The sequence below is a fragment of the Callospermophilus lateralis genome, unplaced genomic scaffold (genome assembly GCF_048772815.1).
Source record: "Callospermophilus lateralis isolate mCalLat2 unplaced genomic scaffold, mCalLat2.hap1 Scaffold_962, whole genome shotgun sequence".
Lineage (NCBI taxonomy): Eukaryota > Metazoa > Chordata > Mammalia > Rodentia > Sciuridae > Callospermophilus > Callospermophilus lateralis.
In genome coordinates, this window is record NW_027517798.1 from 328493 (window position 1) to 400281 (window position 71789).

At 48.3% G+C, this 71789-nt stretch overlaps 1 protein-coding gene across 1 annotated transcript; it reads left to right on the forward strand.

Annotated features, from left to right (window-relative positions):
- The first annotated feature begins 3924 nt into the window (after positions 1-3924).
- LOC143641349 (E3 ubiquitin-protein ligase RNF213-like) lies at positions 3925-60513 on the forward strand. Its single transcript, XM_077108596.1, has 16 exons — positions 3925-3932; positions 3985-4140; positions 4437-4648; positions 6705-6988; positions 7554-7813; positions 9173-9370; positions 11645-11876; positions 12482-12537; positions 14038-14191; positions 16591-16752; positions 19449-19538; positions 20161-20265; positions 24455-24626; positions 26361-26534; positions 36278-36829; positions 60437-60513. Exons 1-16 carry the CDS (start codon positions 3925-3927, stop codon positions 60511-60513), a joined length of 2892 nt encoding a protein of 963 aa, XP_076964711.1.
- The last annotated feature ends 11276 nt before the right edge of the window (positions 60514-71789 follow it).

The window sequence follows — 71789 nt, forward strand, 5'->3', positions numbered from 1 at the left end:
AGGATGTGCCAAGCAGCTTCCAGGGGCGAGACCTCACTGTCCTCATTGCAGCCTGCCCCTGGCTCCTCACAGCCCTTATCTGCTACAGGGATGAGCCAGCTGGCCCTGGGGGCTTGGAAGCATGTAGCACCCACTTGTCAGCCTCTTTCCCTTGGGCCTCCATAGGGAGCTTCACTGCCCACCTCCTCTTGGCATTTATATCCCACTGCCCACTTGCATGAGGACTAGCCATCCCTGTCTGTGTTGCTGGCCTGTCCCCATCCCTGATGCTGTACCCCCTTGGTGACATTGAAGTCTCTCCATTTCTTATGTGGACCACATCCTGGGCCTTAGCCCCTCTGCACTTCTGCCCATTCCCTTCTCTCTCACCTCAGCCTTGATGCTCCACCTGTCCTAAGGCAGAGGCCTACTGCAGGTGTTGGCTGAGCTGGCGGAGTGCCTTTCCCAAGCCCACCTGCCCTCACTCACCCTGGCTCCCAACTCTCATGTACCTGTGTCCCACCTGGAGGTGCCCTGGTTCAGTTGTTCTGCACTCAGTGCTGCCCCCAGGTGCTGCTGGAGTCACTGCCTATGTCCAGGCCTCACTCACCTCCAGAGCTGCTGCTTGTACTGGGTGAGGGCAGTGAGCAGCCTGAGCCTCATGGGGTCTTTGTGTGCTGGATTTTGGCTTTCATTCTGGGTGAGCAGGAGCCTTAGGAGGCAGGGCTCATGTTTGTGCACAAAGACCTGTGAGTCCTTGCCAAGCAGAGCAGGTTGGATTACAGCTTCTGCATCTTTCAGACTCAGCCTCTTGCCACCTTCTCCAGAAAGCCTCTGACCTCCCACTGTGCCCTCCTGGCTGGATTTGTCCTTGGCGTGTCTCATGATGTGTCTTAGCCTGCCTCATGATGCTGTCAGCATCGTGGGACAGGACCCTGTTTTGCCCTCATGCCCTCATGGTCCTTGTGCCTCACAGAGGCCCATATCACTCAGTGGCTCAGTGTGGAGGCAGCACCACTTGGATTAAGCACTGACATTTCAGGGTCTCTGGGAAGGCCTTAGGGAGTATGTCCCTCCCGGAGCCTACACTGCTTTGATGTGATAGTTTTTAGCAATTTCTTGGAATCATCAGGATGCTGACAGACACCATTAAGGTCAGGAGACCCCAGACCTGTCCAGCAGTCTCAGAGGCTTCCTAGTGACCCTGAGGTGTCATGGAGAAGACCACCAGTGACTGCACTATCTCATGCTCATGACTGGGCCTGAGCAGGCAGCAAAGGCCTCCAAGGAGCCTGGGGAAATGAATACCCTGGGGCCCACCCAGACTGCTGAGTCACTGCACATGTTCACAATGTCTTGGGTGATTTGGTTGCCCTTGGAAGATGGAGAAGTTTCTGTCTTAAATCTCTTAAATGCTCTGGGTACCTGGAGGGATTTCGTGGGCATCTGAGCAGTTCTGCAGGAAGGTCAGCTAGGATTCTTGGGGAAGCTGCATAGTGACTCAGAAGAAGGCCACACATCCTAGGCACAGATGTACCCAAGTTCTTCCCTTTTCTTGATGGCTTAATGCCTGGAGTGAGGGTCTAGGGCAGGTGCAGGTTCACCCCCAGCTGTCTGGGGTGGCAGGGTGTCCCCACATACAGCCAGGACTCAGGATGTACGAACCACTTGCTTTCAGTGGCCCATTGACACCTCCTCTAGAGCATCATAGCCCTTGGGGCCAGGGTCCCAGTGGCCTGCTCCTCACAAGCTGTGTTACTAGTTTCCAAGGCAGGAGCCTTGCCTGGGAGCTGCCTGAGCCTTCCAGAGCTCAGGAGCAGTCTTACTGCTCCTCCACACTCTGCAGTCTTCTCACCTTTATTCTGGCTTTCTTGCTTGTGACACATACTACGAGAGTGTCACGTGAACAGTCCATTAATGTTGTAGTGTCCAAGAGCGATCTTGTAGTGACACCCCCAGCCCCTTTATGCAAGGCTCTGCCTGGCCTCTTGCTCCTTGGTTCCCCTACCCCCACCCTTGGTTTCTTAGTTGCAGGAATGACCAATGTAAGTGGTTCAGCAGAGCTAAGCTTGCTGTACCAGAGAAATTGGGACACAAAAATGGGAGGGAAACGTGGGGCAAGTTGTAGTAAACCTAAGAAGTAAAATTGGTATGTCTCTCCTGTTTAGAACAAAAGGAAGAAAAGGAGGAAGGATCAGGACATTACTGCTTCCTCAGAGCAGGGTTCCTTGGCCCCATCGCCTTCCATTCCCCAGAGTCCAAATTCACCTTCACACCCCTGGTCCCAGAACCCAGCCCTGGCCCAAAGCCAAGCCCTGCATGCTGGTCCAGCTGGCCAGTGCAGGGGTGCAGCCACAGGAGATGTGGCTCAGAGCAGGCCAGCACCACAGGACCACATGGAAGAAATGGATCTCCACACTTCCACGCCCTCTGGGGCCAGGGGCCTCTCTCAGGAGGTGTCTGGGCCACCCACATCTACCTGCGAAGCCCACCCTAAGCCTGAAGATGCTGCCCAGGGGCTCCCGCTGCCTGAGTCCAAAGGGGATTCTGAGCCTCAGAAAGAAGCACAGAGGGCCAGGCAGCACATGGATGTCCCAGCCTCTGGGGTGAGTATAGTGAGTGGTGGCCAGGGGCATGGGACTGGCCCTAGCACCTTTGGTATGCCATGTGGGTGAGATGTTACTTCCCTATCTGGGAGGGCAGCTGTGGAGGCAAGAAGGGACTATTGACCCTACACTGGGCATTAAGGCCAAAGCTGATCTTAAGACCTTGGGGCAGAACAGCCTTTCCATTTGTCTGTGGCTCAGACCCCAGGAGTCTGGGGTCTTTATTTCCTCCAGGGAGTTGACACTACAGCTGAGCCAGATATTCCAGTTAACAGGGCTGGGAAACAAATGAAAGATAAGGTTCAGTCACAGCAAATGAGCTGCCGGCAAGTCCCCCTGCTTCCAAGGAACGGTGCCAGATACAAGTTTCTCTCCAGGCTGGGCTGGGGGACACTGCTTGGCCTTCCCGGGCCCATTCTGCTATAGCCAGTCACTAGCCCATCTTCAGTCTGATTGTGTGGCACGTTATGGAGAGCTAGGGACAGTGCAAAGGAGACCAAGCCTTCCTTTAAGGAGCTCTCATTCTTGATGGGGGAAGACTGAGGCCAAGCCGGGCAACAGGAAGTGAGCTGGGAAAAAGAGCATGGTTGGTACCAGGAAGGTCCCCAGGAATGTGATGGTTGGTGCCATGAGGGAAGGTGGCCCCTCAGTCAGGGAAGCTGGCTGAGGCTTCCAGGGAGGTGCTGGGGGAGCAGAGGCTAGAGGGAGTGAGGGGTGAGCTTTGGGGTCCCTGCAGACACATTCAGATGAAAGGATTGGCATGCCAAGGCCTGGGGTTATCTTGTGGCAGCCTGTTCTCAGGGGAAGGAACTAGTGTGCCCAGGAGTGAGAAAGGGAGGAGGGCCCAGGCAAGGTTGGGGAAGGGTCCTCAGAGGCCATGGGAGTAGACTGGAAGTACTGGACAGTCCACCTGGGCTGCTGTGGATGCATGGCTGAGGGGCAGCCTTTCAGGCTGGGGCTTGGTTGCTCGTTTCAGGAGGGTGAGACCAAGGACGGGTTGGCTGCTCCTGGAGAAAAACCAGGTAAAAACATCTTGGAACCCAAAGACCTGAGGAAGGCAAAAGGGAGTGACAAAAATTACACAGCTGCTATGACAAAGGAGAAGGAGCAGAAGAACCAGAAGGCCAGCACTTAGGCCATCCCCTCAAGGTACCAGGCTGCCCCGCCCAGGCCCAGGGCACAGGGATGCTGTCCGCACCTGTTGAGGGCCCCTGTGACAAGTCCAGCTGTGGGGTTTGCAGGGGAGGTGGGCTGGCCAGGTTGGGGTTTCACACTCTCTTTTCCTCTTCTTGGCCACTCATGGTGGGCAGTGGCCAGGTGTGAAAATGACCAGTAGAGAATGAGGAGGTGGGCTGGGCCAGGAGCAGTTGGTGACCAACTGCTTTATTCCCTCTTCCAGCTGGCTGAACCCCGAGGAGGGGATCACCGTGTACTTCCACGCCATCATCCCCAAGCATGTCACCTTCGACCCCAAGCTCCACACTGTGTTCATCAGGGGAGCAGAAGAGCTCGGACAGCCCGAGTGGAGTGACGCTTGCGAGATGTACTACACTGAGTGAGTCCTGGGGCCCCCAGTCCCCTTGGTGTTAGTTAGAGGTGATCAGTGAGTCCCCAGGGTCCCCCTGCTCCCTGGGTGAGTGTGTTTGATACTCCCAGCATGCGTTCTTTGTCTCACTTCGCCATGGCTCTTTTTTCTGTTCTAACTAGAAAGGAAGCCCTGCCCTGTTCTAGACATGCCATCTTGGTCAGTGTCCATTCTATAATTTTGGGTCTATGTTCCTGGTGTGTTTGAGAAGAAAATCTTCTGATGTAAGACTTCCGGATAACTGGCCAGTGTCTGTTGATTTGCAGGAACTTACATGAATACGGGTCCCTCATCGAGGGCAGCATTGTCATTCCCAGGCAGAGCCTGGATAGAGCCATCCCTTACAAGTACGTCCTTCACTGCGGCCAAGGTTCCAACTGCACCGTGGAGTATGAGTACATCTATGAGCAGCCGCAGAAGGCAGGCGAGCACGTGAACCGCTGCCTGTATGTCAAGTCCTCCCTCCTGCGCTCCAGAGGTAAAGGGCTTCTCCATGGCACCTGTGTCCTGGCCTGGGTGGGGCTGTGTGGACCAGACTGCCTGGTCTGCATGGGTCCTCTGTTGTGCACTGCCCCTGCTGTGGTTTAACTTAGGTGAGAGAGGAAATGGAAAGGAGAAAGGACAAAGCCAAAGGAAGAGTTGGGGCTGTGTGCAGGGTGGGCCCGGGTACCGGGCAGACTCTGGAACAAAGCACAGGGAGCTGCTGGCTGGCCCTTCCTGGAGGCGGCCAGGTGGTGACCAGAAGCAGGACAATGTGTTGAGAGCCTCCCTATGGGACTCTGTATTTGTCCTCATCACATTTTGCTGGTGGCACTTGGGTGGCTTCCACATTCCATCTGCTGAATCTTTGGAAAGAACCCTCTGTACCTCTTCAGTCCCTCAGCAGCTCTTCCTTGGTGACCCTCTCTGCAGATACTTGCTTTCCTGTCCTGCCTGGGCACCTAGCTCTATCCTGAGCGACCTCCGAGAACCAGGATTTTAAAAATATGTTTTCTGGGCTGGCCTCAAGTGTCTGGGCTCCAACTAGAAAGGAAGCCCTCCTGCCTCATCCTCTTGAGTGGCTGGCTATATGTGCACCATGATACATATTTATTTTTTTTTTAGTTGGACACAATATCATCTTTATTTTATTTATTTATTTTTATGCGGTTCAGAGGATCGAACCCAGGGCCTTGCATGTGTTAGGCAAGCACTCTACTGCTGAGCCACAACCCCAGCCCCTGTACATGTAATTTTTAATAACAATAGTGTACTCCGAGGACTTCAGCTTTGAGGCAAAAGTGGACTTCATCAGATAATTCCACAAGGAAAGATGGAGCTTCTTCTCTAACAATTCCCACAAAGAGAGGGGCTAGAGTGGGCTTAAGGAGAAGCTCGGGAGGAGGCCATGCCCAAATCAGCATATGAACCCTGGCCAACTGTCACCTGGCAGGGTAGGAAAGGACAGGGTAGAGCTGGGGTGGCAGGGCCTACCAATTCAACAGTAATATGCAGTAGCTTAGGGCCTCCTAAGTTGCTGAGTCTGATCTCCACCTTGTAGTCTTCCTGCTTCAACTCTGGAGTTACTAGGATTACAGGCATGTACCACCATGCCCAGCTCTCTGCCCTCTTATAGGTTTTCTCTTTTTTTCATTTTCTTTCTTTTTTTGACAGTGCTGGAGATGGAACCTAGGGCCTTGTTCATGCTAGACAAGTGTTCTACCTCTGGTCTACCTCTAAGCCAGATCCCTAGCTCTTTTATTCATTTTTAAATTTTGAGTTACGTTTTCCTAAGGTACCCAGGCTGCCCACAAAATTTGGATCGCCCTGGTTCAGCCTCCTAAATTGCCTGGAGTTCAGCCGTGCAACTATGCCACTTTTGTTTTCTAATTATTTTACAGTTAATGTCACTGGGTTTTCTTGGTCTATAATTGTGTCTCTTGCAGTTGGTCCTCAGAATAGCCATAAATTCAGCCCTTGCCCTTTAGTGAGCACCTGCTAGTGGCTCGTAGCTGTTGGGTGATCTGCACTGTTCTCTTTGGGGTGGGTGTTGCTGTTCCACTATGCACCCTGTTCGTTTACCAGAACAGTACTCAGTTGCTAGTGAGGAATGAAGTTTTGGTATAAAAAATATTTAACCTGCATATGGTTATGTTTAAAGCTTTTACCAGGCTTGCTGAACTGCATGGCTAAGCAGAGACTTGGTTTTAAGCTCACCACTGTGGATTGTCTAGAATTTCTCTCTTCAGGGGCATGACCTGCCCATGGTAGCTGATGGAGTGAGTTCTGATCACTTCAGTTTACCAGACTTGTTTTCCTTCCTTCCTTTAATCCTCTGACTGTACTCCCTTGTTTCTGTTTATTTTTTAGAAGGGCTCTCTAAGTTGCTAAGGCTGACCTTCAACCTGTGATTCTCCTGCCTCCACCTCACTGGCATTGTAGACATGTGCCACTGTGCCTGGCTGCTCCCCTGTGTTTCTGTCTTCTGGGGTGGTACCTTGGGTTGGTGGGTTTTGAGATCTTAAGTGTGACATTTTTCTTGCTGTCACCCATAGACTGGCATCAATATGATGACATAATTTGCATGAGGCCTCCTGGGACACTGGAGAAATTCCAGAACCTCTTCACTAATAAGATGAAGAAGGAGCTGGTGAAGGGGAAGAAGATGGCAGCCAAGATCATGCTGGGCCGCATCTTCAGCATCCTCCAGACCTGGAACCCCATCAACCTGAGGAACTTCTTTACCCAGTTCCGGCAGTTTTACTCTGTTGTCCGAGTGCCTATGATTTATGAAGGGAAAGCACAGCCCTGGCATAGCCTGGGCCTCAGAGAGGAAGAGGTATCAGTCTTCCCCCAATCATCAGTAGCTCTGGTGTGGGTGGTCAGGGTCCCCTGACCTACTAGAGGCATATAGAGACCCTGTGACTAAGTAGGGCAGGTGTAGAGGGGTCAGGAGGACCTTTCCATCCCTTTGTTTCTGCACCACCTCTTGGGAATTCTCTCCTTATCTCTCCTCCTGATTGCACCCATGAGCCTCATTCCCAGCACCAATCTTGCATTCTTTCCAGGCTTAGGAAGAGTTGAAAGAAAAGGTGGAGCCCATCCTTTCCCCTTCAGCCACACTGTGGCTTGGAGACAGAGCTGGCACTCGTTTTCAGTTTGACATTGAGCTCTCATGAGCATCCAGGGGCCTCCCAGACCCCCTCACTACATGGTTTGAGACTGAGCATCGATGTGCTCCTGCTGCTCCAGAAGCCCAAGTGCTGGGGAGGTGGGGAAGTGGGGCAGATGGGACCCTCCCCAGAGCTCTCTGTCCTCAGGACCTTGATCCCCTGCCCAAGGGGCCTTCCAGCCTCCAGGGAATGCACTCCATAGTCATGCCTCTTCTTTTCCCCATGCATCAGGTGAAGAAACACCTGTGGAAGTATTTGAAAAAGCAGATGAGACCATTTCTGGAAAGAAAGAGTGGGGATGCCCTGCCTGAAGGGTGCCCTGTGAAGAGCAGACTGAGGATGGGTCTGATCATTCTCTTCCTGGTGGAAGATACCAAACTCTGCTTATCGGAGCGTGACCTGACCTCACTGTGCTCCATTCTCTGCCCCAGTCCCTGCTCACCAGATGCCCTGCATAGCGACCTCCATTACATCCTTTTCACATCTGAGAGGTATCCCATGATTTTTTATTTTGTTTTGTTTTGTTTTGTCGGAGGTTTCGTAGGCATTTATCATGATTTTTATCTGACTATAGAGATAAGTGCTAGTCAGAGAAAGGCTGAGCGCACACTGGGGAAAAATAAAACCACAGTCATGTTACCACTTGCTCCTGTCACTTTCCTGGCATGTATGTCATTGCTAGTGTTGTTAAATTCAGTGTTCTCCTGAATACCCTGACTTCAAAAAGCTTCACAGGGCCAGGTACCACGGCAACACTGTTATCCCAGCTACTTGTGAGGTTGAGCCCAAGAGCTTAAGACTAGCCTGGGTAACTTAGTGGAACCCCATCTGGAAAAATAAATGAATAATATAAAGTACATGACAGAAGTGCTCCTTGGAGGACCTTCCTCTTCATGCTCAGCATTCCTTAGCACTGGGGCCCAGGCCTGCCTGCAGGTATCACCTACCTCAGCTGCAGAATCCACAGGGATGCTGTTCCTGCTGTCCCACCTGTGCTGGTGGAAGGACACTGCCCCTGCTGGGTCAGCCATGGCCTTTTATGTGGTAGGGGAGACCTCTTCTGAGCTGCTGTGGTCAGAGGATCAGGGTCTCTTCTGCTTCTGTTTGGTTTGAGCTTGGGTAACATCAGGTGGCCTTTCCTGAGCTCTTAGCACCTGTGGGTTTCCTAAGTTTTAAAGACCCAGGCAGTTGCTGTGTCCTGTATGAAAGAGAGACAGTGGTAAGGAAATCTACAAACAGCTGTGCATGGGTGTGAGAGAAGGAAGAAGCATCAATTTCTGTGCCCATGGAACACACATCATGTGCCATTCCTTTTAAAACGTAGCTGGGCATGGTTGCATGTGCCTATAATTCCAGTGACTCAGGAGACTGAGGGAGGAGGATTACACAAGTTTGAGCTTCAGCAACTTAGGGAGACCCTGTCTCAAAATAAAAAAAGGTTGGAGATATAGCTTAGTGGTAGAATGTCTCTGGGTTCAATCCCAGTTTAAAAACAAAAACATTTGCTTTGTGTTTAGGTTCACCATCGCCAGACTGCCGTTCAAACCCTAGGTCCTATGTGAATTTGTTGGTTTGAAACCGAGCACCTCAATACCTCAGCTGTATGGTGTGGGTGGAAAGGACCTTAGTGGGTGTCTTTTGGCATTTGTGATATCCTGGTGAACTGGGTTGGGGGCCAGGAACTTGTCCCCCTTGCCACCCTTTGCCTCTTGGTCTGGGACTCGGTCCACATGTGTAATGCTCCTTCTGCTGGGTGCAAGTGGCTGTCCCTTCCCTCCTGGGACATCAGACCACAGGGCAGGTTGAACACAGCCATCCATGGCTCATGGTAGGTCTTGGTTCCCTTCCAGATGGCAAGTGTACTTGGTCAACCTGTGCCAAAGATGCATGGTTGCAAGGGTCATTGACTGGCTGGGCATCCTCCCTGTCCTGCACTACTGTATGCAGCTGGCCCCTCCAAGAAAGGACTCTGTAAACCAGTCTGAGGACATCTGGGCTGCCCTCAAGGGAATCTCCTTCTCTCAGTTTCAGAAAGAATTGCTAAATGAGTAAGTTGTAAAGCTGCATTTATGTAAGCACATCTTGGAATAATTCATCAGCACTTTGCCATGGAGCTACATCCCCAGTTCTCCTTTAAATTTTTAATTTTTGAAGCTGGGCATGGTGGCACATGCCTGTAATCCCAGTAACTCAGAGGTTGAAGCCGGAGGATCGTGAGTTCAAAGCCAGCCTCAGCAAAAGCAAGGCGCTAAGCAACTCAGTGAGACCCTGTCTCTAAATAAAATACAAAATAGCGCTGAGGATGTGGCTCAGTGGATGAGTGCCCCTGAGTTCAATCCTCAGTACCACCCCCGACCAAAAAAAAAAAAAAAAGATTTAATTTTTGAGATGGGTCTTGCTAAGTTGCCTGCCTGGCCTGAACTCATGATCTTCCTGTCTCTGAAACAACTGGGATCACTGGCGTGGCCAGTGTACTATGCAGTCTTTCTCTTATGATTGTACTAATATGTGTTTACTCATTTGTGTGACAGACACTTAGCAACTCTGTGTATCCCAGGACTTAGCCCTGAGTACCACAAATCTTAGTTTCTGACCTCTAACCTTGCCTTTTACCTGAAGTGGTGGGTGATGAGTGCATTTGGTAGAGCTGGAGCAAGCTTCTCCTTTTGCTAGCCATAAAGCTCAGGCCAGAGAACTGGCCAGGAAAAGCAGAGTACTTCCACATTCTCTGCTGTCTGATTGTGAGGGCATTGCAGTGTCCCATGGGTGGGAGGCTCAGGCCTCCTGGAGTGGAAGTCTTAGGTGGGCAAGGGTACACAGACAATGTCTTGCCCCGATCCCAGGTCTTAAAGGCACAAGTGTATCCAGGCATTGCTAGGCCCTCCTGGGTGGGATGGGGGATGGGCTTGAACACTTCTGTCCCCACTGAGAACTGTGCTTCATCAGGAGAAATGGTACTCACAGATGCAAAACTCCAAACTAAATAAATGATAAACTGGAATACTAAGCAACATGCTTTCCACCAATTTAAAAAGCCAGAATAAGGCCAGGGCTGGGGCTGGGGCTTAGTGATAGAGAACTAATCTAGCTTGGCCAAGGCAATGGGTTCCATCCTCAGCACCACCAAAAAGAAAAAAGTCAGAGCAGGAGTCACAGAGGAATCGAGAGCAAAGGTACCAAGTAGAACTGTGTAGGTGGAGAATCAAATCCAATCCCAAACCAAGAGGCTGAGAGGAGGAGCCAGCAGATCCAGATCCATAGCTCTGTGGAGCTCTGTGCCTCCTCTCCAGCAACTGGTAAAACAAATGGCAGGAGAATGAATATGGTACAGATGTTGGGGAGAAAGCTGCAGACCCAGATGGCACCCAGGGGCTCCAGCGCCCTGCATGGCAGGTGTGCCCGTGGGCACATGCAACAAAATGGGCTGCATTCTGAGCTGAACCACTCTCAGTACCCTGAAGGTGCTGCAGTCCAAGGGTGCAGGTTCCTAACCACAGCTGAGCAGATGGCTCTCTGGAAAATCCTTACCTGCCTGGATATGTTAACAGCATGCTTCTAAATAAGATCATCTTAGAGTGAGGAAAGGTTCTTCAAAGAAGACATGGAAAGCACAACTACATAAGAAAAATCGAAGGGGGCTGGGCTGTGCTCAGTGGAAGAGGACTGCCTGGCATTGGGCGAGGCCCTGGGTTGCCTCCCCAACACCACAAAAAAAAGTTTGTCTGATTTAAAATCAAATTTAAGTTCAAAACTTAAAGTAAATCTGAACTAAACATGAAAACATCACTGTACTCATTTCCACATACAGATAACCGCCATGTGTGGATAACCTGTCCCCTTGCCCACCCCGTCCACTTGGAGCCAGCTGCCATCGTTAGGGATAAAGGCAGTGAGCTCAACTGTTCCCATCTCTTATCTAGTTTTGAAACCTTTTGAAATGAAAGCCAAATGGAAATGATTTTTTAAAATTTATTTTTTTTGGTGCCAGGGATTGAAACCAGGGATGCTCAACTATGGAGCCATATTTCTAGTCCCTTTTTAATTTTTTTATTTTTTGAGACAGGGCCTCACTAAATTGCTGAGGGTGGCCTTGAACTTTTGATCCCCCTGTCTCCTAAGTTGCTGGGATCACAGGTGTACATACACTTGGCTATTTTGTTCAGTTTTCATTTGATTCGCTCTGTATGTCTGGTTCCAGGATGCATTGATATCTACTTTACAATCTGAGCATTCTGGGCCTTCCCAGCTTTGCTTTTCCTTGTCTTGAGTCTGTTCAGTGCTCTCACTGCTGCCCTGGTCTCTATCCCGGTTTCTTCATTCAGGAGCAAGTTTCTTGACTTCATGGAGAGCAGGAAGCAGTTGCTGAGTATGGATGAGTATCTCTTTCGATCCTGGTTCAGTTTGCTGCCTCTGGGAAGCCTCGTTCCCTATATGGAAAACTTCACTGAATATTTGAGTCTCATGCCTGCTCGGGTCCTGGACTGTTTCCTAGGGACTCACTACAGGCTGCAACGGCTTCAGAAGATCTCTAAGATCTCAGAAGATCTCTTGGAGGTTTGTGGTTGGAAGTAGATTGTCAGGTCCTTGCTTAGTAAAAGCAGGTTACACACTGAACATTGAGTGCTTGTGGGTCTTCTGTCCTGAAGGGCAGGTTGGGGGAAGTGCTCAGAATTGCTGAAATAAGAAGTCATTATTTCTTAGGGTTAAAGTTTGACTTCCCAGAGTTGATTCTGGTTTAGTATATAGAGGACAAGGAAACAGGAGCCGTGTGTTAATTATGACTGTTAGAAGGCTCTGTGAAGATCACATGTGACATAGTTGCTATCTTTCCTTTTATGCTTTTTGGGGTAAAGAAAATGGTATAAGGGCTGGGATGCAGCTCATTGGCAAAGCCCTGGGATTGATCCCCAGTTCCAAAAAAAAAAAAAAACAAGAAAAAGAACCCCAACCCCCTCCAAAAAAAAGAAGAAGAAGAAGAAGAAAATGGTACAAATTTATAGCCTGCATTTTACCAGTGGAAAATGAAGATTGGCCCTTGAGCCCTTGAAGTCTCATATGCAGGGAGAACCAGACAAGTCCCCATGCCCTTCTCTCTTCTCAGCATAACAGCTGTTTTCTGGTTGAAACTTTCATATTTCCTTTTCTCTTCCCTGCCTTAGCATGTCGGGAATGTTTTCAAAATGCTCATGTACCTCGTGAACATCTATCAGGGCATGTAAGTAGAACAGCCAATTACTATGGGCTCCTATGTTGTGTGGGCTGCCTCCTGTCAAAGTGGGAGGGTGGTACACCGGCAAGTGCCCCAGTGTCCTCTGCGGTTGCCAATCCATCCATCCAGTTTTGTTTTTTTTTTTGTTTGTTTTTTTTTTTAAGAGAGAGTAAGATGGGAAAGAGAGAGAGAGAGAATTTTTTAATATTTATTTTATTTTAGTTATCGGCAGACACAACATCTTTGTATGTGGTGCTGAGGATCGAACCCGGGCCGCACGCATGCCAGGCGAGCGCGCTACCGCTTGAGCCACATCACCAGCCCCCATCCAGGTTTTTCTTTGTCCTTTTTCTTAAAGAAAATGAATAGGGCTGTGGATGTACCTCAGGGATTGAGCACTTGCCTAGCATGTGCAAGGCCTGGGTTCAGTCTACAGAACTAAAAACAAACAAACAAAAAAGCAAATCACGCTCTTGGGTGCTGAGATTTTTCTTCATTCCCACCCAATCTTTTGGCCTTTGTGTTTTCATTTATTTTTAAATGATCACTTTCATAGTGCAAATATATGTGTCCTGCATTTTTTAAATATTTGCTTCTATGGTTTTTGTAAGTTGGGCCAGTTTAAAACAAAAATCAAAGGTGGCCTTGCAGAATCATTTACTCCAACCCCTGTGTGTGACCTTTGCCACCTGGAGGAATAGCACATGAAACACAGAACAGGAATGTGCACCAGGGGCCCAGGTGTTCCTGGAGCCTCTCAGCACTGTTGGTCTCCCTCCTCAGAGCCCCTGGGATGTCTGGACATGGGGCACAGCACAGGATCTCCCTGCACGACAAGTCCCTGTGACTTTGCAGGCTTCTCTCTCGTATCACCAGGCTGTCAATTAGTAAATGTGAAACCCGTTCACACCAAGTGGAAGAAATTCCGTACACAGTGCACACTCATCTTCTAGTACCCTCCCTCTCTCCCTTCTGTATCTCTCTGATTTTTTTCTTAAGTTATATTTAAATTATTAGAAAGATTCATCCTTTGCTATTTTTTTGAATAAGGGAATGTATTTGAAAAATATTTTAACTTGGTTTTGATAGAGTTCCAACTGCTGAGCTAAGTCAAAATGACTGTGTTCCTTTCTTATCTCAGTCACAGCTTTAAGGCTTATTGTAATGATAGCCTAGAGGAGATCAAGTAAATGCCTTACTTGTGGTCATTTATTTTATTTTAAGTAATTAATTTATTTGCAGTACTGGGGATTGAACCCAGAGGCTTTCTACCACTGAGCCACACTCCATCCTTTTTGTTTCTTATTTTGAGATCAGGTCTTGCTAATTTGCTGAGGCTAACTTTGAATTGGGCTATTCTCCTGCCTCAGCCTCCTGAGGAGCTGTGAGTACAGGCATACTTGTACATCTTAAAAAGGAGAAGGGACTGGTAATTGATTGATAATTGGTATTGTTTTCTCATTTCCCAATGACTTCAATGATCTCTCTGGATCCTGGTGGGGGTAGGATTCTTGAGAAGACCTCATTAGAGTCCTACTTGACTGTGTGCCTGAAGCTCCATGAAGCTGTCTGCAGGATCACCAAACGCCTGAGGTTTTACGAGATCCCTGCTTTGTCTGCCGAGGTCATTTGCAGAATCATTGGACTTAGACCTCCAGTGGTGAGTGGGATTTATGTACCAAATGTCATGCCCAGGAGAGGTCTGAGATTCCATGCAGCCTGATTTGGAAGGGAACTTGGGGTATTTTGGGAATCCTGGATGAGACAGAGTGGTGAAGTCAGCTGTCAGGTATTTATTTATTTGGCACCTCCTAGATGCTGGGTTCTGTTTTGTGCAGTCTACACACTTAGCTCTTAGCCTCACGAAAAGGATGACCCATTCTTTGTCGTTGATTCTATTGTTCACAGAAAACTAGGGCCTGTTTTCCCCTAAAAAAGCATATATCTATGCCTCATCTTCCCTGCAAGAACCCTTCTCTTCATGTTGCAACACAACATGGCAGCAGAGCCCATGTCCTGCTTCCCTGCTCAGGCCCCTGTGCCCCTCAGCCTGAAGTCATCCTCCCCCTCATGCCCCAGAGGGAACCTGACTTTGATTTCTGCCACTGGAGATGCTCTGCCCTTGGCCTTCACACTCAGTTCTCTCACCTGTGTCTCAGGGCAGCTTTCCTGCTGCTGTATTGGGAGCTCTGTGTTGCTATGCAGCTTCTCCACTGTGGGTCCTGAGCTTCTGCTGTGGGTGATGCAGAGTGGCATCTCAGGGCGACTCTCTTTTTAAACATTTTCCACTTCAGAACTGTGACATCAGGAATGGAGATGATTAAGTCTATATTTTCACTTTATTCCTTTCAGCCTTTATTCTTTAAAATACCACAGACACACTCTATTTTTTTTTTTATGCCAGGGTTGAACCCTGGGGTGCTTAACCACTGGCTACATTTCCAGCCTTTTTTTTTTTTTGTATTTTATTTAGAGACAAGGTCTTACTGAGTTGTTTAGAGCCTTACTAAGTTTCTGAGGCTAGCTTTGAACTTGGGATCCTCCTGCCTTGGCCTTCTGAGCCACTGGGATTACAGGCACTAAAAATGATTACTGATAAGGTGTCTGCTTTCTCCCAGGTGGTACTATTTTATCCATCCCAGGTTAGTGCCAGTTCCCAATAGATGATGCTTTGGAAGTTTGTCAGTTATTTAGGATTTACTTTTCTGCAGAAGGAAATGTCCTCATTTGTTGTTTGGGGTCCCAGATCTGTGGTCACAAATGCTCTACTTGTGCTGCAAAAAAAAAAAAATTGAAGTATTAAAATTGACCAAAACAGAAACATACTGGGGCAAGTGGGAGCCTCTTGTCGGGTGATCATCTGGGCGGCTGCCATGAGGATCAGAGCACAGTTCAGGGCCCTGCTGCTTGTTCAGCCTCAGGGTTGTTTCTGCAGTTCATTTATTGACCACCTCTGTACAGCCCTGGATGACACTAGGATGGGTCAGTATGGGACTGGGGCCACTTTTGGAGTTGGTGGAATGCTGGAGGCCTAGTACCAGGGAAATGCATGCCCCGCTGAGGCATCCAGATTGTCCTGGAAGGTGCTGTGCTGTTCAAGGACATTGTGCAAGGGCCCCTGTTTCAGTTTCCCTTGAGACCCCTCAGTGCTCTCCTGCCCTGCTCTCACCTGTGCCCTGTGCTCTGGTTACCCTGCCTGGAGCCCTGTTGTTGGTATGCCTCCCCAGCTCCTTGTGTTTCTCCACCTTGGCGCTTACTGTGGCTGAGGACCATGCTCTTCCCGCTGTCTGAATGGGTCATCTCTTCTACTCTGGTTGGTTCCTTCCTGCAGGAATGGCATCTGCTTGGTCACCTCATCACTTTGCCCAGATGGAGGCCCCAGGGTGGTTCTGTGAGCCTTGAGGGGGGCAGGAGGTAGCAGACCCAGGTTTTGTGGGCTCTGTAAGAGCACAAGCTGTGCAGCCCTCAGGAGCTCAGGAGAGGCCTCTCTAAAGAGGGGCCTGATGCTGGAGTTGCATGTGCTCCCTGGCAGATACCTCTGGAGTGCAAAGAGGGGCTGAGGGAGTGACAGGTCACCAGAGGCCTTGAGCCCCCAAAGGGGGTGGTTCTGTTGGTGTGGTCGTAGAGGAGAGGAGGAGAGAAAGTGGCTGTCCCCACAGAGTTGCCAAGGGAAGAGGACTGGCTGGCCTCAGGCCAGAGAGGGTCTACTTCACATCCCTGAGGAGTGGGTGCCAGGAGTTTGCATGGTCCACTGGCCCAGGGTTCTCTGGAAGCTCTCTGCTCATGGGTGCATTCTTCTCACCTGATCTGGAGAAAGCACAGGGCTCTTGTGTGTGCTCCCGCTGCTGGAGGCTCTTGTTGAGGTGGAGTCTGCTCAGGGACCTATAACACCCATGCCTTCTCCTCTCCTCATGTGGCCCCTTTTAGGGAAGCCCAGGGTTTTGGAGAAATGACAGTGCTTGTGTCAGTTGGGCTTCCAACAAGGACAGAGCTAGGAGGTGGCTTGGGTGTGGGGAGGAGCAGAACAGAGCTGGTAAACCTTCTTTTATGTGCCCACAGGACATGGTAGAGGACCTGGGAGCCACAGCCAGGAAAGGCTTGCTGACAGATGTCCTCCAGGGTGTCCTGGCCATCACAAGATCCTGGCTGCGCACAGTGTTAGCAGAGAACATGTTCTGGAAGGGTTCAACTGTCCTGTTCACATACCCTGAGGAAATCCAGGTAAGCTTTGCCTGAGGCTACAGAGTCTCCACAGGCACCAGGGTGGGGAATCACAGAGCTGTGGCCCATCACCAATTATTGGCCTGAAGGCCTGGGCTCATCATGCACCTTGCCTCTGGCCCTGGCCCCTTCTCTGAGTACAGGACATTGCCCTTTGCCTGGCAGGAAGTCGGTAGGATGGGGTGCAGTCATGCTGAGGCAGGGGTTGCCAGGAGGACCATCAGGCTCTGCTTCAGGTCTGAGGCTGCAAGCCAGCAGTGTGGCACTGGAGAAAGAAGGCCAATATGATAGGAAGTGCCTTTATCTGGCAACTGAGTGAAGCCATTTGACAGGATGAACTCTACCCCCAAAGCCTGGGACATGGGAAGGACTCCACAATAGGCACCCCAGGGATGGTAAGGATGGCTAAGACCCAGTGGGATCTGGGAGCCTGAGTTCTTAGAGGGCTGCAGTGGAAGGAGGTGGAGGCAGGAGGTCCTGCCCGTCCCAGGTCTGCTCTTCAGCCTGGCTGCCTTATTCCCTGTCCTGGAAGTGGAAGGTTGTTCCCCTTCAGATACAGTCTTCCAGGGAGACTGTGGAACCTACTCATGGTCTTCACACAGAGTTGGGAGCAGGACTCATTGTGATGTGAGGCAGGGGTACCCCGACTGTATAGATTAGGATGGGCACAGGGCCAGAGAGTTGTTCATTTCAATCAAGGACAAAAAAAAAAAATCCTCCCCCAACTACTTTGTGAAGTTTGATACCAACAGACTGAAATTCCAGGAAAACACAATTGGATTATTAAATATTATTCCAGGATTCTAAGTGGTATAATCCCTAGTCATGAGTGAAGGGTAGCTGTGGAGCCACTGACAAGAAAGAATGTTTCTCAGTGCAGTAGTAATGATAAAAATAAATGAAATTAATTAAACATCTACTCTGAGGTGGTTGCTGCTGTTATTGCTGTTTTACAAGTAAATTTACCAAGGTCTGGGGAGATGGATGTGCTGTTGGTATTGTTGGAAGTCAAGGCTCTTTCTCACCAGGAGAAGGGAAATACAGAGTAAGGGGGGAAAGAGCTCTGTGGTATGGACGGAGCTAGAGATAGCAATAGGAACTCATGATTTAGATAGTTGCCAGCTCTGTCCATCAAAAGTCCTATGGCAAAGGCACCCTGGGACCATGAGCACCTACAGAAATAATGATGCCCTGGGACCCGAGCACACCCACATCACATCATGGGTTTTCTTTTTTTTTTTAATTTGTACTGGGGACTGACCCACGAGAACTTTACCACAGAGCTATATCCCCTGCCCTTTTTATTTTTTAATTTGAGGCAGAGTCTCACTAAGTTGCCCAGGATGGCCTGGAACTTGTGACCCTTCTATATCAGCTTCCTGAGTAGCTGAGATTTCAGGCATGTTCCACCTCACATGGCCCAATCACATCTTCTAACTGCAATTTCCCACCACACAATGCTATTCCTGGAAGAAGAGTCACCTCCATGAGTCAGCAGGAGATGCACAGGTGGGCCAAGAGCTCCTTGTGCTAGAATGTCAGGGAGTGCTGAGGCTGCAGGCCCATCACAGGGATAGAGTTAAACACATGTGGTGATCCAGACATCTCGGTTAGCAAGAGGACTTCATGTGAAGTCTGTGGTTGCCATGGTGGTCTGCCGTTGCTAGGTTTTTACTTTTGATGACTGAATGGTGGTTATGTTCATGATTGCAGAAATGGGGCCAAAAAAGCAAAGAAATTATCTGGGCTATCTTTGCAGTGTTTTGGAAGTCTGAAGTTATTCTGTACTTTTTAAGAAAACTGTTGAAGATGCTTACATTAGCCAAATCTGGTACAATTTGATTACTAAAAGGCAAAATGATAGGAATAGATTAAAATTCATTGATAAACATACAGAAAAAAAGAACTAAGAAATGTGGAATAAATAATTACAATAGAAGACTATCACTCTGTAACCAAGGTACAGTAGCTGATGCAGGCAGGTATCACCTAGGAATCCTGAGATCAGTGGGGGCTCCAAGAAGAAACAGGATTTTCAGTGCCCCACTGCAGATGCCTTTATGGAGGAGGAAAGACGACTTTCACAGTGAAGAATTCTGGAAGACAAACCTTAATCAAGGGCCAACCTCTCTGTCAGCCCCGATAGCACCAACAGGTCTCATGAGCTGCTTGTTCAGGCTAGGTGTTTGATTGGGCAGCTGTAGCAAGTGCAGACATTTGGCCACATCTGACCTATACCAAGTGCATTTTTATGTGGTTTGACTTATAGTGTTCCAACCAAGCCTATTGTAATCATGGGAAAACTGTTAGTCAATTGAGTCAAGAGACCGTCTACAGAATGGCCTGAACTTTTCAAAATTGTCAACATCAGGAAAAGATAATGCCAGAGAACTTCTCTAGAAAAGAGACATGATCAGTAAATGCATTATGTGTCCCAAGGTGGACCCTGGATCCAGATGTCAGGTAGACATATAGAGGCACATGGGTAGGGCAGCTGCTCCAAGGCTCCTGTTCTCCTAATGCTGCCTGTCCTGAGGGCTTCTCTAAGTTGCTGAGGCTGGCTTTGAACTCAAAATACTCCTGAGCAGCTGGGACCACAGGTACCCCCCATGCCTGGCTATTGCTGTATTTCTGTAGGATATCCCTGTGATGTTTACTTGTCCCTGTGACTGTCACTTAACATATGGGTTTTGCAGGTCTGGCGGCGGCTGGTGGGAATAAACTTTCCTGCAGAGCATGGCTGGAAGGAGTCGCTGCTGGGGGACATGGAAGGGAGGCTCAAGCAGGTACCAGACATGGGGGACACCCTCAGAGTGGTGATGAGCCCAGACCATTGGCAGGACCTTGGGCTACGAGCAATGCAATATGTGCAAACCCTGGGATCCACCCCAGCTTTGCATTTTTCTTTCGGATCAGGCCTCTGCAGTTTGACTACAGAAACATTTCAGAGTTCTAGTGTGACGTTCTTGAGAAGAGCCAGGGAATGGGATTGTCTGTCATCGGGCCCCTAGACATGTGTCATAAAGTACTTAATGTGCAGATGCTCCAAGGGACCTGCAGGTGGCAGCAGCCTTATTAAACACAATGACATGGAGAAAACACACACATACAAAAATGCCCTTCATTTTGAATGAAACCCAGGAAAATTGGTTTCTACATGACTGTTTTATAAGGACCTGATCAAATGGATCTTTTTAGCAAGACAAAAGCAAGGAAAAAGGGCTCATTTTTCAAAATTTGCATGTTTTTGCAAGCTGCTGTTCTGGCTGCTTTTTTGCAGCATGGGAAGAGACTAACGTGGTTTCATCTTTGCTCCTCTGGTGACAGGCAGGGAGGACATGCTTAGTGTAGGGCAGGGAGGAGGGGAGTCAGAATAACCACTCACACCCCACCCACCTCTGTTTGCAGGAGAGGCCTCTCTCCCAGATCTCTGCCTTCTGCAGCCCTCACTGGGATGCCGCTGGCCTCGAGGACAATGTGGCCAGGAGCTTTGAGAAGTGTGTCATTGAAGCTGTGAGCTCTGCCTGCCAGGTGACCAATCTCTTCTTGAGAAACATGCTTGGGTTCATAGCTGCTTGTTGACATGGCCAGCTCCAGGCCCTAAGTGCTTGCCAGTTCCAAGGCCTGTGCTGATCAGGATTGGGTCCTAGGTGTCCCCTCCCTGGCTTGGGCCTCATGTGATCCAGTGCTGTCTACCCACTCCTTGAGATGAAACTTGGCTTCCTGCTGCAGAGGCAGCCATGCTTGCTGTGCAAAACCACAGCCATGCTCACATGCCTTGGTGCAGGTTATCTGGTGGGCTATGCCTCCAACTGCCCATTGTGATTGTTGCTGCTGGTTTATTATGGTTTGTTAACTCCTGCCCAATAGGTATACAGGAAAGGACCCCAAAGGTTGATAAAGCATCTATGGAAGGAAGCTTATGAAGATAAATAGACTCCATCCTTGTTGGTGTAGAGCGCTTGCCCAGCATGGGCAAGGCCCTAGATTCTAATCCCAAAAATGCAGAAAAAGGGGGAAAAGATTCTATCAGTTCACTTAGCTTTTTTCTGCAAAGTGGGTATAGGTTCTGTCCTACCTCGTGACAGGAGTAGTCCCCACACAATACAACTGTGGCTCTCCGATGGCCCCAGCACCCTGCTCTGTTTCCTACAGGACACCTCATGCCCTGCACAGGCCTCACCTTCATTGTTGGCCAGTGGAGTCCCAAGAATTAGAAGTCCCTTCTTCCAAGGAAACAGATTCTCATCTTTTTACATGAATAATACTTTCTAAGGCTTTCATTTGCTCTTTGCTCAGTGATTTAGTAACATGATAGTCACATGTCCTGTCACTCACCCTTGGAAGCCACACTTAGGTGGTGGGATGTGTTTGCAGGTGTGGGCACTACCAGCACAGTCTACCTGGCAACATTCTCATCAGCTCAGAAAGAAAGCACAGCTCTTCAGCTGCCATGTCCACCCTCCACCATGCTTGACCCAGACCCCTCCCCAGCAGCACCTAATCCCCCTTCGTCCTCCACAGACTGCTCAGGAATGAAATCACATAGGCTGTGGCCTTAAGCACCTGACTTCTTTGAGTGTGTCTTTAAGGTCCTCCATGCTGGAGCACCTGTCAGTACTTTGTCCTTTTTCATGGCTACATGTTGCTCATCATATGGACGCAGTGTGCTTTTATGTTCTGTTTGTCCCCTGATGGATATCCAAGCTCCCCCTGACTGATGGCTGTTATAAATCTGCTGCTGTGAACCACCATGCACGGGTTCTTGTGGACATGCTATTCATGCTGTCTATGCTTATGGTGAAGTGGCTGGATCACTTAGTACCTGTGTGATTCGAAGGACTGTCTGGCCCATTCCCACACTGGCAGGACCATTTCCATGTCAGTTGCCGGCTTTGGAGGGTCCTGACTTCTCCACACCCACAGCCTTTGCTCTCAGACCTGGGAAGTACAGTCTGGTGGTCTGGAGTGGTTTCTCTAATGACTCTGATATCTATGACCTCGGGTACCTTCTCATATGTTTATTGGCTATTTCTTTTTATGATGTCTTTGGAAAAATGTTCAGATTTTTAGCCCATTTTGTTCATTGGGTTGTAGTCTTTCCTTTATTGTGGCTTAAAGAGTTCTTTGGATAATCAGGTGCAAATCTCCTGTCAGATATGTGATCTGCCAGTATTTTCTCCCATTCTCTGGATTGTTTTCACTCTTGGTGGTTGTTTTAGAAGCACACGGATTTTTAATTTTTTTTCTCTCTTTCTCTTTGTGATAGTAGAGATTGAAACCAGGGGTGATCTATCACTGAGCTACATCTCTATCCCTTTTTGTTTCTTATTTTGAGACACAGTCTTACAACGTTGCCCAGGTTGACCTCAAACTTGCAACCTTCCTGCCTCAGCTTCCTGAGTAGCTGGGATTACAGGTGTGCTCCACTACTCCTGAGAAGGTTTTAACTTTTGGTGAAATTCAATGTGTCTATATTCTTTTTTCTTTTGTTGCTAGTACTTTTGACATCAAAGAATCTAGTGCTAAATTCTAGGTCATCAAGATTTACCTGTGTCTTCCTCTAAAAGGTTTTTGTTTTGTTTTGCTTTTGGCACCAGTGTTAAACCTAGCACCATATAGTAAACATGTGCTCTGTCATGGAGCAACCCCCTCTGAAAGTTCTAGAGTCTTAGTTCTTAACATTAATTCATTTTTCTATTTGGTTTGAGGTAAGGGTCCAGGTACATTCTCTTACATGTGGAGATCCAGCTGTTTCAGACCATTTGAGGAAGGCACTGTACTTCACTCCTTGAGTGATCTTAGCACTCTTATCAAAAAGTCTGTTGACCGCAGCTGTGAGGGTTCACCTCACATCTGTCCATGTCTCCACTGCCATTTCGTTTAAGTAGGTTGTAAAATTAAGAAGCATGTATTTTCCTGATTCATTATCCTCTTTGACATTGTTTGCTCTTCTGGATCCCTTGGGATTCCATATGAATTTTGGAATCAGTTTGTCAATTTCTGCAAGGAGAGCAGCTGGGATTCTGACAGGGATGGCTTTGAATCTGTAGGTCAGTTTGGAGAGTGTTGACCTCTTAAAAATGTCACATCTCATGGTTCTCTGAACCTAGAATGTCTCCCCATTTATATTGGTCTTTAATTTCTTTCAACAATGGTTTGCGGTTTGCAAATAGTGAGGTCTGCATTTCTTTTGTGAAATTTATTCCTAAGTACTTTATTCCTTTGCTATTGTGACCAATTATATTCTCAGGGCTGAGGTTGTGGTGCAGTGGTAGAGCGCCTGCCTAGCACATATGAGACACTGGGTTTGATCCTCAGCACCACATAAAAAAATAAATAAAGATATTGTGTTCATCTACAACTAAAAAAATTTTTTTAAATCATTTTCTCAATTTTGTTTTCAGATTGTTCATCACCTAGCACTTGGAAACAGGGCTACACCTCATCTCTGTGACCTGCAGCTTTGCAGGCTCGTTTCTTGGCTCTAGCGGGGCATACATGGGAGAATAGTTTCTGTGAGGTTTCAATGTAGATGAACATGTTATCTGCCTGTGAGGATAGTACTTCCTTTCCAATCCCAATACATTTTTTTTCCTTTTTCATGCCTCATTGCTTCGAATAGCAACTCTGGGACTGAGTAAGGAGTGAAATTGGCCATCCTGGTCTTGTTCTTGGAGTTTTGTCTGATATGTGTTCTGCATCTATTAAAATGATTGTGTCACTTTTTTTCTATTGGTGTGATGTATTCATGTTTTTGAGTCTGTATATGTGACACTAGAGATTGGACCCAGGGGTGCTTTATCACTGAGCCACATTGCCAGCACTTTTTGTTTTTCATTTTGAGACAGAGCCTCACTAAGTTGCTGAATCTAGCCTCCAACTTGTGATCCTCCTGCCTCAGCCTAGCCAGCTGCTGGGATTACAGGCATGTGTCACCACACCAGGCTTATTAACTGATTTTTGATGCTAAAACATGGTTTTATTCCTGGGATAAATCTCACTTCCCCATGGTCTATAACTTTTTATTTATTGCTAGTTAATGTTTTCTTTTATCCTTTTAAATGTTGAAAAGTATCTGTTGTTAGTTCACCCTGTGTTTTGTACTGATTACTGAAACTTTTTTTGTGTAAAAATGTGAACCCAAAGAAGAAAAGTGTTTTGTTTCTTGGTGAAGCATCAGAAGGAGAATTGGAGTGTCTGTGGTGTTTGAGGGCAGGCAGCTCAGGATATAAAACGTACAACGTAGTAAAGTTTTCCTCATCTTGCTTTTGGTATTTTTCTTTGCAGGCAAGTCTAAGAGAAATACAGAAGCTGACAGTGAGCTGGGAGGGCATGTGACTTGGGGTTGTTGGGGTATGTTCATTTGTATGCGTGCATCTTCAAATCTCTGGCACCTCACATATGGAACCAGGCCACAGGGGAATGGATATGCTCTATGAAACATTAAGTATTTTATATTTTCTGTTCTTTTTCTTTTTGCAGTATGAGGATGAAACCTAGGGTCTCCGATAAGCTAAACTCCCCCTTTATCAGGGGGATATCCCAAGCCTCTCTTCTGTGTTTTTTTTTTTTTTTTTGGAGGCACTATAAAACTAGCTTCAGAAGATTTCTGAAATGCTATTGGGCGCTAACTTATGTCATTAAAAAATAAATCAGTAAAATCTTCTAAATTCTCTCTTTTTAATTCATTTTCTTTTAGTCTCGGATCAGTGTCCTAGAGGGAGTCTCTTGTCATGATTTGCATAAATTTGGCAGCCTCGTGTCTGCTGTGATCACCAAGTCCTGGCCCAGGAACAACAGAGAAGGCCTGGATGAGATTCTTGAATACCTGCTTACGGGGCCAGATGTGAAGCAGCTCTTCAAGTTGTATGGTGCGTGTAGGGCTGGCTGGAGTTGTTGTCCTTCCTTGGGCAATAGAACAGGGCAAGGTACTTGACCTGATCCTCAGCCTGCATGTGCTGAGGTTTGGTAAAGGCAGGATGGGCAGAGGTGCCCAGGCAGGTGATAGGCATAAAGAGCATCTAGCACTAGAGCCATTTTCTGCTGAGTGCCTGCTGGATACCTGCTCCTGAGGGGACACAAAAACTGTCCTTGAAGCAACCCCTTGAAAGTCCCCAAGGCCCTTGATTTCCAGTTGAGGGAATGGAAGTACCCAGGGTAGGTTGCTTAGCCAGGGTTTTGGAGACTTACTATTTCAAAGATAACAAGTGTTTGGAACTCAAATTAAAGCCCAGCTTGACTCCCTGTGAAGCCCATCTGTCACAGGTTGAGACCAATATTGATAACTAACAAAACATGAAGTGACTCTTTAGCCATTGCCTTCCCAAGTGTTGTGCATTGATTGCCCTGGAAATGATGGTGCAGGTTTATGCATAAAATTGCTAGATTCAGATCTTGTAGTGGAAAAACTCTGGGTGTGGCAATAAAAACCCAGGGCAGATGATTGTCTGAGCCAAACCAGTTGTGTCCTTCCATGCCAGGAGACAAATAGGAGTAGCATGTGGTCCTGAAGGTGGCTGCTGTGTGCACGGGCCACAGCAGTCTGCTGGGGAAGACTATATTGTGTTACACTCCACATACTCAGCAGTATGCATCTAAGGCTCCTCCTTGTCTTTTCCTGGCTTCATGGTTCTGTTACTTTTATAACTGAGCAAAGCTCCCTTGTCTGGATGTGCCTGGGTTGGTCCATTCTCCCACTGAAGTTCATGTTAGCTGTGTCCATGTTTTTGTAATTATGAATCAAAGTCTGTATGGGTGAAGCTGGGGACTGAACCAGGGCCTCATGCCTGCTAGCCTAGCACCCCACCATCAAGCTGCATCCCAACCCTCTTCTATCTTTGTTTTTAATGGTAAAGATAAACTTGCTCTTCTCATACTACTCTATGGGCCTCATATTACTGTGAGATAAATAGTCTGGCAGTTAAACTAAGCACATTTTAAATTGTTGCCCTCTAAGTTGCTCCAAAAGCTCATGTTCCAGGTTTTGATCCTCAGACAGGCATAGGCAGAGCATGAAGCTTCAGCGTGGATCTGTCTCCTTCCTGGGTGTTATGCAGATTCTTCACTGCACCCATGGAGTGGCCTCTTATGTGTGAACTTGTCCTGTTGCAGTTTATTTTTGTACTACTGCAGGGATTCCCAAGACAGGTGAATTTCAAAGGACATCATGTGTAGTCCAAGAAATACGTTCACTGTAGCATGGGCTCAGGCCTTCAACCTTGAGCACTGTGGTTCTCCTGGCTGACTTTGGCCATTGGGAGGGTCTCCTCCTCCCAGTCAGGAGATGCACTAGGGTAAGACCTGAACCTCACAGGTACATGAACAGATGAATGAGGCATCAGCACATCTGGAAACAAAACTCACTGCTGCCGGAGCCACATGGGCATGGGGCTGGTGTGAGGTTCTAAAAGCAAGGAGAGGGGGCAGCCCTCTCTCCTTGTTTGTAGAACCTCACACCAGCAGTGGACCATGACTATGCCACGGTTTTGGCACAAGGTTTCTGTAGCTGGTGGAATTGCATTTCTTGTCTTGTCATTAACTTTTCCCCCTTTTTCATTGTGTTTAGTTTGAATTCAACCAGCTCACTGTATTCCTTATCTTCTCAGGGACAGATGAGAAGCTCTTAGCCAACATCACAGAGGACGCCAAGAGGCTGATGGCTGCCGCCAGCTCTGTCTTCACAGAGGTTGCTGGTGATGTCCTGAATGGGTCCATATTGGTCAGACGGTTGGAGCTGATCCTGAAGCACAAAAGTCAGTTTCTGGACCTGTGGCAGTTAGGTGAGCTGAGGCCAGGCTGGTAAGAAGCCCGTGTTCACATGTGTGCTGGTTGTCCTTATCCATGCCACTGAGTGGAGGCCTCTCTGTCCTTCTGGTGGTGACTGTGGGGGCACTCCCTGGAAGAGAAAGGGGTGCCATGAAGTTTGTTTCCTTTGGCTGACTTTGTCATGATTTTCCAGAGAGAAAAAATTTTTCATTGCAAGAGAAAAATGTGACATGGAAGAGACACTAGACTGGAGGATGGGCGAAGTCATGTTTCTGAAGAGAGAGAAGAGACAGGTGGACAGCCTCCTGAGGCTGTGTGGGAAGGTGAAACACCTCGCGCAAGGTACTGCTCCTGCAGTCACGCTGGGCACCCTTGAGAGCTGTAATGGGGACAGAAGCAGGCCACAAATAGTGGGGCCTTATTTGGCAGGGAGAAGCTTTTAAAACTTGTTCGTAGCCCAGTTTTCAATGCATTTGCCCAGGGAAGCAGCTTCAGCTTGTACATTCTTGTTTGTGTACATCCACGCCCATAGACATCTGCAATTTCCTAGTGTCACTGTCCTGTTCTGGCTTCCCATGGAGGAGAGGCGTAGATCTTTCTCCAGTCTGTGCCCTGCACATGAGGCTTCTTGCTGCTCTGTATTCCCAGTGGTGTCCTAAGTTACTGGCACATTCTTCAGGGTTAGGCCTTCGCCATGGTGTGAACACAGGATTCACAAGTGGATCGTGCCATGGACCATGACTATTCCACGGTTTTGGCACAAGGTTTCTGTAGCTGGTGGAATTGCATTTCTTGTCTTGTCATTAACTTTTCCCCCTTTTTCATTGTGTTTAGTTTGAATTCAACCCCGAACTATATCAGCTGTATGAGTGGATGTCTCTGAAAAGTCTCCCAGACTAAGGGCTTATTTTCCCTGGTGGGGAGGTGGCCCTCAATCTCCCCTTGCCTCGCAGGGTTGCCTTGTGCCTCCGGGTTGGTAGGACAAGCCCTGCATCCATGGCCTGCGCTTGACTCCTGTTTGACAGAGGGTGGTATCTGCTGCTTGCTGGGATGGAGGCACAGGAGGCCAGATACAGAACTGTGCCCCTGCTGTAGGTTGATCATTTGGCTGGGGACAGAGTTTCCTTCAGAGTGCTGCTTGAGTGCTGCATTGGGCCATCAGATGCAGCCTCACTACTGATCCTCTCTGTGAGGCTTATTGTCCTTCCCGGGATGCTCTGGAGAGCTGTCTGGCCCTGGTGTCCTGAAGATGTCATAAAACTGTGCTTGACTGTTGATCTCTTTTCCATCTCCAGGACTGGGCACTGGCAGATCTTTGTCAGCTGGAGATCTAGTCTTAGAACTCTAGGGAGTTCCCATGAATTGGTTTATTGTGGTTTCCTTCTTGCTGGGTTCACATCAGCAGCTGCTGGGCCTCCTGGAACAGTTGCCTGATTCTCATAACATCTCTCCTGTTTGGGCTTTGCTTCCTGAGCCTTCTTCTCAACCTTCTTGTGCAGCCTTGGCATTGAACTCTTCATTTCAGCTCTCACATATATTTAATTTTAAGACACTCCCTTTTTTCTTTTTCTTTTTCTTTTTCTTTCTTTCTTTTTTTTTTTTTTTTTTTTTGGTACCAGGTATTGGTACCAAAAACCCTCTGAACTCTGAACTCAGGTGCACTTAAACACTGAGCCACATCCCCAGCCCTATTTTGTATTTTATTTATTTAGAAATAAAGAAATAAAAAAAATAAAAGAAATAAAATATTTATTTTTATTGGTTCTTTTTAGTTATACGTAGAAATAGAATATACTGGCATAATTTTAAAAGCATGGAATATAATTTGTTCTAATTCATCCCCAGTATTTTTATTTACCTTAATTTCCTCCCATTCCCTGTTCCCTTCCCTCTACTCTACTGATCATTTTGCTATTTACTTAAGAGTTTTTCTAAAAATTAGTTTCTTGTGGGTATACATGATGGTGAGATTCACTGTGGTATATTCATGGTCTATACACACAGGTATATAGGAAATTTAGGTTGCATTCATTCCACTGACTTTTCCTATCCCTTCCCTCCTCCCTTATATTCATTCATCTTTGTCTACTCTTCTGATCTTACTTTGATTATTTTTAATGCCCCCACCCCTGATTTTGGATTGATTTCCACATATCAGACATAATATTCAACCTTTAACTTTTGGACTGTGGCTTATTTAACTTATGATAGTCTCCATTTCCACCCATTAACCAAAAAAATAACATAAAACCATTTTTCTTTATAACTGAGTAATTGTAACACTCCATTGTGTACATTTACCACATTTTTGAGAGAGAGAGAGAGAGAGAGAGAGAAAGAGAGAGATTTTTTTTTTTTGGTAGATGGACACAACACAATGCCTTTATTTTATTTTTTTATATGGTGCTGAGAATCGAACCCGGTCCCGCCCATGCTAGGGGAGTGCTCTACCGCTGAGCCACAATCCCAGCCCCCCACACATTTTCTTTATTCATTTGTCCAAGGGCACTGAGGTTGGATCCATTGCTTATCTATTGTGAATTGAGCTACTATAAACATCGATGTGGTTGAATCACTGTAGTTTGCTGATTTTTTTTTGAGATTGCATTTTGTTGGTTCTTTTTAGTTACACATGAGAGTAGAATTCACTTTGATGTAATTGTATAAGCCTGGATTATATCTTTTATTGGTGGGCTGAGTAATTTCTTTTTTATTATTATATTCATTTTTTATTCTACTTAGTTATATATGATAGCAGAATGCATTTCAATTTATCATACACAACTGGAGTACAACATTTCACTTCTCTGGTTGTACATTGTGTAGAGACGCATCATTTGTGCAATCATACATGTACGTAGGGTAATGATGCTCATCTCATTCTACCATCTTTTCTACCCTCATAACCCCTCCCCAACCTCCCCTTTGCCCAATCCAAAGATCCTTCATTCTTCCCACGCCCCCCCTCCATCATTGATCAGCATCCACTAAAGGGAGAAAACATTCCACCTTTAGTTTTTTGGGATTAGCTTACTTTGCTTAGCATTATATTCTCCAACTTCATCCGTTTACCTACAAATGCTACAATTTTACTCTCTTTTAATGCTGAGTAATATTCCATTGTGTGTGTGTGTGTGTGTGTGTGTGTGTGTGTGTGTGTGTTTGTGTATATAGGTATACCACAGTTTCTTTATTCATTCATCTTTTGATGGGCCTCTAGGTTGGTTCCACAGTTTAGCTATTGTGAATTCAGCTGCTATAAACATTTGTGTGGCTATGTCACTATGCTATGCTGATCCTAAGTCCTTTGGGTGTAGACTGAGGAATAGAATAGCTGGGTAAAATGGTGATTCCATTCCAAATTTTCAGAGGAATCTCCTTACTGCTTTCCAAAGTGGATACACCAATTTGCAGTCCCACCAGCAATGTATGAGTGTACCTTTTTCCCCACATCCTCACCAACACTCATTATTGCTTGTATTCTTGATAAATGTCATTTTGATTGGGGTAAGATAAAATCTTAGAACAGTTTTGATTTGCATTTTTCTAATTAGTAAAGATGTTGAACAGTTTTTTTATATATATTTATTGATCGATTGTATATCTTCTTCTGAGAAGTGTCTGTTCAGTTCCTTATCCCATTAATTGACTGGGTTGTTTAGGTTTTCTTTCTTTTTTTTTTGGGTATTGAGGTTTTTGAATTATTTCTATATCTTGGAAATTAGGGTTCTATCTGACGTGTGTGTGGTAAAATTCTGCTCCCATACCTCACTGATTGTATCTTTTGCTGAGAATAAGTTTTTGAGTTTGAATCCATTCCATTTATTGATGCTTAATTTTATTTCTCATGCCTTAAGAGTCTTGTTAAGGAAGTCGGGGCCTAATCTGACATGATGATTTAGGCCTACTTTTTCATCTGTTAGGTACAGTGTCTCTGGTATAATTCCTAGGTCCTTGATACACTTTGAGTTAAGTTTTATGCATGGTAAGAAATAGAAGTTTTAATTTCATTTTGCTACAGAGGATTTCCAGCTTTCCCAGCACCATTTGTTGAAGAGGCTATCCTTTCTGCAGTGCATGTTTTTGGTACCTTTGTCTAGTATGAGAAACCTGTATTTATATGGGTTGGTCTCTGTATCTTCTATTCTGTAACATTGGTCTACAGGTCTATTTTGGTGCCAATACTAACCTGTTTTTGTTATTATTTTTCTGCAGTATAGTTTAAGGTCTGGTATTGTGATGCCCCCTGCTTCACTTTTCTTGCTAAGGATTGCTTTGGCTATTCTGGGTCTCTTATTTTTTCAAGTGAATTTCATGATTGCTTTTTCTACTTCTATGAAGAATGTCATTGGGATTTTAATAGGAATTGCATTAAAACTGTGTAACATTTTGAGTAGTATGCCCTTTTGACAATATTAACTCTGCCTATCCAAGATAATGGGAGATCTATCCATCTTCTAAGGTCTTCTCCAATTTCCTTCTTTAGTGTTCTGTAGTTTTCAGGTTTTTCACCTCTTTTGTTAGGTTGATTCCCAAGTATTTTGTATTTTTTGAGGCTATTTTGAATGGGGTAGTTTTTGTAATTTCTCTTTAAGTGGATTAATCACTTATGTATAGAAATGCATTTAATTTATGGGTATTGATTTTATATCCTGCTACTTTGCTGAATTAATTTATTAGTTCTAGAAGTTTTCTGGTGGAATTTTTTGGATCTTCTATATATAGAATCATGTTGTCGGCAAATAATGATAGTTTGCGTTTTTCTTTTCTTGTGCATATCCCTTTAATTTCTTCTGTTTTTCTGATTGTTCTGGCTAGAATTTCAAGGACTTTGTTGAATAGAAGTGGTAAAAGAGGGCATCCCTGTCCTGTTCCAGTTTTTAGAGGGAATGCTTTTATTTATTTATTTATTTATTTATTTATTTATTTATTTATTTATTTTCATTTAGAATGATGCTGGCCTTGGGCTTAACATGGGTAGCTTTTACAGTGTTGAGGTATGATCCTAATATTCCCAGTTTTTCTAGTGTTTTGAACATGAAAGTGTGCTGTATTTTGTGAAATGCTTTTTCTGCATCTATTGAGATGATCATCTGATTCTTGTCTTTAAGTTTATTTATGTGATGTATTACATTTACTGATTCCATATGTTGAACCAACCTTGCTTCCCTGGGGTGAACCCCATTTGATCGTGGTGCACTATCTTTTTAATATGTTTTTTGTATGAGATTGGCCAGGATTTTATTGAGAATTTTTGTATCTGTTCATCAGGGATATTGGTCTGAAGTTTTCTTTCCTTGATGTGTCTTTGTCTGGTTTTGGTATTAGGGTGATGTTAGCCTCATAGAATGAGTTTGGAAGGGTTTCCTCCCTTTCTGTTTCATGGAATAATTTGAGGAGTACTAGTATTAGTTCTTCTTAGAAGGTCTTGTAGAACTCAACTGAAAATTCATCTGGTCCTGGGCTTTTCTTGATTGGTAGGCTTTTGATGGTGTTTTCTATTTCCTTGCTTGAAATTGATCTATTTAAATTGTGTATGCCCTCCTGATTCAGATAGAATAGATCATATGTTTCTAGAAATTTTTTGGTGTCATCAAGATCTTCTATTTTATTGGAGTATAAATTTCAAAATAGTTTCTAATAATCTTATGTATTTCAATAATTTCCATCATGATATTTCCTTTTTCATCATGAATTTTAGTAAATTAAATTTTCTTTCTCTTTCTCTTTGTTAGCCTGGCTAAGGGTTTATTAATTTCATTTATATTTTAGAAGAACCAGCATTTCATTTTGTCAACTTTTTGAATTCTCTCTTTTGTTTTAATTTCATTGTTTTCAGCTCTGATTTTAATTATTTCATGTCTTCTACTACTTTGGGTGTTGATTTGTTCTTCTTTTTGAAGGGCTTTGAGATGTAATGTTAGGTCATTTATTTATTGACTTTTTATTCTTTTAATGAATGAGCTTACTGCAATCAACTTTCCTCTTAGCACTGCCATCATAGTGTTCCAGAGATTTTGATATGATGTGTTGATATTCTCATTTACCTCTAAGAATTTTTTTAACTGATCTTTGATGTCTTCTGCTTGCTACCCATTTCTCTTCTAATATCATATTATTTAGTCTCCAAGTGTTGGAGTAGCTTTTATTTTTTATTTTATTATTGATTTCTGCTTTCATTTTCTTATGATATGATAGAATACAGAGTAGTATTTCTATTTTTTATTGTATTTGCTGAGAGTTGCTTTGTGGCCTAATACATGGTCTATTTTAGAGATGGATCCGTGTGCTTCTGAGAAGAAGATGTATTTACTCGATGATTGATGAAATACTCTATATATGACTGTTACATATAAATCATTTAATTGTATTATTGAGTTCTGTAGTTTGTTTAGTTTTTGTTTGGAATATCTATCCAGAGGTGAGACAGGTGTGCTAAAGTCACCGAGTATGATTGTGTTGTGATCAGTTTCTTCTTGAAATTGAGAAAGGTTTGTTTGATATACATAGAACTTCCATTGTTTGGGGCATAGACTTTTATGATTGTTATGTTTTGTTGATATATGGTTCCCTTAAGCTGTGTCAAATGTCCTTCTTCACCTCTTCATCAAACCTTTGGTTTGATGTCCACTTTATCCGTTATTAGAATGGAAACCCCTGCTTGTTTACATGGCCTATGTGAGTGGTATGTTTTTTCCCCATCCTTTCACCTTTCACCTGTGAATGTCTTTTCCTATGAGATGAGTCTCTTGAAAGCAGCATGTTTTTGGATTTTTTTAATCCAATCTGTAAATCTATGTCTTTTGATTGATGAGTTTAGACCATTCACATTCATGTATTCCCAGTCATTTTGGTTTATTTTTGGTTTTTAAGTTGACTTGATTTCTCCTTTGATTGGATTTTCCTTTAGTGTAGTTCCTCCTTTTACTGATTTTTATTGTTATTTTTCATTTCTTCCTCATGGAACATTTTGTCAAGAATATTCTATAGTGTAGGCTTTCTCATTGTAAATTCTTTTAATTTTTATCATGGAAGATTTTTATTCCATCATCAAATCTGAAGCTTAATTTTTCTGGGTAGAAGATTCTTGATTGGCATCCATTTTCTTTCAGAGCTTGATATATGTTGTTCCAGGATCTCCTAGCTTTGAAGGTCTCGGCTGAGATATCTACTGAGATCCGAATTGTTTTCCCCCTATACGTAATCTAAAACTTTAATCTTGTGGCTTTTAAAATTCTATTTTTTTTCTATATGCTAGGCATTTTCGTTATAATGTGCCTTGGTGTGGATCTGTTGTAATTTTGTATATTTGCTGTCCTGTAAGCCTCTTGTTTTGATTTTTCCAATTCATTCTTCATGCTTGGGAGATTTCCTGTTATTACTTCATTGAAGAGATTATACATTCCTTTGGTTTGTATCTCAGTGCCTCCCCCTATCCCAGTAATGCTTATATTTGGTCTTTTCATGTTTTCCCATAATTCTTGAAGGTTCTCTTTACAGTTTTTCACCATCTTCACTATATGGTCAACTTTATTTTCAAGATTATATATTTTGTCTTCATTGCCTAAGGTTCTGTCTTCCAAGTGATTTAGTCTACTGGTGCTTTCTGTTAAATTTTTTATTTGGTTTATTGTTTCCTTCATTTCAAGGATTTCCCTTTTTTTTCACAGTCTCTATGATTCTCTTGAAGTAACCTTTTGTTACCTGTATTTCCTCTCAATCTCTTTGGTGGAGCAGTCAATTGTTGCTTGTATTTGCTCTTTTAATTCATTCTTTGCTCTGCAGATCATTTTAATTATGTACATTTGGAATGGAATGTCAATGGAATCTATTATTGTATCAGCTTGGTGTGTTTCAAGCACTTTCTTCCCTTGTTTCTTCATGTCGTCCATGTGTCTTCCTCTCTAGCATTGTGGATTCTAGGTATTATAGTTTCTAACTTATAATCTTGTAGTGATTACCAATTCCTTGCCTGCAGGAACCTGAAATATGGTCTTGTTGGTCCTGCCTGTTGTCACTAAATGGAAGCCAGGGGAAAAGCCACTGCATGCATGAGTAGATGGGTCCATAGTATGGTCGCTCTCCTCCTACCTTAGAGTGGGCTGGGGTCGCTGTTGTCTGCTCCACTTCCTTCTGTATGGCAGAAAGGCTGAGGTCACTGTCATCTGCTCCTTGTGTTTTATTCAGAGACAGAGTCTCACTGAGTTGCTCCGCATCTCGCTTTTGTTGAAGCTGGGTTTGAACTCACGATCCTCCTGCTTCAGCCTCTCAAGCTGCTGGAATTACAGGCATATGCCACCACACCAGCACTTTTTTTTTCTAATTTTTTTTTTAGTTGTAAACGAACACAATCTTTATTTATTTATCTTTATGTATTGCTGAGGTTCAAATCAAGTGCCTCACATGCTAGGTGAGCTTTCTACCACTGAGCCACAACTGCAGCCCCTCCCTTTTTTCTTTAAAGATCCATTTATATACTATGCTGTTGTCGTGGATCATGGTTGAAGTATCTTATCTTTTGGAGATTATTGGTATTTTTAAAGATTTTTCTTTTCCTTGCATAGTTTTCCACTTCATCCAATTTGCTTCTCTCTGTTGGCTTTCCCCGCTTTCTTTTCTTTATTGCATGCTGAGGATGAAACAAACCTAGCCTTTTCTTTTTTTTTATGTGGCACTGAGCATCGAACCCCATGCCTCACACATGCTAGAACGCTAGGCAAGCATTCTACCACTGAGCTATAGCAGCCCTATTGGGTTTTTGGTATGTTCCCCATGTTAAAGCTTTTTCTATTCTGGTTGGAGATTTTTGTTTGTCTGTGTCCATAAAGAAAGTCACCACAAGTGGATTGACAGGCTAAGGGCTTCTGGGCCATGGCCCCTGAGGCTCTGTGGCTGCCCTTGAATTGACTTGGTCCTTGAGGGCTTCTCTTGTGGGCTGGTCACTTTTGCAGCCCCCTGCCTGCTGCCATGTTTCTGGATCCAAGAGGGAGTGTAGGAGGGTGAGCTCCTCTACTCCAGTTCTCCTGCCCTGGTGGCTGTGTGGTCCTCTTAGTTCTTAAATTGAGTACTCCCTGTCCTTTGTAACTGCCCAAGACAGGTATATGTCTAGAAGTGGCCTCCAGGCCTGAGATCCTTATAAGTGGTCCTTCCTGTCCCTTGCCAGGCAGAGGGCAGCCTCCATGGTGGGGATGGACTCTTAGCAACTGCTTCTTAAACAGACTTTGAACTCACTTCCTGTTCCCTCTCTGCCTCCTCCAGTCTAGGGTGACCTTAGAAACTAGTGTCCTTGCCTACCAGGAGCTTGTGCTTGGCCTGGCTGAGCTCATGTCTACTGTGGCCTCAGGGTCTGTGTTTTCAGGCCCCAGGAGTATCATTTGGTGTGGTCATTTTTCTACTTCTCAGTGTATGTTGCTATTGGGCTCCTTTTTCTACTCTCCTCATTCCTGATGGTTATGATCTTTGAAAAAGCAATTTCTAATCTGTCACTGGAGACAGATTTGGGAGGAAAGGAGATGGATATGTGTTTCCAATTGTCCTTTCCACACAAGAGCTTACAATTTGTTATTTATCTTGAAAACTGATGAATGGGCCACAGAAGGGTGGAGGGGAGGAAGGATGAATTCTTCCTGTGACAAAAATCCCAGCAATGGTGTTCACTTAGATTTCTTAAGGCAGTGATTAGAAATACTGAGAAAGTAAAATAAGATGCTACCATGACTAGCAGTTTAACTTCCATGTTTCCTTGTGGTTTCCAAAGTGGATTTTGGAGAGATTGAAGCAAGACACATGGAAGACCTGAATTGCAAAAGACTGAATGAAATCATGAGTTTGAGCCAGCCATTGTCCTCGGCCTGTAAGCAGATGACACACTACAACCTAGGCCCCAAGGTCCAGGAAATGGCTGAAAGGATAGACTCACTGACAGACAGCCACATCTTCCAGATCTTCTGGGAAGAAGCCACAGAGTCATTGAACGATCCCAAAGGGGAATATGAAAGTCGACCCCTTGCACTTACAGAGGCCTATGAGTACTTATATTTGCCTTGTTACCAAAGGTTCATGAAACTGTATCAGGATCTGAAGTCAGGAGATGTCACCTTTGCAGAAATTGATGTCATCTTCAAAGACTTTGTAGATAAATACAATGACCTGACTTTGGACCTCCAGATCATGTGTGAAGTACATCCTCAGGCCCAGAGGGGCTGGATCTCAGAGCGTGTTGAGCAGATCAAGGAGTACCATAGCCTGCACCAGGCAATCAGCTCAGCCAAAGTCATCTGCAAGGTCAAAAAGGATTTTGGATTGACTGGTGACTTCAGTGTTCTTTACACTTTAATAAACTTTGTAAGTTATTTTCTGGGGATTCCTGTGAGGTGGGGGCCTACCTCAGACTCCTTGGAAGCCCCAGGGATTCTGGGAAGGGCATTGCATGCTTTTAGCACCTTTGTCTAATATAAGGTAGTTGTAATTTTGTGGGTTGGTTTCTGTGTCCTCTATTCTGTACCATTGGTCTACCAGCCTGTTTTGGTGCCAGTACCATACTGTTTTTGTTACTATTACTCTGTAGTATAGTTTAAGATCTGGTATAGTGATACTACCTGTTTCACTCTTCCTGCTTAGAATTGCTTTAGCTATTCTAGGTCTCTTATTTTTCCAGATGAATTTCATAATTGCTTTTTCTATTTCTGTTAGGAATGCCATTAGGATTTTGATCAGAATCACGTTGAATCTGTCGAGTACATTTAGTTTTTAACTCCTCTCCTAATGTGACTGAGGTGCAACTATATAATAATTATAGAGCTCATGGGTTTACCAGTGAATGTACACCAAGAGCTCAGGCATGTGCACACATGGGCCACCAACAGACCCAGGGTGCGAGGGGCCTGTGGGGACTTATTCTTAGGGTCTTGGCCTTTGTCTTGGCAGAAGGAAAAACACAAGGAAGGAAAAAACAGGTGGATACACATAAACAACTCTCTCAGCAATAGTCCCTGGATTTATAAATTTCCCAGTAACTTTCTTCCTCAGTCAGTACCTTTGAACCATCTGTAAGAGGAATGGCCATATCTCACATTTTAAAGGAAAAGCTACCCCAACCACTCCAGAGGGATCATCCCTCATTGGCTTCCATCCACCAGCCCAGGATCCTGGAAGCCAGCACCACTCAAGCACAAGAGGCACATCCACCCACCAACAACTAATGTAGCCAGATATCAGATAAGGATGAGAAAACAAAAATCACTTTTGGAGCTCCAGATCAACAGGAACAAGGGTCAGTGCACATGGAAAAGTTTTGCCATCATCATTAATGTGCTCCTGTCACCCCTTATAGCCACAGACACACACATGCCACCTAGCCAAAGAGATCACCCAGGCACTGATGGACATGCAGCTACAATCTATATTTTTACAAATGTAGGCTTGTACATTCCCATATACTCTACACTCCCTAAAATATGTGCACATGATATCACCAAACACTGAATTTGCACACACAGACAGACACAAACACACACACACACACACACACACACACACAAAACTACCTGTTAATAAAAGTGACACAAACAAAGTACTAAATTTTCAGGAAAAATCACACAGACTTGATTCTCAAGAGAAATACACACTCAATAAACATAAGTAATATTGCTTCATCCCCAACACACACAAAAAATCCCTTAAACCTTCCCAAGATTGAATACAACCAGGTAAAACTTAATTATAAAAATGTATCATCCATAACCCTAAAGGACATAGGCACAACCACCAACATACACACATGAACATGACTCTACATCCCCAAAATCATTTGATCTGCAAACACCTACTCCCAAACACACATAAAGTTTCCTAGGCCTTCTCCAAGTGTACACATCAATGATGTCAACTACAGTCTAGCTATCAGCATTTCCCAAATACAAACGTAACACATGTGTGGCCCAAATACATATATTTTACCACTGCGCTCTCTAATCTCACATCTTCCCAATCAAACAAACAAACAAATAAAAATACATATATTCACAAAAACACTCCATTCAAATGCTCCTCTTAATAACTAAATACAAGGCCCACCATGCAATAATTATCATACATACTGTCAGTACCCAAGCCTCCTCACTCGTATTCTCATATAAACATAACTCCTATATTCCCACTGTGGAAGCAAACACCAGCTACCTCCAGCTCAAGAATGAATACATAGCCACCACATATCCTAAATGCATTCACAGCCCTAGATTACACGAGCCTGAGAACACAGGTGTCTGTCTGAATTTACATATCCACAGTACTCTCACAGACCCAAAAGCACATGTAGCCACTCAGTCACTATGAACAGATATGTACAGGACTGCTCATATCTCCTAATGTACACAGTCACAAGCACACAACACTGTGGAACTCTGAAAATCCTCAATTGCATAAACTTCCTATCTGCCAAAATGCTTGACTGTATACCCAGAGTTCCTCATGCCCAAATCTAAAACAAATTCACATCAAACCCCAATTAAATAACAATCAATGATGTTTTTTACAAAGTCTCATAATTCCAGTCACCTCCAAGAAACACTTAAAATAGATATGAAGTAGGACAGAAGAGGGTGGACATCAGAGAAATTTTCAGGAAGCAGGTTTATTGGCTGCAGTCGACCTACCCAGAGTATGGTTCATGCCTAAAACATTCTCTGGAAAGTTATTTTGGAAATATTTTGAACTTTATATCCCATGGCAGGTGGGGGCTTGAAGGTTCACTTGACAAGTGCTTTTCATTCTATCCACTAGTTCAGACACAGGTTTCACAAGTTTTTTACCAAGAAAACAGAGACAATATCTTTTGTACAACAAGTTTACAGATTTTAACTTTACCACACCTTTTGTGTGTAAATCTGGCATTTACAAGAAGGAAGATGCTACCAAGCACAATAACCTCTTCAGACATGCTGTTGATCTGACAAGAGGAGAGACTTAATTATGGCAAGAGTCTTTTGGATGAGGGTATTTGGTGTGTTTCAGATACACATAACCTCATACCCTAGAAAAACACTATTACCCAAAATGCAATAACACAAACTCTCCCTCAATAACTGAGTAGACTCGGACCAAGCAAATATACTTATTAACATATGACATCAATTTCTATTCTCAAATGAAAATATATACAATCACCTGTAGGTTGAAAATATGCACATACTGCCTCAGAATATGAAGTTCAACAAAAATCTCAGATACACAGACACTGCTAACTCCTCCTACATACTCACAAAGGATACCCCTTCATTCCCAAGAACAACACGATCATCTCAAAGCCCTAAATAAGACATACACAGCAGTCCCTCTTAAGACATTATCAACAGAAACTGTACACATCCATGGGCCATGTACACATAACTCCTAACACCCTAACACCCTTAATCCCTTTCTCTCCAAATCTCTGTACACCAAAGAGTATGTCTCAAAATTCTCACCTAGGCACCATGAACATACATATACACTCTAAGATCTGAAAATGCACAGATCCAACACTGAGTGGTAAAATAACATCCTAGCTCTTCTCAAATGCATGCACACATGTTCACAATAGGCCACAATGCCAAAACACCTACAGAACCAGCAAAAACACCCAAACACACATTCTGCTGGAAAGGCACTGACCCAAGAAATCACTCAGACACAATCTTTACACATGACAACCAAACACTCACACATAAGATAATTCATGATGTCCTGTTTCATGTTCTTTCATACCTCTACACATGAAACACACAAGAACACAAAGTCCTAGTGCTAGAAGCCCAAATTCACAAACACACACACAAAGACATACACACACACACACACACACACACACACACACACAAACACACAGGATAGGATACCCCATACACAGTCTGAACACAGACACATCCAATTAGCTATTTGTTCAATGCTATTGATCTTCTAACATTGCAGATAAAAGTGGAGGGATGAAAATGCAGATTCCAGGCACACACCTTGGTGTTGAAAATATAAGAGAATAGAAAAATGCAAAGCAGAGAGCACATTCTCTCCTATAAAACAAAATGTTCTTAACATTCACTCAATGAGTGCTCAATATGAAGAAAACATTTCAAGTAGAAAGAGAACCTTCTCAGATAAATATTCTTCAGAGGAAGCTTCTCTGGAACACTGAAGGGGTCCCTAAAGGAGAGGATCATCCCAAATAGACCCTTTTGAGTACACACTGTCAACCCAGACAGATATCTCCTAGCTGGGAGGCCACACCATTGTGCAATGTGTGTTCCCATGCCAGGCCCAGGCTTGTTCACCTGGGGTCCCTTTAGCCACATGCACTTTTATTTCTGGATGGGGTCTACAGTGCTCTTACACAAGAGGTCATGGGCATCCTTACATGACCCAATTATAAACTGGGTACATTACTGTCATGTTTGTTTCTTTAAAATTGAGTGAAGGAAGTATCAGCTGCTCCCTGCTACTTATAAACATCGGAGGTGGGTTTGATTAGGGGATTTTGACAGAAGCTGTCCTAATCTCTTTCCAACACTGTGGCAATTTACCTGAGATCAACACTTTCAAAGAACCAGAGATTTATTTTGGCTCATGATTTCAGAGGTTACATTCTATGATTGCTTGGGCCTCTTCCCTCTGGACCTGTGGCAAGGCAGAACATCTGGAAGAGACTATGTTCTGCTCATCTCATGAGAGCTGGGAAGCAAAAAGAAACAGAATAGAAAACAGAATAGAGACAGAAATGCACAGAGGTCCCAGTACCCCTTTAGGTGCACATCCCCAAGAAATTAATTTCATCAACTGAGCCCCACTTTCTAAAAGCTTCCCACACCTCCCAATAGTGCCATCAGGTGGGAAACATAGGTATAATAGGTGAATATTTGGGGGAAACTAAAGATCAATATCAAAATATCTACCCCTTGTCCCCAAAAGCTCATGTCTGTCTCACAGAAAAAAAAGAAGCATTCAGTCCACCTAAAAGAGTTCACCAATCTCAACAGTGCCTTCCTTTCTCAATAGTCCTCATCCCAAGTCTCCTCTGAGACTCAAGGGATCACAGTGATGCTGAATCCTAAATTAAAAGGTTTTTTTTTCCTCCACTCTCTTCTTTTTGATTTACAAACATAGCTTTCTTTCTCCCCACACCCTCACTCTATCATAATGACTAACCATAGAATTAGTTAAAAGTACTAACCCTTGCACTGGGCACTTCTTCTTGATAGTTCACAGAAAATGTCCAAATGAAAAGATATGGGCAGAAGTGTAGAGCAGAGACTGACTAGAAGGGAAACCAGATGCTCACACCTTCAGAATGCAAGCATCTAAACAATCATGTTATCTTAGATTCACAGATCCAGATGGCTCATGGTCCACTGGACCCAGAAAAAACCCATACAACCCCAAATCCTCTAAAGGACATTCTGTCAACACTAGTGAACTGCCCTTGTGCCCACCTGCCCAAGACTGAGAGAACAATACCACATGACACACCATATACATTTCACTCAACAGCACTAAGCATGATGAAACCAGGAGCTAGCCATTCATTTGTGACAAGCTGGATTGTTGAAAAATGAAGCCTTTCTTCTCTCACCTCTCTGGCTGTCTCAGGCAGAGCAAAGCAGCACAAACATTTTATAGTTGTTGTGATGTGTCCCTGATGCCCCACTCACAATGCTTGTGTAATCTGTAAGATATGAACACATTGTTGCCTGAACATATTTACTTCACACAGATGCCTGTTCATAAAAATGGTGCACACATACACAATAGAAGTATGCTAGTAAATAATCCAGAGGTAGGTAAGAAAGTCTTGACTTTTAGTGTACAAAGTATATTTATCTCAAGACTAACTTCAACCTAAAAACTCAATACTTCTGAACACCAAACTGAAAGGGATGAGCAGCATCAGCTACCATAGCTGGTTACTGGCAGCTCCAGTATACAAAAAATATGTGCACAAAATTTACCTGCCCTAGGGTACTAACTTGAATTCCAATCCCAAATACACAAACAAAATCGCAATAACACCTCCAGACAAAAATACATCTCATGGCTTCTGAGCAGATGAACATCTGATATCTCCATCCCAAACACACAGAAACACCACCTGTTGCTACATAAATTTTGGAGAAAAATACCCTATTCAAACTAAATGTTCAAGCACATTCCTACAAGTTTTCATACAGGTACAACATCGCTAGGACATATACCTGTACAACAAATACACTGCTCATATATACCCAATGAATATCTTACAGGCACAGACTCTGGAAAACCAAAAGTATACAACCAGTCATCTCTTGAACTAACAATAGACCCAAGTGAAATCCCACAGTTCTAAAAAATACACATTCCATAACATAAAAAGATACAATATATTTCCAAGCACACAATGAACCTCTCACATCTGCCAGAGTACACATCACAAGAGCCCAATGAATTCAAAACACACTCAGACACCAACAATTTATACTTCTCAAATGCATGAGACTAAACATAATTATATACCAGGACCACACATTCTATGAACATCACCAAAATCATCAAGAATTACATGCCACAATAAACACAAAACACAATTCCTGAGAATCCTGTATACACAAATTCTAAATACACACATCCACAAATCCATGTGATACACCTAATCACTTGGGTGCCTACATACAAAACACAAAAATGCTAGTCTTGTGTGCAGACAGGAGTTCAATACCAGAACACACAAAAAACCATGCACACATTAATCTCTATTTATGGATCAATATATACATAATTTCTGAACAGGAAAGGAGAGAGAGACACATAAATATATCCAAATCATGAATATAGAATGTCTTTAAAACACTGCACAGTATTCCACATCTCCAGAATGCAACTTGCCAACCTGACCAGCCAAACATTCCTGTCCACACCTAGAAATGACACAGCATTCTCCAAAGAAATACACTTTGAATACTCCTAGCAACCTCATTCCCAATGAAGAAATTTATAGAATTCAACCATCCATTTACAAATCCACAAACCAATTTCCATGCCTGAGACACAAAAAATATCTCAAGAATATCATCTAAAATACACATAAGCTCACTTACAAAATCCAAATTATATGGGCGAGTAAAACACATTTTGTTTTTACTCAAATGCTAACAAATTACTATATCACGTATCCCTAAAACATATAAACAAAATGCCCATAACCTCCATATATATGCACAATGTCACCTCTTCATCACATACCAGTTACAAATAACTTTCTGCTTGAGGAAGTTACAAATAACTTCCTAATTCATACATATATGGCGCCAGAAAGCAGACATCAACTGCCATGTCCCTTAAGCACACATACCAATTGACACCTAAATATTCTCCTTCTCACAATTATTACTGATACATGCAACACAAATACACCCACACACACCTGAGCTGTAGTAGTTAATACAAACTGAACACACAAGTAACTCTCCATAGGCATCTAATTTCTACAGTTACCCATTACATAAAAATATGCAAATATACCAAATTATACACAAAATATTACACTATCTTCATATACAAGTTCACACACTCCCAAATATGAATAACTCCTTGTCTATAAAAATTCAGAACCCTACCAACTCCACACCACACTTGAACATATTCATCCTACTACTCCACAAAATTAGTAACTGACCAGCCTTCAAGCATGCAAGTACACATACATGAATAAAGAAAAGAAATTTTTTATAAAACCCCACATAACCAAGTATATCCCATATCCCAAGTATACAAATACCACTCCTCCATTTCCCAACAATATCAATCACATGGCAAACCCATAGATTTAGACCCAAACACATTCATTAACATAGCCCATACACAAACACACATATTACACCCAAACATCCCAAGGTGCATTCATGAGCCTAAACAAATAAACAACGGCCCTCTAAATACACCAAACCCTGCACAGTCTCACAAAAAACATCATGACTTTCCCTTGGTCTCAAATAGCCACACAGACACCATCACACACACCAGTGAATACATATAAGATTCTCATGGGTAAGTTTAAAACAAAATAAACCCTAAATTTTGAATGCATATCAACATTTTAGGGAAACCAGCATTCCACAAAAAAAAAAAAAAAAAAAAAAAGAGTATAAAAAAACACTGAAGCCCTCTGAATTCTTACCATCCCTCTAGGAAAAGCACAGCATCTCATTTTCTCATGCAAATAACCACCCCATGATTTTATGCCCATGAAAATGAAAGGAAAACTTCCTGGCATCCTGAAATTCATATAAGGGCTGCCCTACAGCCCACCAATACCACATAAGAGCATATCACCAATTTCACTGCACAATACATGAGAAACACAAAAATTGATAAGAAAATATGAATCTTTTTATTGCAAAATGCCCTTTGGTCAAATGGCTCTCTTATAATAATTATAATCAAAAAAATCACGAAAGAACATATAAGCCCTTCACCCAATGAAAATCCAATTCTCTTAGTTTATACCTGCCCTGTCTTTCACAGATTATCTGCACACTATAAACCCAGCTAGAAATGCACAAGATGCTCCACCTTCTTGGAAACTCCTAGTCCAAAGTTATGGGAGAAGGTCAGACCTGAAAAGATGCTTGCCAGAAATTTTGACCATGACAGGCATGGTGATGCACACCTGTAATCCCAGCACCTTTGGAGGCTGAGGCAGGAGTTCAAAGCCAGCCTCAGCAACAATGAGGAACTAAGCAACTAATTGAGACTCTGTCTCTAAATAAAAGACAAACTAGAGCTGGGGATGTGGCTCAGTGGACAAGTACCCCTGAGTTCAATCCCCAGTATCCATGACCACCCCCCAATAACAGAAAAATAAATGTTGACCACAACAAAACCCACAAACCACTCTAATCAAGAATTTTAACAGAGAAACTTTGATCACTTAAGTCTTGTTTAGACCTACTGGACTGGAACTCTTGATGACATACATGAATAAGATAAGACATACACAGCCCACACTCCAGAGGAGGCTACTTTTCTGAAACACTAGACAACTGATGCACCCACCTAGGACCATCATATGTTCCTTTGAGCCTACCATCTTCCATTCCATCAGGCCAACTTGTTGCTAATAAAGCTCATTCTCACTACTTCTCAAGTCATTGACTCTATTGGGATATAGTGAGAAAAACACACACATGATGTAAAATGCTCAACAAAAACTAGCAAATTTTCTCCTGAAATTCTTTCATTTCAAAAATGTATATGCTAGGGGCTGGGCCTGGGGCTAGGGTTCAGTGGTAGAGAACTTGCCTAGCTTATGTAAGGCACTGGATTCTATTCTTAGCACCACACAAAAATAAATAAAGGAATTGTTTGCATCTACAACTGAATATATATATATATATATATATATATATATATATATATATATATATATATAGAGAGAGAGAGAGAGAGAGAGAGAGTAGCTTTTAACCCTCTCGTACACAGTTCTCACAGCCCCTAAATTTACACATATAAACCTAAATACTCTGAACATACATAAAAAACTCCAACAATCCTGAACACAAACACACATTTATTTTTTCCTTCCTCAGAATGGAAATGAAAGTAATGAATTTGAGCTGAACAGAAGTAGATTATGTTGGATACTGACATCTGCAACTTGGATCTATTATCAGTGAAGGGACTTTTTTACCAATTTCTGGGAATGCTGCTGGAAACGACCTTGACTGTCAGCTCCCTTGACATCTGCATCAGCTATAGAGAGCACCCTCAAGAGCTCTTACAACTTTCTAGGAAGGTTTCATGGATAAATGGGTAATAAAAAGCTGAGTACACCCCTAATGACAATATTAATCCTCCACTGACACAGGAGGCTAGCTGAGACTGTTTGGGGGCCTGGGTCATATTTCAACTTCTCCTCAGCCTTATTATGCTCTCTTTGAATATTTAAACAAACAAAAATGAACAAACAAACAAAAACCTTGCTTACAAAATTGTCTCAGGGACTGACCTTCAAGGAAAACAACATAAGACAGCATTCTTTGATTCCTTCAATGATTACTCATTAAGCACCAAGAGACACTGAAAGATCATCTCTCTTATGGATATTTCACTCCACAGAAGAAAATAGACAATAAACAAATATATGTATTATGGATTCACACATGGAGTTTTTGGAGAGAATCAGTAAGCAATTAAATTAAAGGGCAGGGTCTCTACAGAAAGAAGGGACGGGCTACAAATATAGGCTTGAGGAAAAGTGCAAATGGAAGAATACATTGCCTGGTACAAAATGGTTTCCACTTCTGTGGTTTTCTCTTCACTTGATACCTGCAATCTGATCTTATGGTGTGCATTCATTTTGGGGAGTACTAGTTACCTAGTGAACCGATATTGTAGACTAACAAACACTGGAAAATTCAGCAATTCAAAGTGATAGGCATTTATCCTCTCAGGCATGGCATCTGAGGGTCAGGATTAGGGATGGCTCTGCCAGACAGCTCTCCTTCCCAGTCTGGCCTCACTCAAGTGACGGGGACATGCAGCTCTCCCAAGGCCATATCCTCCAGCAATCAGCTCATGATGTCCTCTTGTCAATGATAGAAAAAAAGAGGAGGACTCCAAGCAAGGTAGGTCAGACAGCAAGCCCAGAGCCAGAATGGAAGGGAGGCTGTGTTGATACACATGGTGCAGGGTAGAGATGCACTGAGGTCAGGAAATAAGTCATTTTTGCTACTCCCTCAACTAGGTGTAGACTCTGAGGAACAAATTTTACCCAAGAGCAAGTTATCATACTTGAAGTTTTGGAAAGTCAAAAATACACCCTCCTATATCTCTTTTTCTTTCTTCATTGCTTACTTAATGTAGACACTGAAGGATACTCTAGAGGATCTGAAGTCAATGGGTCTGCTCCCTGGCCTTGAGGTATCAATCCTACAGGAGACAGATGCTAAACTCAATGTTCTTATGAGGGAGAGGTAGAAGTTGGGGATTTAGGAGCAAGAGCATGGATCCCATGTCCCCATGGGCCATAAAATACATGCTGATGCACTTATATGTATGGAAACGGGGGGTGTATTAAGGAGATGACAGTTATATTCTGGTTGGACCAATAAACAGGATACCAAACATTTTTGGCAATTACTAAAAACACACCATTCATTGCCCCAAGCACTTTACACATTAAGTCTAATCTTCACAATCTTGTAGAGGTAGCTTTATTATTTTAATTTTATAGAAAAGTAAGCTGAGGCTCAGAGAGGTTAAGACACTTGAGCAAAGCTACTTGCCCAAGGGTCAGTGGATCACTGAACACTGTGATACAATGTGTTTAGTGGCACCAGTTTGGTAGTGAAATTTAAGAATGGTGGGATAGTTACATCCCTGTAAACTAGAAGTCAAGGCTCTCTGCATACTCCTAAAGGACATCTTACTAGCATACCTCTAGTGTGTGTGTGTGTGTGTGTGTGTGTGTGTGTGTGTGTATGAGGGTTGGGGAGGCACATGGTAGCTGAGGCACAGATTTTGCAGGCTTTTGACAGCTCAACCCATGAAACAAGGTGTCTCTCCCCACCAGCTGTGTCCCAGAGAAGCCAACAGCTCCTGTAGCTGCCCAGCTGCTTATCAGAGCATTCTGCATGGAGAGAACATCTCCCATCTCACTTCATGTCAAAGAAATCACACAACTTTATGACTTCTGTCCATCATGTAGCCAATGCTATGAATGTTCTGCTCTCCATAGCTATCTGCCCACCATACTAAGCCATTTCATGACCTAGATGCCAGGACCACACAAATGGTGAAGAATTATGTTCCTGCTTCAGGAACAGACCTCACTGAATCCACAAAGAGGAACCGAAATCAGCATTTATGAGGATTCTGTGGCCCTGAAAAGAAAGTCAACTAACCCAGCTTGTATCAACGCAGTATCTTGGCATAGACACAAGGGTCCATAACCCCTGATGCCCAACTCACAATACATGTAGAGAATCCAAATAGACTGTTGCCTGAATGTGTTTACTTCAAACATGTACGTATGCATACTGAACTCTCTCTCTCTCTCAAACTCTCTCTCTCTCTCTCTCTCTCTCTCTCTCTCTCTCTCTCTCACACACACACACACACACACACACACACTTACTCATGCACACATTAGAGGTGTGCCAGTAAATATTTAGTAAGATATCCTCCAGGAGAGAAAAGCAATACTTCACTTTTTTAAAAACAAAATATTTATTTTTGTTGTAGTTGGACACAATACCCCTACTCCATTCATTTATTTCTATGTGGTGTTGAGGATCGAACCCAGGGCCTCACACATGCTAGGCAAGTGCTCTAGTGCTGAGCCACAACTCCAGGCCCCATGCCTTCACATTTAATTTATGTGCTCTAACCACCCTGCCATGACTAATTTCAGCCTACCAACCTGATGCCACTGAACACAGAACTAGACAGATTTGAACACCATCAGCTATCACAAGCTAGTGCCAGCCAGCTCCAGCCCATATATGAATATGTGCACACAGTCCACCTGTACCCCAAGTAGGAACTTCAACTCCAACCCCAAATGTACAAATGAAACTACATCACATATCTCTAAGATACACTCCTCATTAGACCTGCACAGACAGATCTATGAAATAGGGAAGAGGATAAGTAGGTGTCAGTGGGTCCTGGGTTAGCAGGCTACTTGTGAGCTGCTCTTAGTTAAAAAAAGATCTGTAGTTTCAGGCCTCCTACTCAACCATAAATATCCTACTAGCATCTGACTGGACAAAACAGTATTCTACCTAACTACAAAGAAACTGCGATCTTGAGCAAGCTCAGGCTGGTTCCTCATGCAGATGCTCCAGAGACATTCCTAACCCTAATTTTTACCTTTTTACTTATTGAAACTTATTACCACATGTACGTATACACCTGTTGGTTGCATAAGTAGATGCTAATGAAACTGAGCAGGGTTCCACAAAAGACCTCCCAAATCAAGAGAATCCCCTTCATATTCAACCCCTGTTTATAAATATTGTTTCCCCTGAACATTATAAGCCACCAACCATCAGACTGGGAGGCTACTTGGCCTCTAAGTATGGCCACACTCAGCCTTTTGAGTGTGTACTTTTGCTTTGCAATCAAGCTCTTTCATTTTCTCTAAAATATGGGCCTTAAATTCTTCTCTGCCAAGAAACCTGAAGGTTTGAGTAGAGGATCCTACATTTCTGAAGACATTCTCACACCCTTCACTGGTGACACATGCACCATCAACACATAGACAAATTACCAGTTTCTACCTAAAATAGAAAACCCTAGTACCCTGAATGTTCACGTCATTCCTATAATTATGCACACACATACACATGCGCTAGATACAAACATACAACAGACATACTGTCCATATGCACACTGTGAAAATACTATGGGCACAGACTCCAGAAAAGCACCTAGCATTCACAAGTTGTCTCACACAACACTCCCAGCCAAGACTGAAGCAAAAGCTTAAAGCTCTAAAATTCCTGTAATCTGCTATTCACAAATACGCAGCCAATCCACATGGCTTCTCTATTTCTAAACGCACACAAGTAACCTCCCATAACCCCAGAATACTTACCAAGAATCCATGAGCTAAATACTCACATGACCTCCAATATCCTACAGGTTTCAAATACATAAGACCAAACACAAACATCGGGACCACTCTTTCAAGCAAAATCACCAATCTCTATTAAACATTACATTCCAGAATAAACAGAAACAGGACCCTTGAGCCCAAACATACCCAAAAACTCTTATGCCTACATACAAAAACATTAATTACACAAGTGTGAGACCCTGGGCTCAAATAACAGTACCAAAACAATACAGACAGAAGAGCAAACACATGTACAAAGGTACAATGACTAATACACACATAACTCCCACACACTAACACATATACACAAACATTCCCAATACCTGAATATACAGACCTCTCTCAAACACTGCCACATTCCACATCTTCAGAACACAACATAAACCTTATTCCCAAACATTTCCACACACATATAGATACCCCAGCATTCTCCAAACAAATACACTTTGATATAACAACCACATTTCTGAAAATAATCTTACATGATTCATCCACCCCACAGCTCAATATACACAGAGTAGTACACATGCCAAAGACACACAATATTCTCTAGCACACCACTTAAAAATACACATCAAACCACTTATAAGTTTTAAAAATTTTTAATTTTTAAAAATGGAAACCAGCTCCTACATCCCCCAAATACTAAGAAATACTTGTAGCATATTACATACCTGTAATATGTACAAACATAATTCCCACTTTTTGGCATAAATGCACAAGCCCAGCATTCCATCAGAATCAGAGAGCCTTACTTCTTAGTTACATACTAGTAAGTCCCCACTTAAAACACATTCCCCCAGAAGATATTCATCAAAACTGCCAGACCCCTCGAATGCTTGTTACCCATGTCCCCTGAACAATCTTACTTCACACAACTCAGATCCTGAAACACCCCACAGACACCTGAGGAATGCTAGTAACTACAAATTCAACACACATGTAAATCTCCACAAGCATCAAATAGCTACAGATAAATATGCAAATATCCTATTATCTCACATTACCTGCATATACAAAGTCACACCTTTCCAGATATTCACAAAGATATAAATTATCCAACTCCCAAAATGGAGAATAACATACACTTCACAATCACACATATTCATTCTGCCACTCAAGATTAGTCATAGACCTGACCTCACACAAAGAAATACAAAAATCCATAAAACAACAACAAGCAAACCCAGGGCTATACATGATATCCTGAATAGGCAAACATTCCCACTGCATTTCCCAAAATAGACTATATACCCACCAAAAATACACCTAATGACGGTACTTAACATTGCTCATATGCACATGCACATACACATATCTCTTCCAAATAATTCATGATACAAACAAAAATCGCAGCATTGGGGGGGAGGGGGACTGCAGAGAACCACAGGTGAAATATTCCAAAGCCAAAATACAAACACCTACACCAAACTCCCTGAGTTTATATGTATTATTTCCCACACCCTCCAAACGTAACCAGTCCTACTCTTTCATTAGAGATACAACTTTCTCTCAATAATCCATCCAGACACATACAAATCTCATATTCTCACCAGCCAACTTGAAACATAACAAACCCCAAACTATGAATGCAAATAAACACATTAGGAATACCATCTTCAAAATGGACATGTAAACAAAAATTCTCTGAATTTCCACAATTCCCAAGAAGGAAAAAAACTTGCAACATAGTCTGATGCAACCATGCACCCCACAATTCTTGCACCGCTGGCAAACGCAAAATCAAAACGTATTAGCATCCCCAAAACCAAACGACACCCCAATGGCCAATGAACATTTACAAAAAAGAACACATAACTTTACTCATGTAAAGATGAGTACCACAAAATTTAATAATAAAACATGACTCTCTATTGCATACGACTTGTGGTCACAGGGTTCTCCAATCATCATTCAGGTGCTCTGTCCAGAGGCTTCCACCAACAGTCAATCTATGACAGCACGTCAGTCACAGTGTGACCACATCCCACTCAGCAAACTCGGCTCAGTATATTCCCTTGTGCAAAGCCGCTAAGATCATGGGAAAAGAGCGTCCTTCAGCTAACAAACCGGATGCCAGCTGACAGGGTCCCCAACATTCACAGCTTTCACAGGGAACAAGAAGATGACCATCACCACTTTGTCTGACATCGACAGGAGACAAGCCACAGATCTGCTGCCTGGGACACTGCTTCTCAAGCACCGCACAGGTGCCCTGGAGCCCAGGCGCCACACAGGCTGCAAAGGACACGGATGGACGACGCCTCGACGTGGCCGTCGCACTGGACAACACACCCCTCACTTCTGGTCTGGTGCGGGTGGCCCAAGTCCCAGGGGAGGCAAGGCAGGCACCCAGGCTGCCTGGGGAGGCACAGGATCGGGCAGGGACACACTGGGGACAGGAGAGGTTCGCAGGTCTAGTACCTCGGGGCCTATGGGACTGAGTCTGGACGCCGCCATGGGAGCCTGGCCTGCCGTTGGGACCTCCCACCCCCAACCCCGTCCACACTCGCGCCTGCGCCTTGACCCGCTGGAGCCCCAACGGACGCCAGAGCCCCAACTGACACTGGAGCTCTTAGATGGCGGCCCGCGAGCGCCAGAGCGCCTCAAACCAACGGCGTGCGCATGCACGAAGGGTGCAGGGCGGACTGGAAGCCCGGAGCTGCCTGCAAGAAGAGGACCTAGGGAGTCTGAAGGATTCTGGATATCTCAGGAAAGAGGGCTTCTCATCCCAGAGCCTCTGGGCTGGCCCTCCATTCAGCAAGTGCATCTACAAACCTGCCATCCCTGCATTAGAGACCACCTGCTGCAGTACTTGGATTCTCTCCACCCTGAAACACAGGCTCATCTTGGGCCTAGTGATTTTACCCCTTTTGCACTCAGTCCTTTTGATTCGCATTCACTCATCCAAACATCAGTGTGTGCTTTCCTCCCAGTCCATCTGTAGGTTCCAGTAAGAAACAGTTCTGGAAGACAATTAAGGTCTGGGCAACCTCTGAAAACCCCATTCCTTGAATTCGCCTACAGTAAATTTCTTGATTTACTGTCCTCTGCATATTACTGCATAAGGAGGGCTCTCCCAATAGATACAGATGCTTAAATGTTCTCTCTAAAAGTTTTTCTTCTTCTACGTTTAATGAAGACTTGGCAATGTCGACCAATTTCAGCAGACAGCAAATTGATCCTCTTCTTTTTCTCCTTCATCACATACTTTTAGCTGGAAATTTTTTGAATGTGTAACATGGATTCACATGACCTTGGAACACATTGAAAAGGAAAAAACACTCCCTTGATGCTCTCTCTGGGGATTTGGGTAATTAGTATCACTCTAAATATAATGGCAAAGACATGTCACAGGTGACACTGCCAAAGGCCCAGAACTAAGGGCTCTACAGGAGGCAGACAGGGCCTTTAGCCATTGTGCCAATGTTCCTAATTAAGCGGACATCCCTGTTCAGAAATCTTTTTGTTTCATGGTAGGGCAGAAGGACAATTTGTGGCTTCATCTCATGGCCTCGTTGCATGAATTAGATTTGAGCTAGTTGGATTAAATGCATCTGGAGTCTAGCATTTTGAAACAGTGCAAAACTGATTGCATGGGGTATGAAGCTGATTAGCAAAGCACTGATTAGAGCGTTTTCAAGGGCCATGAAATTTATCTCAGTATACCAAATCAGCCTTACTTCAAAAATATACTCTCCATCATTAGTTACAGTATACCATTATTTTAAAAAAGAAAAAAAAAAACTATGGAATGAGGAGAAGACATGTTTTTCCATATTGCACTATTATTTCATTGATTCAGGGAAAAAAAAAACCTGCCAGCTATAATATCAATGACATGAATGTGGGCAATAATTAGAAGACTTGACAAGCGAAATAAGAATGAAAGAAGTTTGTTTTCAGTTCCTGAGTATCAAGGATTGCCCCTCCGTTCCTTTGAAAAGGCTTATAACAAGATATTGAATATTTCATCAACACCAAAGTGTGCACTTTACAGACATGATGAGACGAAAAACCATTATATTCATAGAATGCAAGCCACACCCCACAGTTGAAAGTATTGGCTGTTTATACCCATAATCTTGTGGCTGATGAGAGAGAGCCCTGCTCACTGGTCCTGCCTAGCAGGGGGAGAAAACAAACATGATAGGAGAGGCATTGGAATAGAGGGGCACCTGTCACACCACTCTCCTGGGCATTTGAGAAACTATTTCAAAATGGACCAGAGGCACACACCACTTGTGTCACTACTGAACTACTTGACGTGAACTTGAGGTTCTTCCATACCTGCCAGAGGTCTTCATGGAATGTCTGCCCAGCCCCCACCCAGGCCTGCTGCCCTCATCCCCTCCCCCACTGCAGAATGTCTGGACCCAACATTCCACTGGGGTTTACATTCAAACTTTGCCCAGCTTTGCTCAGTTGGACCCTGAGCATCTGCTATAGCCAGGTCGCTCTCTGGGTCCTGTGTTGATGTTTCCCACTCTGGATACTGCGAGACTCTGGGTCCAGTGTCCTAGTCTTTAGAAGGATGTGAGCCTGGAGGGACAAGGGTTTGTTTTTTGACTGCTGGTTACTCCTTAAATCCTTGGAAATTTGAATGGAGCACTTCCTTCATGTGAGTAGAAGTAGAGGAAGGAAAGACCACAAGAGGACCCACTTGGCATGGCTGGGGAAGCCCAAGGAAGACTGATACTGCCCATGGGGAGGAGGGCTCCTAAGACATAGATCAGACAACACATGGGAAGTACACGGGGACAGCAGAAAGGAGAGAGGCCAAGGGATTGTGTCCTTGTAGAATGGATACAGGTCACTGCATGGATTTTAGGCAGTCAGAGATGGTATCACAGTGTCCATTCTTCAGACACATGGAAGCTGCTTGGGATATCATTGTGAGAGGTTCAACTGAAGGGTCTCAGATCAAAGGTGGGCAGTGATGAGAAATGTTCTTAGCAAGAAATCTGGTCCAGTTGAGTTCTCGATTACCACAGATGCAGTGTGATATACTCTCTGTCGGTGAGTCTGCAGGGCACTCCAACTGCCGCAGCCAAGGGCATCTTGCCAATTTCTGCCCAGGAAAACTTCTCCTTCCCTTCAAACAGCTGGTGTCCTCGGTTCCTGAAGGTTAGGAAACCCAGAAAACCTCAACCAACATAGATTTGGGGCCCTGTGAGGTCTTTTGAGTTGTTATCGCTTTCATGGAAAGAGGAGTTCTTTCAGAGCTTCTTGGTGTTGGCCACTCTCTGTGGTGTAGACTCAGCCCTTTATTTCATATTGGCAGGAAGATTTCTCTCATCTTCCTTTTTGGTACACCATGAAAAGGGAGCACATGGGGGGTGTCCTTCTTCTTTCAGGATCAGGTTTGATGAATTCTGTTTTCTTTCCAAGAGAGGAAGGAGAATAGCACCCAGTTAGGAAGGGTCCCTACTCATATTGTCACTTGAATAGCACCCAGTTAGGCAGGGGTCCTGATCAATATGTGCAAGCATGGAAGTGCAGTGGACTTTGCATTCCTTGACTACACTCTGCATGACATCCTGGTGAACAGGGATGTGCTCCAGACAACCTGGCCACACCTGTCCTGGTTCTCTGTGATATTTTCCTTCTTGTGTTTGGGAGCTCAAAGGAAAAGGACTGCAGAATGGCTCCAATTCTCAGGCCCAGTACCAACATGACCAGTGGCTGTGAAAATCTCTGAAATGCCCCAATCTTCACCATCCCATCACCTTCCATGATCCTCAGCAGCCATTGCTGGTGAGGGCAGGAGAGGGTCTCAGGGAACCGAGTGTCTATCACACAGACCTCTTCCCTGGGACTAGAGCTTATGTGTCATGGCAGGGACCAATGAACATTGGGGACACAGCAGGCCAGAATCTGTGCCCCATTTAGTGTTTACTGTGGGAAATTCTGGGAGAAGCACCCACATTCTGAGCAGGATGTGCTTCTGGGTGACCTTCAGGGTTCCTCAGCCTCTAGATATAAATATATTTTATTCAGGGGCTTTTTGGTTTTGTTTGTGCAAGTCTAGGAAAGAAGGGGAAGGGTATACAAGGAGTATAAGCAATAGGAAGAATGATGGAGCAATAATCTTTAGGACCTGTCACCTTCAAAAATGACCTTTAACTGCCTAGAACTGCCCAGGAGAAGGTCCCTTACCCTGTTGGTGAGCATATGGAGGGGCATGGTGCCATTGAGCAGAGTCAAACTTATCCATTGATAGGGAGTCACCTAGGAGGCCAATGGAGTTTCTGCAAAGAATGCACAAGGCCTCTCAGAGGCAGGGAAATTGAGGTTTCACAGGGAATCCTGGTGCACTGGGAACGAGGTTTCTCTGGGTAGAACTATGACAAAGGGAACACAGCATGAAATTTACTCAGGGACATTTGCAAACTGCACAGTTTCCCTCCCCACAGAGCCCTGAGCTGTGAGTTATGTGTAGGATGGATCTCATTCTGAGGCTATCCCATCTGGTCATGGCCTCAGCACTGGAGAAGCAAATAAAACCCTGCAGAGGGTCCAAAGTCAGTTCCGTCACAGTTCCTAGGAGGACTTGAAGGTTAGGGATTCCTGGAGTCTGTCGAGTGGATGTAGAGATGGGGGATGAATGTGGGGAATGGAAGGAAAGAGGAAGCTGGGAGGGTTAGATGCCCAGGGCCCCAGGATCATGGTGGCAGGCCCAGGCAGGCCAGGCACCATGGACTTTCTGGGTTCATGTTGCTGAGTGAGGAAAGGGCATCACCCCAAGAGAAGTTTGGGACTCATTAGAGGAGCCTCCCAAGGGCCAGGAGGAGAAGGGTCCCAAGTGCATGAAGCCAAAAACTAGGGCCTGGGAGGGCCTGGGGGGAGGGGACTGGGACCTACAGGGGACCCAGAGCCAGCACCTGGTGACAGCTAGGAGGAGCTGGTATCCTGGAGGTCAAGGCCTGCAGGAAGCTGAAGCCCTGCCCTTCCTTCTCTCTCAGGCAGCCATCACTCGCCCCTCACCTGCCTCCCTCCAGGCACCACAGGGAAGGGTGCCGCTCCCTCTCAGGGCCTTGGGAGCCCTGCCCGGCTCCATCCCATCTTTCCATACTCCCTCAGGCTGGGCAGCTGCCTTCCTTTTCACAGACGTGGGGCCTCCTCACCTGTGTCCTTCAATCCTTCCACCCCAGTGCACGAAGCCCGCACACCCAGCCAGGCTGAGGTGCCTTCTAGGTCCCAGCACAGGAGTGAGGCACATGGGATGGCGGGACCCAGAGGAAGCTCCTATCAGCTCAGTGTCAGCTCCATCCCTGGGGGACCAGGGCCAAGAGCTGGCTGACTGCAGACTCCCTGGCCTGGCTCTGGTGGCACTGGCACCAGGGTGTCTCTGGAGAGACTGAAGGATGAACAGACAGCTCTCCATGTGGAGACAGTCTCCAGGAGCCAGAAGTACCCTATAGCCCTGTGCAAGGAGAACTGTGAGACTCTCACAGGCCCTGTGTCTCCAGGGCTGCCTGAGCCAGGGCTGCATCCTGGCATTTCTGGGGGCTCCACTGATGTGTCTGAGGAGTGTGTGGAAGGAAAGGGTTAAGGACCACAGAACACATTAAATTACATGCAGAGTCTCCAGACTTTCATGCTGACAACCCGGGGTCTGTGCAAGCCAATCGATACTATATGAAGACATCTCCTGCCAGCATGGAGGGACAGCAGGCAGGGGCTCCAGGCTTCCTTTGCCAAGGAGAGAGTGGGGGCACAGGCCTGCATGGCCCTGGGCATCTCCGCGCCAATGCCACCTATCTTAAGGGAGGCCCTGGCCCCTCTGACTCCAGGCTAATCTCCCCTCCTTCCTCCAGATGTGAGCTGACAATGGAAGGGAGTTTTCCTACCATCCAGCTCCTCCAGATCACTGGTACCCACACAGGGAGTCCTGCGCACAAAGTGTGCATGGGTGGACACCCAAGTGCATCTTGGTTCCAGCAGGCATGCAGCTCCAGCAGCCCTGAGAGCTCTCCTGGGCAGACGTGCCCTGGACAGGGCACAGTAAACTGTGCTGGTGGCTCATGTCCCCAGAGGCCCAGACCCTGTGGTGGAGGCCACATGCCTCTCCTCTGCCTGACTGTGGGCCCCACCTGTCCCCTCCAGAGATGCCTTGGCCCTGCACCTCCCTGGCTCTTCACCAGACCTTCAGGGGCAGGGGGAGACCTGCTCAGCCCCTGTCCCTTCCACCACCACCAGCCTGGCCTGCATCCCCCTGTCAAAAGGAAGTCACTGGAACCCAGTGCACAGCCCCTCACTCTGAGAGAAGCACAAGAGGCACACAGTCAGCACAGGGCACAGGAGCAGGGGAGCCTGGGCACCCTGGAGTGGAGCTGTTCAGCTGGGGCTTCGAGGTGGGTTGGAGTCTTGGAGTGAGAGGGGCAGCCATAGGAAGACCCACCATCTGGGCAAGAAACATTCTGTGCACATCAGGAAGGGTGGGAACCCTGGGCGTGGGGGACAGCCTGGAGTATGGTGAGGGTCCCAAGAGGGCCAGCTAGGGGGATGAGGAGCTCCTTGTTGGAGTAAGGACCTGTAAGTGTTGTCACCTGAGAGGTAAGTTGCTTTTAAGGAGACCAGGTACCTGAAGCAGGTGAGCTACAAGGGCCCTCGGCCTGAGCTCAAGTCCCTGTTCACCAGCTGCTGCAGGTGGGCCCTGGGGGGCAGGGAGAGGGCGGGCCTCCCTGGAAAGATCCTGGGCAGAGACTTGAGAGGGTGCTCCTCAGAATTGGGATTGAGTGGTGTCAGGCTACCCACTCCTGAGGATATGTGGGGGCAATGGTTGGGGCTTGCCTAGAATTGGGGTCGGGCCACCAGGTCCCCTGTAGAGCTCGCCCTGTACTATGCTGAGACAGGTCAGGAGCTGGGCCTCCATTTCCCTGGTGGGAGCACATTCACAGACCCTCTGGGCTCTGGCTCTGGGGTGGGGAGGGTGAGAGAGCAGCCCCGGGCCCCAGGTCCCTGGAGCACCCCCTCCCTTCAAAGGCCAACAGAAACTCAGTGCTGGAGGGGTCTTAGTAGGAGCAGGTGGGCACTCCCTCCATCAGACCCCCGAGTGGGCTCCCCAGCCATTGCCTGGCACTGGAGGCCCCACACCTCAGCAGCAGGGCCTTCCCAGGGCCTGCCTCACGACCTCTGACCATCCTGATCATGTGGTCCCCAAATAGCAGCACGTGGTGCAGGAGGCCCTCTAGGACCCTGTGTCTAGTTCTTCCCGGCCCCTTGACCCAGCCCCCTCATCCTGTCCTGTCCTCCTGAAGGGCAGCAGGGGGCAGACAGGGCAGGTCCTCATCCCTGGCCTGTCACACCTCACTCACTCATTCATCCCTTCATCCAACAGCCCTTCTCAGCACTTCTGGAACATGCAGCTGTCCCATGTGGCCCACAGGGAAGGGTAGACAGAACCCAAGCTTGTTTTATGGAGGAAGAAACAGAGGTGGAGGCCTGTATTCCTCCCTGCTCCCAGGACTCATCTGACTCCAGAATATTCCGAGCCCTGGCCTGATGTTCTCTTCACATGATGCCCAGGGACAGAGAGCTCCCAGAAGGGCTCTGGGGCTTGGCTGGCTGTACTCTGGGCCCTGAATTGTCCTGGGTTCTTCTCCAGATGCTGTGGATACCTGGAGAGGCCAGTCAGTGTCTGGAGGAAGGTGTTGCCTGCAGAGCCCTGCAGGGCTGTTGCCAGTTTCCTGCCTGAAGGAAGGGCACCACTCAGTCAAGCCTCATCCAGGTACTGGCTAAAGCCTTGTATTAGTCTGTTTTCTGTTCCTGTAACAAAATACCTGAGGCTGGGGACTTCATGGAAAAAGGGGTTTGTTTAACTTATAGTTCTATTTGTTCTGGGTATGGCACAGGTATCAGTTGACTCTGATGAGGACCCTATGGTGGAAGGCTTCACAAAGCAGGAGCTGGTGCAGGAGGGGACATGATAGGGTAAGCCAGGATCCAGGGAGAGAGGAAGGGCCAGGCCTGCTCTCTGGTACCCCTTCCCCAGAACTAACAAGTCCCTGGAGAACTCCAGCAGTGCTTCCAGGAAACCCAGTGGCCACATGACCGGTCCCACTCCTGAGCAGTCCCACCACATCCAGACGGCACAATGGGGACCACACTGCCACACAGACTGGGGCAAACCAGCAGGGGCAAACCAGCAGGCCTGCTCCACATGGACCCTGCTCCCCCAGGGCCTGCTCCCCCTGGACCTGCTCCCACAGGGACCTACTCCCCATGGCCCTCCTCCCCCTGGCCCCTGATTCCCCTGGTTCTGCTATTCCTGGGTCCTGCTCCCCCTAGCCCTGCTATCCTTCGGCACTGTTCCCCCTGGCCCTGCCCCCCAAGGCCATGGTTCCTCTGGGGCCTGCACCCCCTGAGCCCTGCTCCCCTGGGTCGTGCTCCCTCCTGGGCACTGATCTTCCTGGGCCCTGCTCCCCCTGGCCCTGCTCCCCCTGGGTCTTGCTTCCCCTGGTCTTGCTCTCCTGGGCCCTGCTCCCCAGGGCCTTGCTCCCACTGGCCCTTCTCCCCATGGGCCCTGCTCAACCCTGGCCCTGTTCCACCTTGCCCTGGTACCCCTGGGCCCTGCTCCCCATGGCCTTGTTCCCCCTAATTCTGCTACTCCCGGCCCCTGCTCCCCCTGGCCCTGATGGTCCTGGGTCCTGCTCCCCCCGGTTTAGCCTGGCCCTGTTTCCCCTAGCCCTGTTACCCATGGGCCTGCATGGCCAAGGGGAAACAGGGCCCATGAAGATCAGTGTCGGGGGGAGCAAGGCCCATGTGAGCAGGGCCCAGGGGGTGCAGGGCCCAGGAGAACAGGGTCCAGAGGGAGCAGGGTCCAGGGGGAGCAAGGACCCTGGAGCAAGGACCCTGGAGCAAGGACCTCCACCTGGTCATGCTCCCCATGGGCCCTGCTCCCCCTGGTCTTGCACCCCTGGGCCCTGCTCCACTGGGCTCTGCTCCTACTGGCCCTTCTCCCCCTTGTCCCTGCTTCCCCTTGGCCCTGCTCCCCCTTGCACTGCTACCTCTGGGCCCTGCTCCCCCTGGGCCTTGCTCCCCATGGACCTGTTTCCCCTGGTCCTGCTCCCCCTGGGACCTGCCACCCCTGCTCCACGTGGCCCTGCTCCCCTTGGGTCCTGAACCCCCTGGGCCATTCTCCCCCTGGCCATGCTCCCAATGGCCCTGATCCCCTAGTCCCTGTTCGCTCTGGTCCTGCTTCCCCTGGGCCCTGATCTCCCTGGCCATTCTCCCTCTGGTCCTGATTCTCCTGGGCCCTGATCTCCCTGGCTCTGCTCCACTGGGCCCTGCTCCCTCTGGCCATGCTCCTCTGGGTCCTGTTCCCCTGGATCCTGTTCCCTCTGGTCATGCTTCCCCCCCCCCGGGCCCTGCTCCCCCTGGCCCTGCTCCCCCTGGCTCTGCTCCCCTGGGCCCTGCACACTCTGTCCTGCTCCCTTTAAGCCCTGCTCTTCCAGGCACTGCTCCCCTGGGCCCTGCTTCCCCTCACCCTGCTCCCCATCGCCCTGCTCCCCCTGGCCCCTACCCCCCCTGGCCCTAGTATCCCTGGGCCCTGCTCCCCCTGGCCCTGCTATCCCTGGGCCCTGTTCCCCCTGACACTTCTCCCCCAGGCCTTGTTCCCCCTGGGTCCTGCTCTTCCTGGGCCCTGCTCCCCTGGGCTCTGCTCCCCCTGGACCCTGCTTTCCCTGTGCCCTGCTCCCCCCGGGCCCTGCTCTTCTGGAGCCAGGCTCCCCCTGGCCCTGCTCCCCCTGAGCCCTGTTCCCCCTAGCCCTGATCCACCTGGGCCCTGCTCTCCAGGGCCCTCTCCCCCTGGCCTTGCTCACCTTGGACCCTGTTCCCCATAGACTTGCTCCCCCTGGACCCTGCTCCCTCTGGACCCTGTTCTCCTGGGCCCTGCACCCCCTGGGCCCTGCTCACATGGGCCTTGCTCCCCCCGACACTGATCTTCATGGGCCCTGTTTCCCCTTGGCCATGCTACTCCTAGGCCCTACTCCGCATGGCCCTATTCCCCTGGATCTGCTCCCACTGGCCCTGCTCCCCTGGACCCTGTTCCCCAGGACCCTGTTCCCTCTGGCCCAGCTCCCCCTAGCCATGCTCCAAATGATTATTCTTCCCCTGGGCCCTTCTCCCCCTGGCCCTCCTTCCCTGGGCCCTGCTCTTTGGGCCCTGTTCCCCCTGGTTCCTGTTCCCCTGGCCTTGCTACCCTGGGCCCTGCTCTCCCTGGGCCCTGCTCCCCTTGGCCTTGCTCCTTCTGGTTCCTGCTCCCTCTGGCCCTGTTGCCCCTGGACCAGCTCCCCCTAACCCTCTCTCCTGGGCCCTGCTCCCCATGGGCCTGCTCCCTCTGGTCATGCTCCCCCTGAGGGTGCTCCCCTGGGCCCTGTTCCCCTGGACACTGATCCCACTGTACTGGCTCCCCATGGGCCTTGCTTCCCCCAGGCACAACACCCCGAGCCCTGTTCACCTTGCCCAGCTCCCCATAGGTCCAGCTCCCCCTGGGCCATTCTCCCCCTGGCTCTACTCCCCATGGTCCTGCTCCCCAGGCCCTGATTTCTCTGGTCTTGCTCCCACTGGGCCCTCTCACCCTGGCCCTGCTCCCCTGGGCCCTACTCCCATTAGCCATGCTCACCATGGGCCCTGATCCCCATGGCCCTAATCTACTGGTCCTGCTCTCCCCCCGGGCCCTGCTCCCCCTAGCCCTACTCCCCATGGGCTCTGCTCCTCCTGGCCCTAATCCGCTGGCCCTGTTCCCCCTATTTGGCCCTGCTCCCTCTGGTCCTGATTTCCTGGGTGACTGCTCCCCCTTGCATTGGGCCCTTCTCCCCCTGGCCTTATCCCCTGGTTCTGCTCTCCTTGTGACCTGCTCCACTTGGTCCAGATAACCATGGCCCTGCTCCCCATGAGGCTTGCTCCTCCTGGACTTAACCCCTGGCCCTGCACCCCCTGGCCCTGCTCCCCTGGGCCCTGCTCCTCCTCAGCCTTGATTCCCTTGGCCCTTCTTCCCTTGACCCTGCTCCTTCTGGGCCCTACTCCCCTGAGCCCTGCTCCCCCTGGGTCTTGCTCTCCATGGGCTCTGCTCCTCATGGTCTTCCCACACATGGTCCGTAATACCCCAGACCCTATTCTCCCTGATTTCTGATTCTCCTGGGCCCTGCTCCTCCTGGCCCTGCTTTCCTGGGCCCAGCTCCCCACTGGGCTCACCTCTTCCTGAGTCCTGCTCCCGCTTAGCCCTAGTTGCCCTGTTCCTGCTTCCCCAGGCCCCAATCCCTCTGGCCCTGCTCACCTGGCCCTGCTTTCCTGGGCCCAACTTCCCCTAACCCTGCTCCCCTAGGCCATGCTCCTCTGGACCCTTCTCCCCTGCACCCTACTTCCCCTGGGCCCTTCCCCCTGGGCCCTGCTTCACATGGTCTTGCTCTGCATGGGCCCTACACCCCTGGGCCCTTCTCCCCCTGTTCCCTGCTTCTCTTGGGCCTTGCTCCCCCTATCCCAGCTCCCCCTTGCCTTACTTCCCCAGGGCCCGTTCCTTCAGGACCTGCTCCCCCTGGTAATGCTCTCCCTGGGCCCTTTTCTGCCAGGGCCCTGCTCCCCTGGCCCATCTCCTCCTGGCTCTACTCCCTGTGGGCTCTGCACCCCTAGCCTTGCTCTCCTCATCCCTGGTCCTCTAATACTCCTCTCGCTGGACCCAGCACCACCTGCTCCTCCTAGGCCCTGCCCACCCTGGCCCTATCCCCTGGACCCTACTCCCTCCAGTTCTGCTCCCTTGTTCCTGCTCCCCTGACTCTGTTCCCCAGGGCCCTGCTCCCTATTGCCCTGCTTCCCTGGGCCTCCTCCCCTGGGACCTGCTATCCCTGGTACTGTTCTCACTGGGCCCTTGTCCCCCTTGCCCGTTTCTCCCTGGCTATGCTCCCCTGGGCCCTGCTCCTCTGGTAACTTCTTTCCCTGGACCTACTCCTGTAGGCAATGTTCCCCTTAGCCCTGCTCTCCTGGGCTCTGCACCCCCTGGTCCTCCTCTCCCTGGGCCCTGCTCTGCCCAGTCCTGCTCCTCCTGGGTGCTGCTCCTCATGGTCCTGCTCCCTTGGGCCCTACTTCCCGCAGTCCTGCTCCCCTGGGCCCTGCAAACCAGGCCCTGCTCCCCTGGGCCCTGCTCTTCTGGGCCTTGCTTTCATTGGCCTTCTCTCCTGGGCTCTGCTCCCCCTGACTCTGCTCCTCTAAGCCCTCCTACCCTGGGCCCAACTCCCTCTGGTCCTGCTTTCTTGGACCTACCTCCCCCTTGGCCTTGCTCCCCCGATCCTATTTCCTGGGCTCTACTCTCTATGGAACTGGCCCCCCTGGCCCTCCTCTCCTAAGCCCTGCTCCCCTGTTACCTGCTACTCCAAAATCTGCTACCCCTGACTCTGCTACCCCTGGCCCTACTCCCTATGGGCTCTGCCTCCCCATAGACCATGCACCTGAGCCATGCACCTCCAACCTCTGATCCCCATGGGACCTGCTTCCCTGGGCCTGAACTCTGTGGCCCTGCACCCCCAGGTAATTCTCTCCCTGGCCCTTCTACCCTTGGCCCTTTTCCTCCTGGCCCCACTCCCCATGGCCCTGCCCCCTGGGCCATGCTCACACTTATACTGTTCCCCATTGGCCCTACTCTCTCTGGCCCTACTCCCTGAGGGCTCTGCACTCCCTAGCCTGGCTCTGCTGGGCCCTGCTCCCCATGGTCCTCCTCTTCCTGGACCCTGATCCACCTGGCCCTGTTTCTGCTCCCCTGGCCCTACTTCATCCAGTCCTGCTCCCCAGGACCATGCTCCCCTTGGTTATGCTCCTCCTGGGCCTTGGTCAACCTGGAACCCGCTCCCACTTGGCATGCTCCCCTGGGCCCTGCACCCCTTGTGTCCTGCTTCCCCTGGCTCTGCTCCCATTGGGCCCTTTCGCCCTGGCTCTGCTCCCCATGGGCCCTGTTCTTCTGGTCTCTGCTTTCCCTGGGCCTGCTCCCCTGGGCCATACTCCTCCTTGGCTCTGCTCCCCTGTGCCCTATTTCCCCTGAGACCTTCCCACTTGAGCCCTGCTCCCCCTGGTATTGCTCCCCATGGGCTCTGCTCCCCCGGACCCTTCTTCCCCTGTTCTCTGCTTCTCCTGGGCCCTGATCCCCCTAGCCATGCTCCTCCTTGCCCTGTTCCCCTGGCTCTGCACCTCTGGGCCCTACTCCCCTGAGCTGTGCTCCTCTGTCGCCCTGCTCCCCTGGGCCATGCTCCCTCTGGTCCTGCTCACTCAGGCTGTATTCCCCCTGACCCTGCTCCCCTGGGCCCAGCTCTATTTGGCCCTGCTCCCTCTGGTCCTGATTTCCTGGGTGACTGCTCCCCCTTGCATTGGGCCCTTCTCCCCCTGGCCCTAATCCCCTGGTTCTGCTCTCCTTGTGGCCTGCTCCACTTGGTCCTGATAACCATGGCCATGCTCCCCATGGGGCATGCTCCTCCTGGACCTAACCCCTGGCCCTGAACCCCCTGGCCCTGCTCCCCTGGGCCCTGCTCCTCATCAGCCCTGCTTCCCCTGGCCTTGCTTCCCTTGAACCTGCTCCTTCTGGGCCCCTCTCCCCCGAGCCCTGCTCCCCCTGGGTCCTGCTCTTTGTGGGCTCTGCTCCCCATGGTCTTGCCCCACATGGTCCGTAATACCCCGGACCCTATTCTCCCTGATTTCTAATTCTCCTGGGCCCTGCTCCTCCTGGCCCTGCTTTCCTGGGCCCTGCTCCCCACTGGGCTCACCTCTTCCTGAGTTCTGCTCCCGCTTAGCCCTGCTCGCCCTGTTCCTGCTTCCCCGGTCCCCACTCTCTGTGGCCCTGCTCACCTGGCTCTGCTTTCCTGGGCCATACTTCCCCTGGCCCTGCTCCCCTGGGCCATGCTCCTCTGTACCCTGCTCCCCTGCACCCTACTTCCCCTGGACCCTTCCCCCCGGGGCCCTGCTCCACCTGGTCTTGCTCTGCATGGGCCCTGCTCCCCTGGGCCCTTCTCCCCCTGTTCCCTGCTTCTCTTGGGCCTTGCTCCCCTCAATCCCAGCTCCCCCTTGCCCTACTTCCCCGGGGCCCGCTCCTCCAGGACCTGCTCCCCCTGGTAATGCTCTCCCTGGGCCCTTTTCTGCCTGGGCCCTGCTCGCATGACCCTTCTCTTCCTGGCTCTACTCCCTGTGGGCTCTGCACCCCTAGCCTTGCTCTCCTCATCCCTGGTCCTCTAATACTCTTCTCCCTGGACCCTGCCCCACCTGCTCCTTCGGGGCCCTGCCCACCCTGTCCCTGTCCCCAGGGCCCTACTCCCTCCAGTCCTGCTCCCCTGTTCCTGCTCCCGTGACTCTGTTCCCCTGGGCCCTGCTCTCTGGGACTGCTCCCCCTGGCCCTTCTCCCCTGGGCCCTGCTCTCCTGGGCCCTGCCCTCCCTGGGCCCTTTTCCTCCTGGCTCTGCTCTGCTGGGCCCTTCTCCCCCTTGGGCCCTGCTGCTCGTAACACTGGTCACTGGGTCCCGCTCTCCCCTTGTCCTACACTTGGGCCCTGCTCCCCCTGGGCCCTGTTTTCCCTGTGCCCTGCTCCCCACTGGGCTCACCTCTTCCTGAGTCCTGCTCCTGCTTAGCCCTGCTCGCCCTGTTCCTGCTTCCCCGGTCCCCACTCTCTGTGGCCCTACTCACCTGGCCCTGCTTTCCTGGGCCCTACTTGTCCTGGCCCTGCTCCTCTGGGCCATGCTTCTCTTGACCCTGCTCCCCTGCACCCTACTTCCCCTGAACCCTTCACCCCTGGGCGCTGCTCCACCTGGTATTGCTTTGCATGGGCCCTGCTCCCTGGGCCCTTCTCCCCCTCTTCCCTGCTTCTCTTGCTCCCTCTATCCCAGCAAGGGGCCTTGCTCCCTCTATCCCAGCTCCCCCTTGCCCTGCTTCCCCAGGGCCCGCTCCTCCAGGACCTGCTCCACCTGGTAATGGTCTCCCTGGGCTCTTTTCCGCCTGGGCCCTGATCCCCTGGCCCTTCTCCTCCTGGCTCTACTCCCTGTGGGGTCTGCACCCCTAGCCTTGCTTTCCTCATCCCTGGTCCTCTAATACTCCTCTCCCTGGACCCTGCCCCACCTGCTCCTCCTGGGCCCTGCCCACCCGGGCCCTGTCCCCTGGGCCCTACTCCCTCTAGTCCTGCTCCCCTGTTCCTGCTCCCCTGACTCTGTTCCCCAGGGCCCTGCTCTTTGGGCCTGCTCCCCCTGGCCCTGCTCCCCTGGGCCCTGCTCTCCTGGGCCCTGTCCCCTCTGGGCCCTTTTCCTCCAGGCCCTGCTCTGCTGGGCCCTTCTCCCCCTTGGACCCTGCTCCTCGTGGCACTGCTCACTGTGTCCCGCTCTCCCCTGGTCCTGCTCTTGGGCCCTGCCCCTCCTGGGCCCTGTTTTCCCTGTACCCGGCTTCCCCTAGGCCCTGTTCCCCCTGGATCCTGCTCCCCCTGGTCCTGTTCCCCATTGGCCCTGCTCACCTGTACTTCTCTCCCTGCCCCTACTCCCTTTTCTCTGCTATCCCTAGCACTGATCTACTGGGCTCTGCTACCCCTGGCACTCCTCTCCCTGGGCCCTGCTCCCCCTTGTCCTGCTTACCCTAGGAACCTGCTGTCCCTGGCCCTGCTGTCCCTCGCACTGCTTCCCCTGGGCCTGCTCCCCGGGTACCTGCTCCTCCTGGTACTGCTCCCCCTGGACTTGCTCCCCTTGGGCCCTGCTCCTCCTGGCGCTGCTCCCATGTGCCCTGCCCCCATGTGCCCTGCTCCCATGTGCCCTGCTCCACCTGGGCTCTGTTCTCTCTGAGCACTGCAACTTCTTGGCCCTGCTCTCCCTGGACCTGATTCCTTGGGCCCTGCTCCTAATGGCCCTGCTCCCCCTGGACCTGTTCCTTCTGATCATGGTCCCCTGGGACCTGCTCACTCTAGTCCTGCTCCCCGGGACCCGGCTTCTCCTGGCGCTTCTCCACTGGGCCCTGCTCACCCCTGGACCTGCTCTCTGGGCCCTGCTCCCCTTGATTTTGCTTCCCTGGACCCTGGTTCCCCTGTGCCCCACTCCACCTGGTCCCTCCTCCTTCTGGTCCTGTTCTCCATTGTCCCTGCTACCCTGGTCTTGCTTCCCGTGCCCCACCTGTGGGATCTGCTCCACCTAGCCATGCTCTCCTGGGCCTTCCTCCCCATAGGCCTCCTTTCTATGGGGCCTGCACCAAGTGGTCCTTCTCCTCCTGGGCCCTGCTCCCACTGGCCCTTCTCCCCTGGGCCCTGCTCCCCCAGTCCTGGTTCCTTGGGCCGTATGACCCTGGACCTGCTCTCCTTGGTACTATTCCCGCTGGCCTGCTCCCCTGGGCCCTGATCCTACCTGTCCCTGCTCCCCTGGGGTGTGCTCCTCTGGTGCTGCTACCCCTGGGCCCTGGTCCTCCTGGCCCTGCTCTGCTAGGCCTTTCTACCCCCTGTCCCGCTACCCTTGTGCCCTGCTCCCCTGACCCTGCTCCCTCAGGCCCCATTCCCTCTGGGCTCTGCTCCTACCAGCCCTGCACTCCTGGGCCCTGCTCCCCAGATCCTCCTGTCCTTTGGCACTGATCCCCCTGGCCCTGTTCCCCTGGGCCCTATTTTCTCCATTCCTGTTACCCTGGGCCCTTCTTCCCCTGGGCCCAGCTCTCCCGGGCCCTTATCCCCCTGTTCTCTGCTTCTCCTGAGTTCTGATTCCCCTGGCCCTGCTCCCTATTGCCCTGCTTCCTGGGCCTCCTCCCCAGGGACCTGCTATCCCTGGTACTGCTCTCACTGGGCCCTTGTCCCCCTTGCCCGTTTCTCCCTGGCTATGCTCCCCTGGGCCCTGCTCCTCTGGCAACTTCTTTCCCTGGCCATACTCCCTGCAGGCACTGTTCCCCTTAGCCCTGCTCTCCTGGGCTCTGCACCCCCTGGTCCTCCTCTCCCTGGGCCCTACTCTGCCCGGTCCTGCTCCTCCTGAGTGCTGCTCCTCATGGTCCTGCTCCCTTGGGCCCTACTTCCCACAGTCCTGCTCCACTGGGCCCTGCACACCAAGCCCTGATCCTCTTGGACCCGCTCTTCTGGGCCTTGCTTCCCTTGGCCTTCTCCCCTGCGCTCTACTCCCCCTGGCACTGCTCCCCCTGGCCCCTTTCTTCTGGCTCTACTCCCACTGGTTGTATCCCCTGTGGCCTGCTACTCTGGGACCTGATCTCCCTGACTCTTCTCCCTTGTGTCCTTCTCTTCCTGGCCATTATGCTTTGGGTCCTGCTCCCCCTTGTCCTGCTCCCCTAGGACCAGCTCACCCTATGTCCTGGTTCCCCCTGCCCTGCTCCCCTGGATTTTTCTTCCTTTGGTCCTGCTTCCCCTGGGCCTTGCACCTATGGCACCTTCTCTCCCTGGCTGAGCTCCACTGGGCCCTTCTCCTCCTGGGCCCTGCTACCCTGCGCCCTGCTACCCATGGGCCCTTCTATCCCTGAGCCCTGCTCTCTATGGTCTTGCTCCACATGGGCCATGCTACCCCGGACCTAGCTCACCCTGTTCCCTGCTTCTCCTGGGCCCCGCTCCCCCTGGCTCTGCTCCCCCTTTCTCTGCTTCCCTGCGCTTGCTTCCTCGGGCCCTGCACCCCTGGTACTGCACTCCCTGGGCCCTTCTCCCCCTGTCCCTGCTCCCCTGGGCCCTTTTCTCCCTGGATCTGCTCCCCTGGGCCCTGCTACTCTGGCACCTGCTCTCCCTGGCCCTTCTCCCCTTGGCCTTGCTCTCAGTGTCCTGCTCATCCTGGTCCTGCCCTCCTGGGCCCTGTTCCTCCTGGACCTGCTTTCCTGGGGCCTGCTCCCATCTGGCCATGCTCCCCTGGGCCCTTTTCTCCCTGGATCTGCTCCCCTGGGCCCTGATACTCTGGCACCTGCTCTCCCTGGCCCTTCTCCCCTTGGCCATGCTCTCAGTGTCCTGCTCATCCTGGTCCTGCCCTCCTGGGCCCTGCTCCTCCTGGACCTGCTTCCTTGGGCCCTGCTCCCATCTGGCCATGCTCCCTAGGCTTTCATCCCCCTGGTTATGCTCCCCATGGGCCCTGGTTTCCCTGTGCCCCACTCCCACTGGGCCCTGCTTCCCCTGGGCCCTGCTGGCCTTGGTCCTGCTCAACATCGGCCCTGCTCCCCTGACTCTGCTCTCCCTGACCCTACTCCCTGTGGGTGCTGTTCCCCCTTGCCTTGCTCTCCTGGGCCCTGCTCCCTGTAGGCCTACTCTCCCTGGGCCCTGCTGCACCTGGTCCTACTCCTCCTGGACCCTGCTCCCCCAATCCTGCTCCCCTGGCCCTTGCTCTCCCTGGACACTGATGCCCCTTGGCCCTTCTCCCCCGGCCCTGCTTACACTGGCTCCCCCTGTGTTCTCCTCCCCTTGGCCCTGCTCCCCCTGGCCCAACTCCCTGTGGGCTCTGTTTCCCCTAGCCCTGCTCTCCTGGGCCCTACTCCCCCTGGTCCTCCACTCCCTGGGCCCTGCTCCATCTGGTCCTACACCTCCCCCACTTAGGCCCTGCTCCCCCTGGTCCTGGTCTCCTGAGCCCTAATTCCTCCAGTCCTGCTCCCCTAGGCCCTGCTTCCCCTGGTTCTGCTCCTCCTGGGCCCTGGTCCCCTGGGCCCCTATGCCCCCTGGCACTGGTCGCTCTGGTCCTGCTTCCCCGGGCCCCAATCCCTCTAGCCCTGCTCCCTGTGGCATTGTTCCCACTGGGCCTGCTCCCCTGGGTCCTGCTCCCCTGAGCCCTGCCCCCTCAGGTCCTGCTTTCCTGGGCGCTTCAACCCGTGGCACTTCTCCCCATGGGCCCTGCTCCCCCTGGCCCTAATCCCCTGGTCCTGCTATCCTTGGGCCCTGCTCCTCCTGCTCCTGATAATCCTGGCCCTGCTCCCCATGGGCCCTGTTCCTCCTGCCCCTAATCCGTTGGCCCTTCTCCCCTGGGCCTTGCTCCTCCTGGCCCCTTTTCCCCCTGGCTCTGTTCCCCATGGCACTTTTTCCTGGCTTTGCTCCTCCTGGCTCTGATACCCCGGGTCCTGCCCCCCTGGGACCTGCTCTCCCTGGCCCTAATCCACTGGGCCCTACTCCTGCTTTGTCCTTCTCCACCTGTCCCTGCTCCTCTGGGCCCTGATCCCTCTGTGTCCTGCTTCCCTGGGACCCATCCCTCTGGCCCTGCTCCCCATGGCCCTGCTACCCTGGGCTTGCTCCTCCTGCCCTGCTCCCCTGGGCCCTACTTTCCTGGGACCTGCTTCACCTGGCCCTGCTTCCCTGGTCTCTTTTCCCCCAGGCCCTGCTCCCCCTGGCCCTTTTATCCTGGCTCTGCTCAATGGGCCCTGCTCCTCGTGAGTCCTGCTCCCCCAGTCTGTGCTCCCCTAGGCCCTGCTCCCCCTTGGACCTGCTCTCCCTAGTCCTGCTTCCACAGGCCCCACTCCCTCTGGCCCTTCTCTCCCTGGCCCTGCTCCCTGGGCCCTGATCCCCTGGTTCTTCTCCCCCTGGGCCCTGATGTTCTGGTCCTGCACCCCCTGGCCCTACTCCCTGTGCCCTCTGCTCCCTCTAGCCCTGATCTCCTGGGGCCTGCTCCTCCTGGTCCTCCTCTCCCTGGGCCCTGCTCCCCCGTATCCTGCTCCCCCAGGCCTTCCTCCCCGGGCCCTACTCCCCCCAGTCCTAC

Excerpts from the sequence above, each read along its gene's own strand:
- LOC143641349 (XM_077108596.1), top strand. Across the intron at positions 12,538-14,037 it reads GTGAACATCTATCAGGGCAT|GATTCTTGAGAAGACCTCAT; the intron begins GTAAGTAGAACA and ends TGGTGGGGGTAG. Across the intron at positions 19,539-20,160 it reads TGGAAGGGAGGCTCAAGCAG|GAGAGGCCTCTCTCCCAGAT; the intron begins GTACCAGACATG and ends CTCTGTTTGCAG.